This window comes from Thalassophryne amazonica, chromosome 2 (genome assembly GCF_902500255.1).
Source record: "Thalassophryne amazonica chromosome 2, fThaAma1.1, whole genome shotgun sequence".
In the NCBI taxonomy this organism is placed as follows: domain Eukaryota; kingdom Metazoa; phylum Chordata; class Actinopteri; order Batrachoidiformes; family Batrachoididae; genus Thalassophryne; species Thalassophryne amazonica.
Window position 1 is genome coordinate 13505843 of NC_047104.1, and position 72089 is coordinate 13577931.

At 42.6% G+C, this 72089-nt stretch overlaps 2 protein-coding genes across 2 annotated transcripts; both read right to left on the reverse strand.

Moving 5' to 3' along the window:
* Positions 1-283: 283 nt before the first annotated feature.
* fgf4 (fibroblast growth factor 4) lies at positions 284-22758 on the reverse strand. The gene is made up of 3 exons (XM_034160771.1): positions 22467-22758; positions 11212-11315; positions 284-460 (listed from the first exon to the last, which is right to left on the reverse strand). Exons 1-3 carry the CDS (start codon positions 22750-22752, stop codon positions 284-286), a joined length of 567 nt encoding a protein of 188 aa, XP_034016662.1. The 5' UTR covers positions 22753-22758.
* A 37765-nt stretch (positions 22759-60523) lies between these two features.
* On the reverse strand, positions 60524-62795 carry fgf3 (fibroblast growth factor 3). Its single transcript, XM_034160547.1, is given in 5 exon segments — positions 60524-61204; positions 61437-61540; positions 62304-62460; positions 62462-62515; positions 62601-62795. Coding segments are annotated over 5 exon segments (918 nt in total). The 3' UTR covers positions 60524-60796.
* Between the last annotated feature and the right edge of the window lie 9294 nt (positions 62796-72089).

Here is a 72089-nt window from a genome sequence, read left to right on the forward strand (position 1 = left end):
ACGATAATTTAGAAAAAAAGAGATAAATAAGTGTTTAGCATCTCTGATCCCCAGACCCTCCCACTTCTAAAAATAAAAAATAAAAATACAAAAGAGTCTTTAACCATAAATACAATATATATATATATATATATATATATATATATATATATATATATATATATATATATATATATATATATATGAGATCCACTTGCGTAAAAAGCATTGAGTGAAAGTGCATCATGGTTCGGAGTTCCCCGGCTCCTTCTCAATATTGAGGTGAAGTCTATTTATGAGGCAACTAGATTCTTGGCAAGAAATGTGTCACCGTCATGGCGGGTGACACTCGGTTTCCTCTTTTTGTTTTGCCGTTCTTACTCAGGCCGATATACATCCTCGGGTAGGTCACCGACTCGTAGGCATTGTAGTTGTTGGCGAGGAGCTTCTCTCTGAACTTACACTCATTGTTGTAATGCAACTGAAACACAGAGGTGGAAAGAAAGACTATTTAGAAAATGACGATTGTTTGACGCACAGACAAAACAAGCACTTTCTGCTGGACATTGTTGGTTGTTAATATCAAACAATTGTGTTATTTTCAGTCAGAAGTCATGTACAATAGGTCTACAAGTACACAAAATGTGATTGTGGAATCATGAGTGATGTGAGTGAGGCGGGGCCCGAGACACCACGCTTTGATTATCTTAGTGCAGAAAAGCAGAGTAAGATTTCATTTTCAGGAAACTCTGATTCAATTGATTCATGGCTTTGAATGTGGCTTCTTACTTACTTCATACAAACACAGCATTTCAGAAATAAGCGTCACCCAGAAACGGTGCTTAGTTTCACTGTCACCCCCGCCAGCCATTTGGGACAAAATATTAAAACTATTTTCTATAACTCTGTTATTGCCATATTTCATGACATTTATTGAAAAGTGACAGATCAGATTTTACAAATCCATTTCACTCAACTGTGTGCTCACATTATTTAATTATTTACCATTTATTTCATCACAATCCGGTCCGGTAGGGAGCAGGACTCCTTTGACAGGAGTTTGAGTTTTTCACAAACTCATCCAACCTTGATTTGCCACATCACAAATGCCTTGTCCTCAAGGAAACGGAACTTTCTCTATGCAAACTTTTTCCTTTGTCATTTTCGAAAAGTGTTCCGTAAACACTGCACCATTTCAAGAAATATCTACGTACACACAAAACCAATGAACATGTCTGAAAATGCTGTACTGTATATGCCAGGCCTGGATGTGGTGCTGTAATGCTCCCAGACAAGGCGTCCAGAGATAATAGCAGTGGAATATAACAATTAATGAGATATTCTTTGATAGTACTAGTATAGTGCCTACAGAAAATTGGAAGCTAAAAATTGGAGAGGACAGCAGAGAAATGATCTCCTCTGTAAATTGAATTCCTTTTCTGTCAGGCCTGCCACCCTTTGTCATTTTTATCAGTCTTTTATTGAGTCTTTTGTTGTTTTTCATTTATCTGCTGGTTTCACAGTCTCTCAGTGAAAGACAGAAACAGCCTGAACAACATTGTTAAAATCTGTTCAAAGATTATCGAAGTGAAACAAAGAGACTTACACTCTTTTTATAATCAACAGATCCTCCAGAAAGTTGAAAGCATCTTGTCATTGTCAGGTCATGTTCTTTTAGGAGAGTTTTCTCTGCTTCCTTCAGGATGCCATTTGCTTCCCCAATGTGTAGAACCAACCGTTTTTTAAAGTAATTTATCCCTTCGGTGATTCAACTTTTAAATGCTCCATAGGTCTTCCATGTTTTTATTCATTTATTCTTGCTATTCATTTTAACTCAAGTCAGTTTTTATCTGTTTTTATTTGTTTTTATTAGTTTTATTGTTCTTATATGTTGTTATGTTATTGTTTTTTTGTTGTTTGTTTATGGACTACTCAAATGAATTTGCTCCTTGTGGGATTAATAAAGTTGTTGATTCATTCATTCATTCATTCATTTTCAGTGTTAGAAGTGTTTATATCTCATTACTTTTACATAATATATGACAGAGGATATATTTACACACAAAACTGAGTTTGCAGCTAGCAACCAGACTGTGACGTCACAGTGCAGCTCTACTCTGATTGGCTATCACCCCCACTACTCAAAAAGTAAACTGAATGTTACATTTGCTAAATGTCTTTTAAATCACTCCAGAGGTATTATTAGGTTCTAAACAAAGCATTTTCAGTTTTAGAAGTATTTATTTTTTGCTGGCTTTTACATAATATATGACAAAGAGGTTATATTTACACATAAACAAAATGGAGTTTCCACCTAGCCAGCAGCATGTGACATCACCACGCTAACGTCCGCAAGCTCATGCCATAAAATTAGGTACAGAATGTGACTTTTTAACCTCTTAAAATACCTCTGAAAATATGTCAAGGTTAGCCATCTTTGAACTTGTCCAACTTCTCTGTTCCAAGAATGTTCCCTGTGAATTTGAAGACTGGCAGTAATAGAACTGGACTTATGTTGTACACAGACAGACAGGCGGACAGAAAGACAGATGGACACCAGGTCTTCACAGTACCCGATAGCCATATGTTGGACTTGGGTAAAAATCATAACCAATGAATATATAGTTGTATTCAAAAGTTTGGGCACCACTGATTTTCATGATTTTCCTTTATAAACTATTGGTTGTATGGATCAGCAATTTCAGTTAAATATATCATATAGCAGACAAACACAGTGATATTTGAGAAGTGAAATTAAGTTTATAGGATTTACAGAATGTGTGCATTAATTATTTAAACAAAATTAGGCAGCTGCATAAATTTTGGCACCCAACAGAAAAAATATATGAATATTTAGTAGATCCTCCTTTTGCAGAAATAACAGCCTCTAAATGCTTCCTATAGCTTCCAATGAGTCTGCATTCTACTTGAAGGTATTTTGGACCATTCGCCTTTACAAAACATCTCAAGTTTTTTGGTTTCCAAGGATGGACAGCCTGCTTAAAATCACACCATAGATTTTTCAATAATATTCAGGTCTGTGGACTGAGATGGCCATTCCAGAATGTTGTACTTGTTCCTCTGCATGAATGCCTTAGTAGATTTTGAGCAGTGTTTAGGGTCGTCTTGTTGAAAGATCCAGCCCCGGTGCAACTTCTCCTTTGTCACTGATTCATGAACATTGTTCTCAAGAATTTGCTGATATTGACTGGAAGCAATGTGACCCTCACCTTTAACAAGATTCCCAGTACCTGCACTGGCCACATAGCCACACAGCATAATGGAACCACCTCCAAATTTTACTGTAGGTAGCAAGTGTTTTTCTTGGAATGCTGTGTTCTTCAGTCATGCATACCGCCCCTTGTTATGTCCAAATAACTCAATTTTAGTTTCATCAGTCCACAGCACCTTATTCCAAAATGAAGCTGGCTTGTCCAAATGTGCTTTAGCATACCTCAAATGACTATGTTTGTGGCATGTACACAGAAAAGGCTTCCTCTGCATTACAGCATCTCTTTGTGCAAAGTGTGCTGTGTAGTTGAACAATGCACAGCGGCAGTATCTGCAGCAAGATCATGATGTACGTCTTTTGAGCAGGTCTGTGGGTTGACTATGACTGTTCTCGCCATCCTTTGCTTCAGCTTATCTGAGATTTTTCTTGGCCTGTCACTTCGGGCCTTAACTAGTACTGTGCCTGCGGTCTTCCATTTCCTCACTATGTTCCTCACAGTGGAAACTGACAGCTGAAATCTCTGAGATAGCTTTTTTTATCCTTCCCCTAAACCATGATGTTGAACAATCTTTGTTTTCAGGTCATTTGAGAGTTGTTTAGAGGCTCTCATGTTGCCACTCATGGGAAGAGATGCAAAGAGGGGAAACATTTGTAAATGGCCACCTTAAATACTTAATAATAATCAATAATAAATGATTGGATTCACCTGTATAAGGAGGTCAAGGGTCAGTGAGCTTACCAAACCAATTTTGTGTTCCAATAATTAGTGCTAAATGTATTCAAATCAATAAAATGAGAAGGGTGCCCAAATTTATGCACCTGCCTACTTTTAAGTAATTATTGCACACTTTCTGTAAATGCTAGAACCTTCATTTGACTTCTCAAATATCAGTGTGTTTGTCTGCAATATGATATATTTAACTGAAATTTCTGATCCAAACAACTAGTGTTTTGTAAAGGAAAACCATGGAAATCATCAGGGGTGCCCAAATTTTTACATACCACTGTATCCGATGCAGAAGGTGGCAGCTATGCAACAATAAGGATGCCGTGTTTCATGTCAAAATAAACTAATGAAAAATACATTTATTTATTTATTTTTTAAGTTAACGGTTTTATATGACAAAATAAACGGAACATGGAAACAAATTTTGATGGAAATCCGTATACAAACACAGGTTTTGCAGGACAGAGATGCCACAGAGGGCACCATATTGGAAGTACTAATGTTAGAATGTCAAAATAAATGTTTAATGCAAAATAAAGGTTTTGAAAAATAATAAAAATTTTCATAATAAAGGATGCACATCATCGTGCCATGCGAAAGCCATATCCAAAAGCTGAGGTTGATCTGACAAACAGTCAGAGATATACGAGCCACACACCCACACACAGACAGTTCTTGCTTTATAAATAGAAGATTCTTACCAACTGTTTAACCTCTCTTTGTTTTCTACACAATGCCAACATATTATAATTATTATATCTAGAAATTTTTTAAATCTAAAGCCTTTTTCCTGCATTCTAAGGCAACCTTGGAAACTAAACATAGACTCTCTAGTCATCGTGTTTAACAAACAAATTTTATTTTAAATGCTGTAAATCTTCTGAGCACAGTGACTTCAGTCCAGTGACCTGAGCTGTTTACTGAAGTAACTCATTCTGCAGGCAGCAGCTTTCATCCATCAGTCTTGGTTTATGCAAGACCATTGCCATATTCTGACACTCACACTTTATATTGAATGTCAAAAACAAATAAATACAAAAACAGCAAGTATAGTTAAGCCATGAGAAAAAATATACTGTAACTAATGCTAAAGAGAAAAAATAAAAAAAAATAAAATTTGCCTTAAAAGATTCTACTGAAGTGGACTCTCTAATATCAGCAGGCCAACTGTTTCATAATGAAAGAACACGGTAGGCAAAGGTTGTAAAACCTGCTTACTTCTTTTAAACCCTGAGAAAACAGAACAAGCTCACATCCTGTGATTGCAAGGCATGAGAAGGCACATAACGTTGAGCAAGTTCAAAAAGAGCTCTTGTATCAGTATCAGCATTTGTGTATTGAAAACAGATCAGAACTGACAAAATGTCGATTGGCCTATCTCGAGAGTGGCTTAAGTTCTGTTACAGGGCAGACTGAAGAGCATACTTTGATGGTGTTTTTTGAGGCAACCACCAGCTCATGAAATGGCCCAAGGTCCTGATTGACAACAACCAGACCAGACCCTTATCTCCTTCAAAATTGAGGCATTTTTGTTGTGGAAAAGGATCAAGAGACTGTATCACATGGCCATTGTGCTGTAAATGGTGGTACTTTACAATGCTAGTGGCAAGGTACAGGGACGGCACAATACCACTTTTTCATGTCCAATTCAATGCCAATACTGGAACCTTCAGTATCTGCTGATATTGATACCAATCCAATACCTATCCCTGTCTAAAAACTAAACTATACATATACACATTTTCTGGATTTTCTAACCTAGCCATCTAACAAACCATCAACTCAAACTGCTGAACAAATATTGTACTCCCCTCAAAGAAACTCTGCATAGCCCACAACATGACTCAGAGATGATTGGATTTTTTCTTTTGACATTTCTGATTCAGTCATTTTCATACGTATTGGACCAATATATGAAAAATATCAGATCCAATAGCGGATACTCTGAAGAGAACGGATACCTCAGACATTGTGTTATTTCCTGAGGTCACTGAGTAGGGTGCTTGTCTCACAGATACACAATAAGACCAGAAGCCCCAGGACCCTTCATCCTCCTGTAAACATATTGACATGGTCATATAACTCTGTCAAGTGACCTGAGAAGCACACAATCTCTTCCCCGTTGTTTCTCGAAGTTATACGCTGAGCTCACAAGGAGTTCAGCATGGTTGAGAGCAGGAAATCACTCACAGCCTCATCTTAATCTTAATTCAAGAAGACTACAAACCCAGATATTTGGGATCCTCATTCGGCTTCTTAACTACTACATCGTCTGATTCGTAAAGGCTCATAACAACATCTGCAAGGTCCAATTCAGTGAACTTTTCCACACCAACAAAGGCTTCCAAGGCACTGGACTCAATGACCTAACCCAACACCCAGCCTACGCAGGCAGACGAGGAGCAGTAACAAATCTGTGGGAGGATAATAGGCTTGAAATGATTAATTGAGTAACTTGAATAATTCAATTACAAAAATGAGGCATTATTTAATTCCTGCCACCAATGTCTTCCATAAACACGACACCACTGAAATACATACTCCATGCCTGTATCTGGTGCTGTAACGCCGCCACAAAAAACAGAAAAGAAGACATGGAACGTGCACATAACCGGTGTAAGCAGCTAATCAGTGGAGCAGCAGAAGCTACAACTTTCCAAAGCGGCACAAAAATAAAGCCTTTTAAGAGAAAGAGAGTCCACGCTGATCATCTGAAGTACACTTACTGCGTATTTAAAGTGCAGCAGTGTGTTAGTGTATTTTTTGAAAAAACAGACAATGTTTTGGTCCACTGACTGCTCTCCACCTCGCAGAGGAAGTGCAAAGATGTACACTTTAAGTGAATCAAGTTTAATAAATAAAAAATACCTTTATTTGGATTTGAACAGAGTTTTCATCAACAGGGTGCACAGCTGAATTATCAATGTGGCTTTTGCAGAAATGCTGCATTCCAGAGCTTCATTTTTTCACAAGCTGTGTTCACGTTCACATCCAGCCTGTCTGTTGACTGAGGATTTCACCAACTGTCTGTGCATACGGTCCAGGAAAGCTCCGGAACTCATAACTAAGCAAAAAAAATAAATTAACCGGGAAAAATGAGAGAGAACACCTTAAATCTCAAAATCTGAATGATGGTGAAGCGCCATTGTGCAACCTGCTGAGGGAGAGCCCTGGCACGGGTGATATTGTTGTTTTAAAAAGGCATAAAGTACTTTTAATGCGATTACTTGATTAATAGATAAAATAATCGATAGACTACTCAATTCTAAAAATATTCGATAGCTGCAGCCCGAAAGGATAACTGTCTCCCAAATAGAACTATTGAATACTGTTCCTCTCCTTCCTGTCCTCTGTCTTCCTGTTACTCCTCCTCCCCTGAGTGAAGAGTTGTATAGTCTGATGGTCTGAGGGACAAAGGAGTTTTTCAGTCTGTTGGTCCTGCACTTGGGAAGGAGCAGTCTGTGGCTGAAGAGGCTCCTCTGGTTGCTGATGATGGTGTGCAGAGGGTGACTGGCATCGTCCATAATGTCTAGCAGTTTATCCAGTGTTCTCTTCTCTGCCACCATCAACAGAGAGTCCAGCTTCATGCCAACCACAGAGTCAGCCTGCCTGATTGGTTTGTCCAGACTGGATGTGTCCTTCTTGGATGTGCTGCCCCTCAACACACAGTCTAAAAGAGGACGATGGCTACTACGGAATGGTGGAACATCCACAGAAGTTTCCTGTAGATATTAAACGACTGCAACTTTCTCAGAAAGTACAGCTTGCTCTGTCCCTTCCTGTACAGATGGTTGGTGTGGGTTGTCCAGTGCAGTTTGCTGTCCAGCCACAGCCCAAGGTACTTGTAGGAATCCACAGCCTCCACCTCAGCTCCCACAATCAGAACTGGTAATGGTCTTGGCAGGAGGCTCATCCTGACCCAAATACTCAAAACATCAGGCCCAACAGGATGGTACAACAGTCATCTGTTAGGACCATCCCATCACCTGTCACTACTGTGGTAGAACATTGTGTTGGTTTGGAGAAACAATTTTTCCCGAAAGGTAAATCAACTATGCTTGTGTGCATTTACAGTACTTGTGTATGTTTTTCAAGTTCACATCTATCATCGATGGAACAGTCATACCGATGTATTGTGACAGCAGCCATTTAATGCAATAAAAGCAAGTCCCTGAGGCCATGTGAAGGCAGTGTGTCAGTGTCCCATTGTTCACTGTAGGGTTGTCACAATAGGCCTTGCCAACTTAATGGTTGGAGAAAAGAATTTTGCTCCATTCTTGAATACAACAAAGGAATGTCACAAAGTACAACTACATGACACCCACCATTCATTCTGTTGGCTATGAGCCTGAATTAGAAAACGGATTAGTTTACTTTTACAAATTCAAGAAAATACTACAAGAAAATAGAACTTAACTGCTATTCATCTGTTTTATTTAACACTGTGGATGCATTTTGCAATGTGAGGACATAAGCCAAAGCCACTCATTCCTTCTTACATTTCCAGCAACCATGAATCCCTGTTTTTTAAACAAAAATCTTTCAGCGTATTCCATTGCTCAAAACCTTCAATCTTTACCACAGACTGTACATATACTGGACAAAGCCTGCGTGACATCACCCATGAGTTTTCTATAGTGTCCCGGAACAGTGGAAATTCAATTTCAATTTATTTTCATTTATATCACGCCAAATCACAACAGAGTTGCCTCAAAGCGCTTCACACAAGTAAGGTCTAACTTTACCAACCCCCAGAGCAACAGTGGTAAGGAAAAACTCCCTCTGAGGAAGAAACCTCAAGCAGACCAGACTCAAAGGGGTGACCCTCTGCTTGGGCCATGCTACAAACATAAATTACAGAAACAATTCACAAACAATTCACGGACGAATAGACAAGAACTGCTGTTGGTGCACAGACCAGGAGGGTCGCCAACACAAATACAACTCTCATCTCTGGATGGAGCTGCACCTTAAACAGAGAAAAAAACAGAATCAGGCATCAGAAAGACAAAAAAATACTGTATAATTTGCCAGCATTAATCAACAAGAAAAACAGAAGAAATACTAAGGTGATTGCCGGCTGCTAGCCCTAAGCTTCACTAAAAGACCCAGAATTTAGGTACAGTTGAGGCTGCGGCCCACCCCAACTACTAATAACATGAATTAAAAGAGTAAAAAACATAAAACAAAACTGTACCAGTATGCTAGTCATATGAAAGGGAAAAGAAGTGCATCTTAAGTCTGGACTTGAAAGTCTCCACAGAATCTGACTGTTTTATTAACGCAGGGAGATCATTCCACAGAACAGGAGCATGATAAGAGGAAAGCTCCATGACCCGCAGACTTCTTATTCACCTTAGGGACACAAAGTAGTCCTGCACCCTGAGAACGTAAAGTCTGGGCCGGTACGTAAGGTTTAATTAGGTCAGCTAGGTAGGGAGGTGCCAGTACATGAATAATTTTATAGGTTAGTAGCAGAACCTTAAAATCTGATCTCACTGGGACAGGAAGCCAGTGAAGGGATGTCAAAATGGGTGTAATGTGGTCGAACTTGCTGCTTCGTGTCAAAAGTCTGGCTGCAGCACTCTTCTCTGGCCGTCGCCATGTTGAGAGCCCCACTGGTGCTGATTCGCGATGAACTTATTCATGCATAAAGGGGTGGAGCGTGTGATGAAAGAAGCCTGAGCACACCCCTCTCTAACAGGCTACACTCAGCTCGAGTGTTTATTAAAGCACTGGTCCCACCAAATAATGTTTTTTTTTTTGCTATGAGAGGAAGTATTCAACTATTGTGGGAGAATGAGAGGCTCTTAGAGGCAGAATATTTGGTTAACGAGGCTTATCTCTGATCGTGACGCTAATGTCAAGATGTTCAAAATTTAGCAACAACAGCATGAGACAGTTTGTGTACGAGTTACTACGAGGTCTAACAAGGATTATAGAGACGTGTGTGGTGAGGACGAGAAAAGCACATTATCCAAGCGCCTGGCAGCTACGAGGACTGTTTTGGACAGGCTCAGCCCTCTTGCGCACAATTCCATCTGCTTTGTGCGCCGGGTGCTGTATATAAAATTATTATTTTGTAGCGGATTAATCATTTTCTGTCAGACGTTGGATGTTGGAATCACTTCTAATCGCTTCTGGAATCACAGAAGACTGTTTCATCTGGACCCTTTTTCTCCCTCTCCTGCTCCATGAAGAACATATTTTGGAACAGCTTAAAGGTAACTATTTGTAATGTTTTAATAGCTTGGTAAAACAGTTGCATGTTCATTCCTAGCTATAAAAGTATGTTTATGATAGATTTAACATCTTGTTAATCCATCTTGTTGATCCATCGTCAGCCTTTTTTGAGCTCATGCTCAGACTAAAGAAGAAGTGTAACTAAGAAAAAGTAATGTTTCAAAGCCTTCACTTTTCCCACTTTGCATGAGATACTGTTGAAGAAATTACAAAATTTGACAACAAATACTCTTCAATTAAAAAACAAAACACACACACACACACACACACACACACACACACACACACACACACACACACACACACACACACACACACACACACACACACACACACACAACTCTCTCTAAACTGATTTGAAACTCCAAAGCAAAATCAAAGCCAAAAATCAGTTTATCTGTTATGTTCATCATTGTGTTTGGAAATAAACTGAGCTTTTTGAATCCATCACTGGCGTCAGCTGTGTTTGTTGTTTTAAAATTAACTGTATTAATTAAAATGTTGTTACAATTTACTCTTTTTTTGAGTTTCATCTTATCTGCAAAAAGGACAACACCTGCAAGAGGCTCTGAACCTGGTTTTCTGCTCCTGCTTGCTTCTGTGCAAATGTGTAGTGTTTTTGTCTCAAACGGTTAGTCCCCAGGATTTGGATGACTTGAATTTTTAGCCAACTGCAAGATGTAGAATAACTCTAGAGTCTGAGCACATCAGATTTATTGGTCGAGGCTACAGGGACGGCTGATAGCAAATTAGAATAAGTGAAATATGGTGATAGAGGAAAGTGCCACTGCTGCGCTGAGTGACTGGTCTGAAGAACGCTTTGGGATCCAAATTTGACTGGACTGGTAGGAAGATTTAGAATCCTTTTTGCAGGATTTGCCACTATTTTAAATCAGTTTTTACCCAGAATATGGACAAAATCACAAACTGAGTTACAATTTGAACTTCTCTTTCATTTTTTTTGTTTTTTAATTATTATTATTTGGACGTTTGAATGATGCAGAGGACGACACAGTGTTCGTACACTCACAGATCCGTAGAGCTTTCCTCTGTGGTTCATGGCCACAAACATTCCACTGCGAACCCCCAGCAGAGTCACGACACCGCGCTCCACCGGAGAGATCTGGAGAAGACCTGCAGGAAACCAAAGCGGTCAGACCCTCCTGCTGCACACACAAAGCAGAGAAACAAGCTGAGGAACTGAGGAGTTTGGGATTCTAGGTGTAGATCCTGAAGAACACACTGACAGTATGTCGCAAGTTTGATTCCCAATGTCATCATCATGTCAACAGAAGTTTACAAAAATGTTTGAGCTCTGGTGACTAGTTTGGACAACACATCTCGGTTAACATTTTTGAATTCAAGGTATCCGATCCAAAACCCTATCCCAAAACCTTAATGCAGGTGGTCTCAAACAAGAGGCCAGGGGACAAAATAAGGTCCACAAGCCCAGTAATTATTGTGCTACAGCATGTCTTATCATATATTCTTGAATATGGCCATGTAATATTTTTCTTCTGCATATGAAACCTGACAAAGGTTTGGCACTTGCATAAAGGATATTACAGCAAACACTGCACACAGCTGTCCAGTTTTCAGGTACAGGTTTCCAAATAAAACAGTAAATTAGTCACGGGACAGAGGTGATCATCATATGTCCATAAACCTGAACCTGTGGAGGAACCTCTCACTTCCTCCGCTAATTGACAGAGAAGACCTGTGTTATCACATCTATTTCTTTAGACTCCCTCAGGGAAATTGAGGTTCCAGTAGCATTGCATAGCAGCACACAGGGTAAGAAGCACACAGAGTATCCAAAGTAAAAGTAAGAAACAATTTGCAAAATGTAAATATGAATATAAATACCAGAAATACTGCTCGCTACTGGCTTATGGCCTGGTCAAATGACATACGACGATTCCTGAACAAAGGGAAAAAAGTAAAAAAGTCACGAATCATCGAGAACAGGTGGACGAATTTAACTTTTCCCATCACTGAATAGCTTGCAAATCAAGAGCGCAAAAGGAATGAAAGAGGAACAAAATGAAACCGAAGCTAACGTTGATCTCCACGCTTTAACCCTCTGGGGTCCGAGGGCATTTTTTGGAAGTTCACTCACCTGGCATAAGTGTTTTATTATTGCTGTTAACAGGTCTCTGTTGTGTGGGCCACCCAAAGAGGAAGTACTGCTGGCTCACCACCAGAGGGTGCCCTGCCTGTTGTCGGGTTTCAGGCACTAGATGGCGCAGTTGCCTGAGGGGATCACCAGGTGCACCGGAGCTGTCAGCTGTCACTCATCACATCTCATCACACCACTCCATAAAAGCCTGGGAGAGACACCATAACTCTGCCGAGTTATCAGCTTACCCTACAGGTAAACAACTCAGCCGTTTTGTGCCATACGCACACGTTTTTGCTTCTGAGCTTTTTGCAGTCGTTAACCTTCTGTATACTTGCAGCTTGTAGCCGAGTTTGTGGAAGTTGGAGGAGTTGGCGTCTCCACTCCTCACTTCTGACTTTCTAAGTAGTACATAAGGCACTGCACGTACTCTGTGTTCCTGCTATCTGGAAGTGGAGGTTTTTCCCCCCAGGAAGGAACTGTATTTTACTGACTGTTTGCTGGGTGTACACACGCAAACCTTAACCTGTGTCTGTTCCTGTCAGCAGTACCGGATCTGACAGCTGGAAGCGGTGGCCACCTGGGACTCAGGACTTGGCGGCTCTGGCGTACTGCAGGTGCATTTCACTTTCCCCAACACTCTCCCTGCATCCCACAATTACGTTTTATGTCTCTTTTTTTCAGGACAACCTGTTCTTTCATAATATATATGCATTTGTTGTGTTTTATAAGTGTAATAAAGGTTTGCAATCAGAAATAATAAAGCAAAAAATAAAGTGGAAATATGTTTCCACACACATTTATTCAAAACACACAGCAAACTATAATAAACAACTGTTTTGACACTTTATAAAGGTAATTTGAGGTCTTGTGTGAAAGAATGGACAACAAAAAAGTTCAAACAATAAACACAAATGCACATTTTGAACAATATATACAAAATGGTCTATGCGTTTTGTTTGTCTTCAACTCAAAGCAATTTCTGTCTGCTATTACTCAAAGGTCACATCACAAATTTCTATTTCTACTGTGTTTTGGAGTGTTCTGTCTGACTCTGCAAGCAGCTTTCATTTCACACTTTGGCTCCTTGCAGTCTGAGGAGCAGCCCCTCTCCATCGCTTCATTGATATGGTAACCGCAGTGCTTTACGCCAGAGGGAGAAAGCCACAAACTAGTGCATTGCAAACTAGTGGAGCAATCCTGATAGTTACACACTCTTTGTTTGAGCACGTGAGATTGTCATGCGAGGCTCTCCATCTGCTTTTACTTTCGCTGTGCGTAATGGCGCAGGGCGCATTGGAGGAGTTAGGGGGCTATTCAAATGGGCCAACTAGTATGATATCACTCCTGAAAACAATCTTTGGGTTATCATGTGAGGTAAATCTGCCCTACGATTGGATTTTGGAAAACTATGTGACGGTGAACCAATTCCGATTGGACACTCACATTCCACACGTCATCACACAGCTTCTAGGAGGAGTACAAAGCTGGCTGATGGCTGGATCGAAAGTCAGTGGAGTTAACTTTTCAGCAAAAAAAAGAGTAAGTTTCTATCTCATATCATTAAAAAGTTATTTATAATTTAATAAAGCTTGGTCCAGACCGTCGTATACGACGGCGTCAGCCTCAGAGGGTTAAACAAAACGTGCCTGGAGCCACTGCTGGCGCAGTGTGTGTTTGCATCCTGCTCTGCGTTCCAGCTGCAAACAGAAGCACGCGATCTGACCCACTGTGGCGATCTGTGCGCACGTTGGTGGATCCACTTGCTCTGATACCTCATCCAGAACAAGAGAGGGATCATCGCCTTCATCATCAGAATCCTGACTGTCTGGTTCAGACTGACAACACGCTGCATGCTCCATCTTGCTCCAATTAAAAAAAATGCTGGTATGCTGTGGTGGCTGCTGTGTCACTGTATTACATTACTAAGCCATATATATTGATTTATAATAGAAAACTGTCAAAAGGGGAATAAAAATATGTGTAAAGATGATTGAATATATCATCAGAGCAGTAAACTGATCAGTCCGTATGAATGCCGCGCAGTGTGTAGTTATTTGCACGAGCTGCAGCTGATCCACACCGTGAATTCTGCCTTCTAGAACAGTTTTATATAATCATGTGAATCATCTACCTGTTGCCACATGTACAGAAGGGCTAGATTGTCATTCTTACACTCATATTGTTATATTTAATAAAAAATAATAAGCATAAATAGGAGGTGATGACTGCCGCTGATGCTGTGTTCAAGTACCGTCGGAAATTGCATGACTTTTTTGTTGTTTCAAATTCAGCAGTTGTTTGTGACAGAAGTGTGGTTTTCATTTTATTTTTGGTAAAATAATTCATTGTATCCACACAAATGATTAATTCTGGCCTATATAAGGTGCCTGAGCCCAGTGACGCTGACCCCCCACCCAGATAAAAAAAAAAAATCCAAGCAAACACGCTAACTTCGCCCTCTCTTTTCCAACGGTACATGAACGTAGCGGCAGTAGCAGTGCTCACAAATCGGCTTCTGAACTGTATGCAAACATTCAGCGGGTCAAACGAAGGTGAACTAAACGCCAACGCTACAAAAACTAAGCAAACAATAAGAAACCATAAAGAACTGCAGCAAAATGAAATATGGACAAATTGAGGTTTTCTGCAGCATTTGTTCAAAATTTTTGACAGTTTAAAAAAATCCTCATGAAGCACCAGCTGCAGGAACGAAGCACCAGCTGCAGGAACGAAGCTACGCGAAGGTTAAACGATGCCAACAAAAATCCAGATTTATCATTTCGTTTGGGCTTCACTGCCCTTCATTAAGTGCTGTGTGATCGGGCCTTTACTGGCTACTACTGCTCCTCTCCCTCCTGTCCTCTGTCTTCTTGTTACTCCTCCTCCCCCTGAATGAGGAGTTGTACAGTCTGATGGCCTGAGGGACAATGGAGTTTTTACGTCTGTGGTTGAAGAGGCTCCTCTGGTTGCTGATGGTGTGCAGAGGGTGACTGGCATCGTCCATAATGTCCAGCAGTTTGTCCATTGTTCTCTTCTGTGCCATTGTCACCAGAAAGTCCAGCATCATGCCAATCACAGAGCCAGCCTGCCTGATCAGTTTGTCCAGCCTGGATGTGTCCTTCTTTTATGTGCTCCCTCCAGCACACCACGGTGTAAAAGGGGACGCTGGCTACCATGGACTGGTAGAACATCCACAGCAGTTTACTGCAGATGTTGGATGACTGCAGCCTCCTCAGAAAGTACAGCCTGCTCTGTCCCTTCCTGTACAGGTGGTTAGTGTGGGTTGTCCAGTCCAGTATGTTGTCCAGCCACAACCCAAGGTACTTGCAGGAATTGTGCTGTAGATGGTTTGTGTGGCAACAGGCAGCAAAGTCCCTCACTAGGCTCCTGCACTCCTCCTCTATGTCATCCCTGATGCATCCAACAATGGCTGTATCATCTGCTCAGAGTGTAGCAGAAGTCCAGGGTGTACAAAGTGAAGAGTAGAGGGGCCAGCGCCATTCCCTGTGGTGCTCCGGTGCTGCTGATCACAGTGTCAGACGTGGTGTCCCTCAACCTGACATGATGCAGCCTGTCGGTGAGGTACCTGGAGATCCAATTGACCAGGAAGGGGTCCACTTGCATCCTTCTCAGTTTGTCCTGAAGCACAAGGGGCCTGTTAGAGTTGAAGGTGTTTAAGAAGTCCAAGAAGAGAATCCTCACTGTGCCGATCCTTTATCCATATGTGAGTGGGCTCAATGTAGCCAGTAAAGGATGGCATCGTCCGCACAACACTTACCTGATAGGTAAACTGCAGACAGTCCTGGGCGTGATGCACCTGGGTTTGAGGAAGTTGAGGAAGAGCCGCTCCAGCATCTTCATCAGGTTTGAAGTGAGTGGCACTGGTCGGAAGTCATTCAGCTCACTGGACACAGCTCACTTCAGCTCTTCTTAGGAACTGGAATGATGCATGAAGTGTTCCAGAGGGTGGGCACTCTCTCTAGCTGCAGGCTAAGGTTGAAGATACGTTGTAGTGGTTCTTCCAGTTGTAGCAGTTGTTTGGAGGAAACCAGGCATGATGTGTGGGGGGAGGTGTGGTGAGGAAAGAGGAAGAGATGACTGCAGTGAGGGAGAGGGTGGGGGGGGGGGGCATGGATTGGTTGAACTGGTTGAAGAAGTTGTTAAGTTCGTTCACCCTCTCCATTGTCCCCCCTACGACTCTGGTACTTGTGTTATGGGCTGTGATGATGTGATAGCTTAGTGATTGCTTATGTGATAACTCAAAAAATGCAGGATGTGTTTCCATAAAGTTTATGAGGAGATCACACTGGGGCCATGAAAGCATGGATTAAAGTTTGAGGCAGACCTCGATCTGTTTCAGAATCTTTTGCCATCTGCTTTTCCTTGTATCACTTTATGGCTTTAGAAAGATCTACAAATATGCATAAGCTAGGCATAAGGTGATATGTTACCATAATAATCATTGCATTTTGTATGCATGAGGCAACCCCAGACACACAACCCCCCACACAAACACACATGCTTTTGCCCATATGTACAGTGGTATGTAAAAGTTTGGGCACCCCTGATGATTTCCATGAATTTCCTTTATAAATCATTGGTTGTTTGGATCAGCAATTTCAGCTAAATATATCATATAGTAAATGAACACATTGATATTTGAGAAGTGAAATGAAGTTTCTAGTACTTACAGAAGGTGTGCAATAATTCTTTGCCGCAACCCCCTCACACACATGACCCCCATGCACACAATTCCCACACACAAACACACATAACACCCCTCCCTCAAACGCACAATCCCCCCCACACACACACCCACACCCACACACACCCACACACACTCCGTCCATAGCATATATTCATAACACAAAGCCCATAGCACATTTGTATTTAGGATACATCCAGCTCTTATTTGCTATGGCACACAATTGGTTGCTCTGTGTTTAATCACTTAATCATGGGTGTGTTTTGGGCATGACACAGCAATCAGATTATCATCTGTCACTGTTTTTATGGACTGCCTGCATCTGTATTTGGTGCATTGTTAATTTCATGGCAAATGCATAAGTGAGAGGTTTTCTGGCGAGGAAAAGGACATGTGCGCAAAGCATCAAAGTACGAGCAGTAGTCCAATAAATGATCATCATAGCGGTTTAGTGGTTGTTGACTGTTGCCTCAGTGAGAAAGTCCGACATTTGCTGTCAACCTGATCCTTTTTTCTGTGGAGTTCTCCCTGTCCTTGTGTAGGCTTCCTCTGGGTGTTTTGGCTTCCTCAGAATTCCAAAGACAGGTTAAGTTAACTGGAAACTCTAAATTGACCACAGGTGTGAGTGAGCATGTGAATTAATTTTTCTCGCATTCTATGTTGGCCCTGCAATAGACTGGTGTCTGTTCAGGGTATACCCTTAATCCTGCCAAATGACTGCTGGATTAGGCTACAGCCCTACTGTGACTCTTAATAAGATTCATCAGGTTCAGAAAAATGAATGACTGAATGAGTCTTAAAAAAAAGTAATGGTGCCTTGACACTTGCACACATTTTGGCTCAGCACTCCCGCGCACTTCGTGGTGACAATGCCACCCACTATGTTCCCAGCTGGATGCCATGCTTTGATCCTCTGGATACCACACTTTGTGCCACTAGACATTGCATATATAAAATAATTATGTCATAGTGGATTAATCATTTTCTGTCAGAGTTTGGCAGTTGAAAATACCTCTAATCGCTTCCGGAATCACAGAGGACCCTTCCATCTGCCACTTTTCTCTCTCTCTGTCTCTCTCTCTCGTGTGCTTAATGAGGTGGCAAACGCATTTGGAATAGTCTAAAAGGTAATTATTTGTAATATGTATTTTGCAATGGCTTGGTAAAACAGTTGCATGTTCATTCCTTCTTATGAGTATCTGTAAAAGTGTGTTTACGATAGATTTAACATCTTGTTATAATCGTTATAATCCCTGGTGGAGTGGTTATAATCAGCTGTGCTGTGATGCGCTGCACTGACGCAATCACTCGCATTCACGCTCAGTGTTTTTTGTTTGTGCAATGTTCACGTGAAGTTTTACATGGCAATGAGTGCAAGACAGATTTTGAACATTTCAAAATTTTCTTTGCATACTTGCATGAAGCTGCACACAGTTTACAACAGTTTACAATGAGTTTACTCTCCTACATGGCAGATTGCGTACAAGTGGATGGAGCAAATTTGTGCAAGTGTCAAGGTACCTTAACCATTCATTTCACACAGACATTCCAGGGGTATGCAAAGATCCTCTGAGACCTAGTACCAAAGACATCCAGTCATTGCCTTAAGCCTTTAGTCCCACTGAACAATGAACAATGAATAATGAGTCACGCAGCGTGTTTTTTCAAGTGTTGTTGTTCAAGAAATGTGGGAGAATAATGGATCTTAGAGGCTCTTAGAGGCAGATTATTTGGCTAACAAGGCTCATCTCTGAGTGTGGCACTAATTTCAAGAAGTTCAAAACTTAGCAAAAATAGCATGGGACAATTTGTGTACAAGGTACTACGGGGAGAAACGAGGATGTTAGAGGTTACTGGTGAGTATGAGGCTGCTAGAAGCCCATTATCCGAGTACCTGGCGGCTACGAGGACAGGACAGGCTACCGGCAACAGAGCAGGTTCCACTCTGAGAAAGCCTTTGTAGCCTTTTATAACATCTGTTTCCTGTAATTGCTTCAGAAGAACATCATATACGTGGCTCATTATTCGAATAATCACTGAAATTTCTGACAAATTCATACGTGGCTCATTATTCATGGCTTTATTATTCGGTAAGAGCAGCGCTTTAGGTTACTCAATAGCATCAAAGTCTCACAACCATTCATGAAGACAGGAAGCACCAGCACCCTCGAGACTTGGGAAGTAGTCAGAGACTCTGCTTCTGCTTGTCTAGCAACCAGTTGGGAATTCTGTAAGTTTGTCAGGATATCCCAAAGAGTAGCCAGTCAAGAGTCAAAAGTCAATAGTCCACAAAAACCTCCCAAGGAACCAATGCAGACTGGCTGGTTTCTTCTGACCCCTGCCGAAGTTAAACAGTGCTCCACTGGGGGCCTATAGATATGCTTCAAAGCTGCTGGCTGTTGGTCTTTAATCAAGCGTGTTTCTAGCTTTCTAAATTCATGTGTCCCTGCACTTCTTCATTTGAGTCAAACCTTAACAAAGTCCTCCACTTCTCATCCATTGAAGCCAGCAACTCCAGATGAAAACTTTCATCAGCAAGAACTTTGCAACTCAACTCCAAGCTCTCCTCATGCTCCTGGGAGAGCATTTTCAAATGGATGCTCTGGACCACTTGTTCTGCCAGATAATCAATCAACAATCATCTGTCAGTCCTTTCTTTCTGGGTTATCCTTGGCTGAAGGGTCCATCTCTGGTGCTTTTACTTTGAAAACTTCTTTAATGTTTGTTCTGTGTAGCTTAACTTCCTGTTTCTGGGTTTCCAAGTTCACGTGTCCCCGCACTTCCACGTTTGATTGTTTGGTTGTCTTTCTAACCACCGTTTGAGCATTCCCTCATTGGCAGATTAAGGTTTGATCCTGCTTTCTCATGTTCTGATTCCCTGTCCTTTCAGGGTTTAGCCCTATGTTACAGACCTTCGCTGCTGTGCCGAGTTCCCTAAATTTTGCCTTTGATATATATCTCTGTGCACTGACCTGCTGCTTGCATTTTGACTAACGTTCTCTGCTGTTCTATTAGAAAAACTGTTACTTGTTAGACTGATCAGCCGTGTGCCTGGGCTCTGCAAAACCTGTTGTCTGGAAACTGTGCTATTGATTTCTATTCAGTCATTATGGTTCTCTGCATTGGTGTCCTCTATCTCACCATTTCAGTTTGATGAATGATGTGTGAAGATGACGGTGATGATGTTGAGTGCTCATGTACATCATCATCATCGTCATGGTGGATGTTCAGGCTTAGATATTTACATGATGTGACTGACCAACAGAAATGAACCCTTCTGAACTGTTTTGCTGGAAATGTCTTTGCTCTTTCAGGGATCTATACTTTCAAAAGGATTAAAAAATAAATAAATCTGTGCATGTCTACTGACAGTGCTCCTCAGCATCACCAAAACACATGAACAGGTGATATACAGACAATCACTGAATAAAAGGATGCATGCTTTACATTTCCATATGACCAAAATGTGTCCAAGTAACATAACTTGAGATACAAAATAGCATCCAAATAACATAATTTTCTTACGAAGCTAATTCAGATGCCCATACAAGAAAACTGTGTTATTTGGACACCTTCTGATCACGTGCAACAGATATACATATTTATTTAAAACAGACTTTTACCCCCAGTGTATTAAAGCTTGAATTACACACATTTGGAGAGATGGAAGCAATTTCTGCAGGTCAAATACATTTTGGCCACTTTTGGTAGTTTTTGCAGGCAGTTTTTTTTTTTTTTTTAAACCATATATATTTATTTATTTATGTGTTGTTTAGAATAAAAAAAATGCACAGCCATGACTGTCCAAAATAAATAAATAAATAAATAAAATAATTGTAGCTTGTTTGAATTTGATAGAAAATACAAAACGTATCACATTTTTCTGGGACATTTTTGGAAAAATATTAGACTTTATGTAGCTGGAATATCAACCACGTTGCAAGACAGATTACTATTTCTTTGTTAATATTTTAGGACAAAACTGACTGGTGAGTCTCTTCATATTTTAATTTCAAATTCAAAAAGTCAAAACTCATCTACTGTTTTGTAATTTTTGGTCAAATTTGATCATGTTTTGGCAAAGTTTTTACTGGAAAACAGAAGAGTTGTCTTCCGTAAAGGAGTGGGACCGGTCTGATCCCGTCTTGCTCTGTCCCCCCCCACCGATGCTTCACCTCTGACTTGGCCTTGACGATCTGGAGGGTCGGCGTCGCCTGTGTCTTTTGTCCCTCGTATCATTTTAAAATGCTTCACAGTGGCTTGAATTCCTCAAAGAGTTTTGGCTGTAATGTATCTCCCAGAATTTGTAAGCCTCGTCTTAAAATAGTCAGGCACAAAACCGGCCTGCTGTCCCCCAGCTCGCCTTGTTGTCACTCAATAGGACTTGGAGTCATGAGTGAGGACCAGGCGGGATTAGAGCTGACATGTTGGACAAATAAGTGTTTGTTATTCTTCATGTCTGCAAATGTAAGGCAGCGTATGACTTTGTCTGCCTGCTTAATCTGTTTCAACAGATGGGTCTGTGCACTGGGCCCTAACTTTAGGTGCTGATCTGGACCACAGCTCTGGTTACAGAGGAAGGCACCCATGCTCAGCGGCACTAAGGAAGGATGTTGACAGTAACGCACAGATCAGTACATGTGAGGAAACCCCAAGCATCATTCATTCAGGAGGCTGGGTGCCGTGAAGCTGTCGGATTAGTATGGAATTAAATCAGTGCCAATGGGCTCTGTTTTTTTTTAAGATTTAAAGCTTTAAATTGAGATCAAAAATTTAAATCTGTAATTATTAAAAGTACACAATCCAGGTTGTTACACTATTCAGATTGAAACCACTGAAATACAGTGAAATAGAATGTTTATAAAATAAATTTAAACTGCTGTATGAACTCTGACACAAAAATAAAGACTTAGAATATAAAAACGTTTTTATTCTTTTTTTTTTTAGATCAAGGAACTGCAAATGCATCCAGGCATGGTTCAAGATTTTTTTCTCTCCCTCTTTCATCATTAATTTTTTTTTTTTTTGGGGGGGGGGGGGGGGGGGTCAATTTCTCATGCATCTCAATAATTAAAATAAAAACCAAGCATGCAGAATTTACTTGATTTTGTGAAAGTGTGAACAACTGTGACATTTCTGAGTTATAAAAACATCAGTAATCTGAGTGATTATTTTATTAAGATACTTTTTGCTATTTTATATTCCTTTTGAATATGATCAAATCTGAACAAAAACTTGGGTCACAATGGAAACAAGCAATTACCCTGTATTTTTTGTATTTATGTGTTTAGTTAATAGATGTTTTTTGTATTATTTTCTGCATGTTTGCATTTTATCCGAATTAAAATCAATCAACAAGTCGATTTTGACGTTTTGATATTTTTCCTTCAAAATAAACCTTTTGATTTCTATAATTTTTTAAAGAAATACAATTAAAGATGTTCAGAGGCTCACTCACTGTAACGATTCTCGTTGTGCACGCCCGTTATCCTGCCGTCCAGGAGCACCTGGATGTGGAAGCCGATGCCCACGTTGCAGTAGAGCCTCCGCAGCCTTTTAATCCCCAGCAGGTAGTCGCTGTCCCGACGCACCTCCTCCCTCCTCTCCCCGGGGATCCGGGCCAGGGAGCGAGAGTACAGGGCCTCCAGGCGCTCCGCCGTCCCGTTGCGCCCGGGCGCGCACACGGCCAGCGCGGTCACCAGGCCCAGCAGCAGCACGGTGCGCAGGGCCGCCACGGAGCCCATCCCGGGCCGCGACGGCGCCGAGCCTCCCCGGTGGAGCGGCAGAAAGCAGCGGCAGAGGCGCAGACAGGAGCGTGTGCGAGCCGCGCACATTCCCACTCAGCGTGTGAGCGACATTGACGCGCGCGGCTCTCTATTTATACGTGCCCAGGCGTGACATCACACTGACAACCGCGGTGGCACCAAAAAAGGGCGCACGTCACGTGACCCGCCGTGCACGAAATCAAAGCCGATTAAAAGAGCGCGCGCGCGCGCGTGTGTGTGTGTGTGTGTGAGAGAGAGCGTTTGATTATCAGCAGAATATCATCATTTGTCCGCAGGAGGATGTAAAATAGGAAAGTGGTGTAGGGACAGGAGACAGTTCTATAAATGAACAATAACAGGAAAAACACACAAGCAAATGACAGCGAAGGGAAACAGTCTGACACACAACAATGGGCAGAGCAAATAGTCGCGGAGCTGAACTGTCATAGGTAGAGGTCAAAGGTCAGACAGCATCACAATAACAAACAGGTCCCAAGCTGGAAGAGGGGAGGCCGGGCCATGGCAACAAACATTTACACTCACACACTCATCTTCCAATTAAGGGCCACATATAGACAAACAGACACATTCACACCTGCAGGCAAAAATATACTCTGCCGGAGTAACATTTGGCCACAGTCTAAATAGAGTTAAATATTATAAAATAATGGATGGTTATATCGGACTCGTCCGATATAACTTTTCTTCATCCAATATTTCTCTATGTTGGATGACTTTCCATCCATCAATTGTTATGTTCTCCACCCCCTCCCAAATTAAGCAAACAACAAAGAGTCAAGTAAATTAGATCAATTTATTTTGTTGTGAACAGCATATGAATGCTTCTAAAACGTCAGTAGTGTGCTTGTCTACCTTCTTAGTGTTTTTGGCATCATTGGAGTTCAATATTTCCACCAGTTCCTCCTCTGTGAACTCAGAAAACCTCGCTGGCAGACGATTTTCTGTTCTTCTTGACATGTTTGTTGCCATTTTTTCAACCAGCGTCTGTCAGCAAGTTCCTGACCTCCGCTACGTCATTAGCAATGTCATCTCATGAATACTTGTATGCCACTGTCTGACTGGCCAGCTGTTGGCAGTAAGCTCTAACACTGTTGGTCAGTGGGAACCGATCCAATATAACTTTTGGTCCTAGCCTTTTTTGGATCCCTTTGGATCCAACATAACTTTCTGGTGCCAAGCATGCCGAAATACAGGTAAATGATGGACAGAAAGGCTAATCTGTGATTGGCTATTGCAATCTGAGTGGAGAACATAATCTATTAGTGGAACGGCACAGCAAAACAATTGTACATTTTGTGATAAAAGCATGGAATTTGGCACACATATTCCAAATTAACTCGTGTTTGTCTTCAGCTGTGGAGCCATCCTGGAGCTGACCTCTAATGAGCTACAGGGGTCAAAATTTAAAAATGCTCCAATCATGTTGAAAACTATACCACATTATTTGTCTGATCATAACAATTTCAAAAGATATAAAAAAGGCAGTGGTATTGCTCTGTATACAAAAACAGATCTGATGTGTACAATTGTTGAAGAAATGACAATTATGAATGATGTCATAGAAATTGTAACAGTGGAACTTGTACATGAAACATCTAAGAATATTTTAATCAGTTGTGTATACAGAGCACCAGATTCTTGTGTTGTGAAATTTACAGATAAAATAATTGAATTATTCCATCAAATTAAAAACAAAACCCTTTTTATGTGTGGGGACTTTAATATTAACATAGAAAGCTCCAGCTGCCAAAGATTAAGTGATTTTGTGAATTCAATGTATAGTTTGGGGTTATTCCCCTTGATAACAAAACCAACCAGAATTACATCGCAAAGTGCAACGGTAATTGATAATATATTTACAAACAGAACAGATGAAATTATCAAGAATGGGATCTTCATGACAGATATTAGCGACCATTTACCAATTTTTTTCAATATTTAAATCTAAAAATAGGTACAACAAAAAACTGATATAAACTTTAAAAGAGATAAGTCAGTAAAAGCCTTAGAGGCATTAAAATATGACCTTAAAAATCAAAACTGGGAAGAAGTTTATGTCAGTGATGTTAATGTAGCATATAACTCATTTATGAAAATATTGATGAAATCATACAATAAAAATTGTAAATTAATTGAAATTAGTAAGAAAAGAGTAAATAAACCATGGCTGACAAAGGGAATAAAAAATGCTTGTGCAAAGAAAAACTGTTTATACAGGTGCTTTTTAAAATTGCAAACAAAGGAATCAGAACATAAATACAAAAAATATAAAAATAAACTATTAACAATAATTAGGAAACAAAAAAAAAAAGATTATTACAGTGAAAAACTAAATAAGAGTAAAGATAATATGAGGGTAACATGGGGAATTATAAAAAGTGTGATTGATAGTGATGGAACGAAAGAAACTATTCCAAATTACTTTAAGGAAAATAAAGAGATATATGATATAAAAGAAGTTGCAAATGGGTTTAATGATTATTTTTCAAATGTAGGGTCAAGTCTGGTGGGAAATAAACCAATAATAGAAGATAAATTATGTACATTGGTAAATACGGTCAATAGTATTTTCCTGGACAATGTAGAAAAAGATGAAATAAGAAATACTGTAAAAAAAACTGTGTAAGCAAAAGATCAACTGACCATGAAGATTTAGACATGGTGACTGTAAAAAGTATAATAGAAATTGTTATTGAACCATTTACTTATATTTGTAATCTGTCTCTGTCAACTGGGGTTTTTCCAGATGAAATGAAAATTGCTAAGGTAGTCCCATTATATAAAAATGGAGCCAAACATAATTTTTCTAATTACAGGCCAGTATCATTGCTTCCACAGTTTTCTAAAATTATGGAAAAAGTTTTTGTAACAAGATTGGATAAATTTATTGAGAAACATCATATTTTAAATAATGCTCAGTATGGATTCAGAACAAAACATTCGACAGCTATGGCAATTATGGAACTAATAGAGAAAATATCAACAACAATAGATAATAAGGATTATTTTGTAAGTATTTTTATTGACCTGAAAAAGGCTTTTGATGTTATAGACCACTCAAGATTGCTCCACAAGTTACAACAATATGGAATAAGAGGTGTTGCACATCAGTGGGTAAAAAGCTACTTAGAAAATAGAAAACAGTTTGTTCAGATAAATAATACCAAATCAGAATTGCGTAACATTATTTATGGAGTACCACAAGGATCGGTACTTGGACCCAAACTGTTTATTTTGTATATCAATGATTTTGTGAATGTATCCAATGTGCTTGGCAGCATTTTATTTGCTGATGATACAACGCTGTTTTACTCTGGATCAGATATACAGGAAGTAGCACAAGTGATAAATACAGAGTTGGAAAAAGTTAAACATTGGTTTGATATAAACAGATTGTCACTAAATATTATTAAGACAAATTTCATATTGTTTAATGATAGAGCGAAAAAAAAATAATGTGTCATTACAAACAGATGGAATGGATATACAAAGGGTAAAAGAAATGAAATTTTTAGGAGTCATGATTGATGAAGATCTTACATGGAAGTCACACATAAATTACATAAAAGGAAAAATAGCGAAAGCCATTGCTGTTTTGCATAAAGTAAAATATTCATTAAATAGTTATGGTTTATTAACATTGTACAATTCATTGATTGTCCCATATTTAACTTACTGTGTAGAAATCTGGGGATCAACATATACAACCTATATACAACCTTTATTTATTTTGCAGAAAAGAGCTTTAAAAGTGATTAGTAACAGTGGTTTTAGAGATCCATCTAATCCATTGTTTATTAAGTATAGGGTACTTAAATTTCATGATTTAGTCGATTTGAAAATATTACAAACGATGTACCAAGTTAATAAAAATACTTTACCAACAAACATTCAAAATATGTTTGAAAAAAGAGTAAGTAGTTATAAATTGAAAGGAATAGAAGTCTTTAAAAAACCAAGATTTAGAACCAAAGTAAAGGAAAGGAGTATTGCAGTAAATGGTGTCAAATTATGGAACAATCTTAATAAAGAAATTAAAGAATTAAGGTCGCTTAAATTATTTAAAAAACATATTAAATTAGATGTATTAAGTAAGTATGAAACTATGAAGTAAGTCAGTGGGCTGCAAGAAAGTCAAAAAAAAAAAGTAAACTTAATGTTTGAAGTGTCTTAAGTTTAAATGTAACCTATCAGTGATGTAATCTATTAATTAATGGTCATAATTATGAAATGGGTCAGTGGTATGTAACAAGTTAAAGAAATGCAATCTGTTAAATAATGTTGACTATGATGCTGTATATTGAAAGATTGTATTGTTAAAAAGGGCAGAAATCATAAGACTTGTTCTTCTTTCTGCTCCTTTTCATTCTGGTATTGTGGTGCTTTTGTTTTTTGCTTTTCTGTTTTTCTTTTAAATGAATGAAATAAATATTAAAAAAAAAAAAAAAAAAGTTATAGTTTGGACTACCTATGAATGAATTCCATGGAGTTATGGGGCAAAAACAGCAAAAATGGTGACAAAGGTCAGTTTCAGTTTGTACAGGGGTCAAAAGTTAAAGTTGCTCCGCTTTTGGTAAAAAGTGATGCAAATTATTGGTTGAAATAAAAGGATTAATAAATGGAATAGTTTTGACTGTGTTGAATGCTTGGTCTCCAAAGTAAAGGTCAAACAAGGTTGACGTCCATTGGATTCTATGACATATGTTACCCTGTAACATGATAACAAAGCATGACAGACGGTGCAAACTATTCCTTTTAAAAATGCTATTAACTCAACCAATAAGTTGCATAATTTTTTACCAAAATTGGAGCAACTTTAACTTTTGACCCCTGTACAAACTGAAACTGACCTTTGTCACCATTTTTGCTGTTTTACCCCATAACTCCATGGAATTCAGTCATAGGTAGTCCAATCTATACCTTTTTGGAATTGTTGTGATCAGACAAATAATGTGATTAGAACATGATTAGAGCATTTTAAAATTTTGACCCCTGTAGTTCATTAGAGGTCAGCTCCAGGATGGCTCCATATCTGAAAATAAACCTTAGTTAATTTAGAATATTTGTGCCAAATTCCATGCTTTTATCAGAAAATGAACAATTTTTATGGAAATTTTAGCTAAGATGCATCCACTATATCACAGTGCTAAATCAACTCTATCACAGTATAAAATAAACTCTTACTGGAGTAGAAACACTTGATTTGAAAAGACGGTAGAGCTGATTTCTATATAGAGCATATTTTACTCTATTTAGACTGGGACCAAATGTTATATTTTACTCAGCAAAATGTCCTGTGCACGCAAGCAAGGGGAGAACATGCAAACTCCACACAGAAAGGCCACAGGTGGGAACAGATGCCATGACCTTAAGTTCATTCCTGTTGAGGTCAATCATAATCATTATCCCTGCACCATCAAGTCAGTATAGCGTGTTACTGAATCACTGCCATTCAACACACAGCGAATGACTCTCCTTCCTCTATGTCTTGTCTGTTTAAGACACTCTTTGACTTCTTAAAAGTTCTCCTCCCTCCTCTTAGTTTTTCCCCCTTAGGACCCCTCTTAAGGCCTAAGATACTTTGTGAATTACTTTTACCTTACCAAGGGAAAATTCTAAGAAATGTCTTAGAATTTGAGGAATTCTAAGATTTTTCTAAGAATGACGTCACTAACAGCTGCTTTTAGTCTTAGAATGCTTTGTACAGGCCCTGGAGTTTTCTTTTGGGGTCTCCTTCCTTTAGGTGGTAACATTCCCATTTTGCTAAAGTTCCACCTTCCTGGGTTGTGCATCACAGTTTTCCTTCTCCTAGATGAACTACCCATTATGACTAACGAGCTTCAACTTCCCAAGTTTAGTGTCAGAGTTTTCCTTCTCCTAGAGCATGGGTGGGAAATGAGGGTCAAGACAGTGCAGGTTTTCCTTGCAACCAATCACCTCAGCAGGTGGGTTTGCTGATGAGCTTCTCCCCTGAACATAAACACCTGAACATCAATGAAATCACCTACTGAGGTCACTGTTAGAAAGGGAAACCTGCAGGTTCTTGGCTGTTCATGGCACATGATTACCCACCCCTGTCCTAGATGGACTGCCAGCCAAATGCTGCTTAGTTTTTGTTTTTTTTTAAATAATCTTTTTCTTCTTTCATCTGCTCCCATTAGGGGTCTTATTCTGTCACACCAACCACCTGCATGTCCTCCCTCAGCACATCCACAAACCTCCTCTTTAGCCTTCCATTTCTCCTCCTGCCTGGTGGCTCCATTCTCAGCATCCTTCTCCCTATATACCCTGGGTCCCTCCTCTGCATATGTCCAAACCATCTCAGTCTCACCTCCCTCTCATTCACACACATGTAGTCATTCTTACTCGTACCGACTTTCATTCCCCTTCTCTCCAGAGCATATCTCCACCTCTATAGGCTAGTCACAACCTGCTCTCTACGCTCACTACAGATCACAATGTCATCTGCAAACATCATAGTTCATGGAGACTCCTGTCTGACCTCATCTGTCAACCTGTCCATCACCATTGCGAACAAGAAAGATTCAGAGCTGATCCTTGGTGTAATCCCACCTCTGTGTTGTATGCATTTGTTATTCCTACAACACATTCAAATGCTGTCACACTGTCCTTGCACATATCCTGCACCACACACACATACTTTTCTGTCACTCCAGACTTCCTCATACAATACCACAACTCTTCTCTTGGCACCCTGTCACATGTTTTCTTTAAATCCACACAATGTAACTCCTTCTGGTCTTTTCTATACCTCTCCATCAGTATTCTCAGAGCAAACATTGCATCTTTAGTGCTCTGTCTCGGCATGAAACCATATTGCCTATCAGAGATCACCTGTTTTCTAAGCCTCTCTTCTACTACTCTTTCCCATAACTTCATGCTGTGGCTGATCAACTTTATGCCTCTGTAGTTACTGCAGCTCTGCACATCACCCTTGTTCTTAGAAATAGGAATAAGCACAATTCATCTCCACTCCTCAGGCATCCTCTTATATTCCAAGATCTTATTTAATAGTCTGGTAAATAAATAAATAAAAAGTCTATTGCCATCTCTTCTAAACATTTCCATGGCTCCAGTGGAATGTCATCTGGACCAACTGCCTTTCCACTCTTCACCTGCTTCATAACTGCCCTCACTTCATCCTTACTAATCCCTTGCACTTCCTCATATACTCTCTCCACGTCATCCAGCCTTTTTTTCTCTCTCTCATTTTATGTATTCATCAGCTACTCAGACTATTCCCTCCACCTTCTCAACACACTCTCTTCATTTGTCAGCACTTTACCTTCTGCATCCTTTATCACCCTAACCTGCTGCATATCCCTTCTTGCTCTAAGTACTTTTCTCCTTCCTTAGTGTTTAACTTCATATACAGCTCACTATATGCTTTTTCCTTTGCTTTTGCCACTTCTCTTCTTTTATTACACCACATCTCCTTGGACTCCTGTCAACTGTGTTAATCTCTGTGACTATCCTAATTCTTCTTTGCCAACCTCTGTCTTCTTATGCTTTCCTGAATATCTTTGTTCAACCACCAAGTCTCCTTGTCTTCCTTCCATTGTCCATATGTCACAACCAGCACCTTCCTAGCTGTCTCCCTCACCAGATCTGCAGTACTTTTCCAAGTGTCCAAAACTGCTTCCCCTCCATTCAGTGCTGTGTCACCTCCACTCTGAATTTCACATATTTTCTCCTTCAGTTTCCAGCATTTGATCCTTTGTTGAGCTTTGACTCGCTTCCTCTTCTTCACCTCTAAAGTCATCCTACCAACCACCATCCTGTGCTGTCTATCTACACTCTCCCCTGCCACCACCTTACAGTGGCCAATTTCTTTTAGGTTGCATCTCCTATACAGAAGGTAGCCCACCTGTGTGCACCTTCCTTTGCTTTTATGGGTCACCCAGTCCACCTTTTTCTAAAGTAGGTATTCACAACAGTCATTCCCATAATGTTTTTTTTTTTTTTTTTTTTTTTGCAAAATCTACTATCATGTGCCCTTCCATATTCCTCTCCTTGAGGCCATATCTACTCATTACTTCTCCATCACCACTGTTCCCTTCACCAACATGGCCATTGAAGTCCACTCGAATTACCACTCTTTCATCCTTGGGTACACTGTCCTCCAATTCATCTAACTCATTCCAGAAATCTTCTTTTGCCTTCATCTTGTAACCTACCTGTGGGGCATAAGCTCTGATGACATTCATGATCACCCCTTAACACCACATAACTCAAGTGTCATTGGTACAGTTCATCCAGAAAGTGCTTCAATTTTCAACTTTTTGTTATGTTTCAGCCTTAGTCCAAAATGGATGAAATCATTTTTCCCCTCAAACATGTACACACAATACCCCATGATGACAATGTTAAAAAAGTTTTTTTGAAATTTTTGCATGTACTATATATATATATATATATATATATATATATATATATATATATATATATATATATATATACGAGGTCTATTAGAAAAGTATCCGACCTTATTATTTTTTTCAAAAACTATATGGATTTGAATCACGTGCAATTACTTCAGACAAGCTTGAACCCTCGTGGGCATGCGAGAGTTTTTTCACGCCTGTCGGTTGCGTCATTTGCCTGTGGGCAGGCTTTGAGTGAGCACTGGTCCACCCCTCCCGTCGGAATTCCTTTGTCTGAAAACTTGCTGAGAGACTGGCGCTTTGCTTGATCAAACTTTTTTCAGAAACTGTAAGGCACATCCGAGTGGACACCATTCGAGAAATTCAGCTGGTTTTCAGTGAAAATTTTAAGGGCTGATGAGAGATTATGGAGTGTTGCTGTCGCTTTAAGGACAACCCACGGAGCCGGATGGCGCGCCGCGCTCTGAGCCACCGTCGTCAGCCTGTTTCGAGCTGAAAACTTCCAAATTTAAGCCTCTGTTGACTCAGGACGTCGTGAGAGAACAGAGAAGTTTCAGAAGAGGTTGGGATCAGCAGTTTATCCGGACATTCCACTGTTAAAGGAGATTTTGTAATGAAAGACGTGCGGACGGATTCGCGCGTCGGCACCCAGCCGCTCATGGCCTGGCGCCACAGAGAAACACCTCTGTTGTAAGCCTTACGGGACAAGTTTGAACATGCCCAGCTGTTAAACAATTTCTCGGATACTCACTCGACTGAAAACCATTGAAAGCCGCCTGAATTTACAAATGGTTATCAACACGGAGGTGTTTCTCTCATTCTCACATTCTCAGTCTCACATTTTTTTTCGTGCTTCTGTGACGAAATGAGTCAAATTCGTGACAGAGCTTTTTAAACTCACTATTCCTCACCCTACTCCCACCCCCAACCCTAAACATCACGATTGAACATCACTGGAGAGATCTGAAAATGGCTCAAAAATAGGTGCATCAAGCTTGTGACATCATGTTCAAGAATACTTGAAGCTGAAATTGCTGCCAAATTGCTGAAGTTGAATATGTGCAAGTATTGAGAAAAAGGTGTGAATACTTATGTACAAGTTACTTGTGTTTACTTAAAAAAACAACAAAAAACAAAACAAAAACAAACTTATTTCATGTTGTCATTCTGGGGTCTTGAGAGTAAGATTTAATCCATTTTGGAATAAGTTTGTAACATTTCAAAATGTGGAAAACGTGAAGTGCTGCGAATACTTTCCAGATGCACGGTAGATTCCAAATGAAGCAGTTGTCATTTTTACACGATCCGAAAACGTGGCCATTGGGTATTGTGAAGGGTTTGCAGCCCTCCGTCTGTCTGTCCGTCCGTCCGTCCATCTGTGCTAAACATAAGTCCAGTCCTATAACTGTTAGAGTTTTCAAATTCAGCATTCTTGGGGCATAGAGCTTGGACAAGTTCAGAGATGGTTAACCTTGATCTATTTTAACAGGTCAAAAGCTTACATTCATTCTCTTTCCTTTTTTATGCTCATACGACTGAGGGTATTTTAGCATTGCGTTATGTTTACATCTATTAGGGGTGTAACAATACATGGTGGAGCCTGTTTTGAACCGTATTCTCTTTTGAAGCAGGTATCGTGATACCATAAAAAGTGAAATACTGCATGAAATAAATAACAGTCTCCTGCAGAAGAATCAAATATGATGAAACAGATATACTTAAGAATCATTTGTTTCTTTGAAATTTCTACATTCACCACTGATTACTTTCCTCAAGCTTACTGTGAATCGTGATGTAATGATGTATTGTGATACATGTTGAATTGTGTCAGGTGTATCATGATATGTATTGTATCTTGGAGCTAGTGTATCATTCCACTCCTAATTCCTGTCATCTGTCAGGAGAAAGTGTTCGTGCTTTAGACAACCTAAATGCAGTTGTGGAGCTCTTTCTTGAGGTGTGCAATGGATGCAAATCCATTTTGGGCATGTCCAAGTGCATACTGCTATTTAAGCAGTGGGGAATACTGGCACAAAGCTGGCTGCTGGGCACATAGGTGTTAAATTTTGACCCTGTTCATTAGAAATGGGTATATTGCATTACAAACTTGATATCAACCAATCAGAGAGGGACCTGTTTTTCCCTCTAAGCTGGATAGCACCAGGTGCACAGCCCTGTGGTGTTGAGAAAGCAAAAACAATTGAATGGATTTCTGGTGGTGTAAATGTATTAGTGCCAACCTGTAAGACAAAGTGCACAGTGGACAGCAGCCCCCAAAGCTCCCTGAAGGGAAGCAGAGAAACAGGAAGGTGAGGTTTTGTATTTGTCCTCTGTTGGAAAAGGGTGGTTTGTCCCTTTGGATCAGGGGAGAGTTGTTGCCCCAGGTACAGGAGTTTAAGTATCTTCAGGCCCTCAGGGTCAAGTGGGGGTAAGTTGGAGCGTGAGATTGATTGACGGATTGGCGCGACCGTCGTAGTGAAGAAGGAGCTGAGCCAGAAGGGGAGTCTCTCAATTTGCCAGTTTATTTATACTCCTATCCTCACCTATTATCATGAACTTTAAGTAATGACTGAAAGAGTAAGACCACTGGTACAAGAGGTGGAAAGGAGATACCATCAGATATCTGGGCTTACATTCTTGGACATGGTGAGAAGCTCCACTATCCGGGAGAGACTTAGTGAAGAGCCACTGGTTTTTCACATCGAAAGGAGCCAGTTGAGGTGGTTCTTACATCAGGGCCTTTGCAACCATCACAAAATAATATTATATATGTAATTGCAACTTAATTTTTGCCAAAAAATCGACAACTGTATTCTTGAGGGGCCTTTGATGGAGACTGTCAGAGGCCCAAATGTTATTTCTGTATGACTGGGGCTTAAGGGACTAAACCATTCTGGTGACAGATGATATCAGTCCATCATTTTTATGCCCGATTACTTAATTTCATACCAACAGACCCACACAAGTGCAAGTGGTATTGCGAAGTAAGCCTGGGTCACACAGAGACAAACTGTTGGCGAGTTCAGAGAGTCAGTGACAGGCTCTGTTGCAGCCCCATCAAGATTATGTTGTCTTGACTTTGTGGGGAAAATAAGTTACACTCACAAACATAAGACTTGTATCCACGACCTTGTTCATTCACTCATTACCCGAAGCTCATGGCCATTGGAGAGGATAGTAGTGTAAATTGACGGATAAATCGAGAGTCTCACCTTCTGGCTCAACTCTTTCTTCACCACAACTGTTTGGAGCAGTATCTGTAAAACATCGGGTGCAGCCTCAATCAATCTATCAATCTCATTCTCTCATGCTTACCCCTCCACTTGGAACAATAACTCCTCGCTGACCCATCGGGGCCAATCCACCCCTTTATGACAGAGGACCATGATCTCAGATGTGGATGTGCAGATATCTCATCCATTTCCCTTCACACTCGGCCTCAAACCTGCCCAGTGTGCATCGGAGGTCACTGTATGAAGAAGCCAAATCAGTCACATCATCTACAAAATGCAGAGATGCAATTCTGAGGTCACCTAGCTGGACACTCTCCAGTTCCTGACGGCACCTTGAAATCCTGTCCATGAACATCATGAACAGGATTGATGACAAGAGGCAGCCCTGGTGGAGTCCAACACCCACCAGGAATAGAACTGATACCCAGAATGTGGACACAGCTCCTAGTTTGGTCATATACAAATCTGATTGTGCAGAGTTCCAATACTCGAGCAGCACCCCCCCCCCCCCCCCCCCCCCCCCCACTGGAAACCTCAAGGGACTCGGTTACTCCTTTTCCAAGTTCACAAAACACACGCAGACTGGTTGGTCATACTACCAAACTTTAAATTGACTGTAGGTGTGAGTAAGAGTGTGGTTGTGCTCGTCTGTCTATATGTGGTCCTGCAATCGACTGGTGTCCTGTCCAGGGTGTGCCCCGCCTCGCGCCCTATTCTGGGATAGGCTCTAGCCCTCATGTCCCTTAATTGAAATAAGCAGGTGTAGACAACCCAGTCTCACAAGTTTTTTTCCGTGCTCCCGTCACAAAATGAGTCAAATTTTCATGGTGTTTTTTTTTTTTTTATCTTACTAAACTCTCCCCTACCCCTCCCTCTCCCCTAACCATAACCATAACCGAACCGTACTCCTTCTCCTAACCCTAACCATAACCGCCCCAGACCCCCCTCCCCCCGCATCACTTTTAATTTCGTGCAGCCGTCATGGAATGTATTCTAATAAATTTGCGCTCTTGTTATGAAAATTTTGCACTTTTCATACAATATCACGAACCAATAAATTAATGTATATTTCATGATGCTGAATCATGACATGCCGTGAGATATGGTAGGGTATAGAACATGAACAAATTAATAAATAATGCTCTTCACAAGGATGGCTTTCCAAATTCCAGCAGTGGAGCTGTTTGTCTGTTTTTTTGTTCATGCCCTTCTCACAATCAGTGATTTTCTCTCCAACCTCATGGTGCCAGTTGACATCATATGCACTTCTGTGGCACAGAGATGGTACCACTGTGGCACACCAGAAATAAACTAGTCAGTGCATTCGCAAGTCTCAGGGGTCAGCGCATGTATTTTGAACATGCTCAGGATATGCTCTGACTGATTTTCAGCTCACCATACCTTCGCCCGCACCTATTTTTTTCTGTCACATTTTGTCATAACCTGTGGTAGGGAAGGATCACTGACAAAGCCTTACTACAATGTGGCACAACTCTCCGAGTCAGTGATTTAAAACACACACTGCAAAATCCAGCGTATATGTCGTTGCTTGATTGCACCAGATTCAGTTGTCATTTTAATGTCAAACACCCTCATCCTTTAAATCACTGCACCACTTGAATTCCTCTTGGTGTGTTAGTCTAAAAATGAGGTGTTGTCATGGTTCACTTTTCTGGTGTTGTAATTTGGTGTCTGGTCTTTTAGTGTTTCTCATGTTGTGTCCTGTGTATTGTTATTCCTGTTTTTTTTCCGTCCTTGTTGCTCATTCCACACATCCTCATAGTGATGTTCTCTTCTGTTATTTGATCTATGAGCTCTCTCGAAGATGTTCTCATCCTTGTTAGTTATTTCTAATGCTTTTATTTTTGAGGACTCCTCCTTGCACTGGATTCCAGGTTTACGCTTTTCTTCCTCTTCTGTGCTCTTCCTTAGCTCTTTGGCTTCCTCTGGTGTCCTCTAGTTGCACTTTCTTTCTCTTTCACATACATATTTCACATCCAGTTTAATTAATGTGCAGGTGTTTCCCATTTTGCAATCATTCCCACAGTATTTTAGTTCCTCCCTCTGCAGTTTCACTTTGCTGGTGAATCCTGTTTGTTTCCTTGTTTGTGTCCTGATTTGCTCCTCAGTGGTTTCCTTGCCCTTCTCTTGTGTGTTCCTGAGCACTTCACCTGTGTTGTCTTCAATATACCTTGCACTTGTACACTTGTCGACCATTGTTTTTTGACTTGTTTTGGGCTCAGCGTTTCCTGGTAATAAATACAAGTATTTTTACCCGAGGCCAACATACGTCCATCGGTTGTACAGGGAACATTCTTGGGACACAGACCCTGGACAAGTTCAAAGATGGCTAACCTTGACCTATTTTAAGAGGTATTTTAAGAGGTTAAAATGTCACATTCTGTTTGAATCTGTTCTGCTTTGTTTTTGAGTGGCGGGGGATGACAGCCAATCAGAGTAGAGCTGCACCATGACGTCACTGGCTGGTCTCTTCAAAACCTCTTTCCTTTGTGTTTATATGCATGTGTCTCATACAGTGAGGAAAATAAGTATTTGAACAGCCTGTGGTTTTGCAAGTTCTCCCACTTAGAAATCATGGAGGGGTCTGAAATTTTCATCTTAGGTGCATGTCCACTGTGAGAGACCTAATCTAAAAAAAAAAAAAATCCGGAAATCACAATGTATGATTTTTTAATAATTTATTTGTATGTTACTGCTGCAAATACGTATTTGAACACCTGTGAAAATCAGTGTTAATATTTGGTACAGTAGCCTTTGTTTGCAATTACAGAGGTCAAACGTTTCCTGTATTTTCTCACCAGGTTTGCACACACTGCAGCAGGGATTTTGGTCCACTCCTCCATACAGATCTTCTCTACATCTTTCAGGTTTGGAGTTTCAGCTCCCTCCAAAGATTTTCTATTGAGTTCAGGTCTGGAGACTGGCCAGGCCACTCCAGGACCTTGAAGTGCTTCTTACGGAGCCCCTCCTTAGTTGCCCTGGCTGTGTGTTTGGGGTCATTGTCATGCTGGAAGAGCCAGCCATGACCCATCTTCAATGCTCTTACTCAGGGAAGGAGGTTGTTGGCCAAAATCTCGCAATACTTGACCCCATCCATCTTCCCTTCAATACGGTGCAGTCGTCCTGTCTCCTTTGCAGAAGAGCACCACCAGAGTATGATGTTTCCACCCCCATGCTTCACGGTTGGGATGGTTTTCTTGGGGTTGTTCTCATCCTCTAAACATGGTAAGTGGAGTTGATTCCTAAAAGCTCTATTCTGGTCTCGTCTGTCCACATGACCTTCTCCCATGCCTCCTCTGGATCATCCAGATGGTCACTGGTGAACTTCAAATGGGCCTGGACATGTGCTGGCTTGAGCAGGGGGACCTTGCTGCCCTGCAGGATTTTAAACCATGACAGCATCATGTGTTACTAATGTAATCTTTGTGACTGTGGTCCCAGTTCTCTTCAGGTCATTGACCAGGTCCTCCTGTGTAGTTCTGAGCTTTCTCAGAATCATCCTTACCCCACAAAGTGAGATCGTGCATGGAATCCCAGACCAAGGGAGATTGACAGTCATCTTGCGTTTCTTCCACTTTCTAATAAATAGTCATAACAGTTGTTGTCTTCTACCAAGCTGCTTGCCTGTTGTCCTGTAGTCTATCCCAGCCTTGTGCAGGTCTACAGTTTTGTCCCTGGTGAACTTAGACAGCTCTTTGGTCTTGGCTATGGTGGACAGGTTGGAGTGTGATTGATTGAGTGTGTGAACAGGTGTCTTTTATACAGGTAACAAGTTCAAACAGGTGCAATTAATAGGTAAACAGGTAAAGAGTGCAGAATAAGAGGGCTTCTTAAAGAAAAATTAACAGGTCTGTGTGAGCCAGAATTCTTGCTGGTTGGTTGGGGATCAAATACTAATTTGCAGCAGTAACATACAAATAAATTATTAAAAAAAGTCATACATTGTGATTTCCTTTTTTTTTTTTTTTTTTTTAGATTATGTCTCTCACAGTGGACATGCACCTAAGATGAAAATTTCAGACCCCTCCATGATTTCTAAGTGGGAAAACTTGCAAAATCGCAGGGTGTTCAAATACTTATTTTCCTCACTGTATATTAACCACTTCTAAAACCAAAAATGCTGTTTTTGGAACCTAATAACATTTCTGAACTTATTTCACAGATGTTAGCATAGTGACGTCACAGGCTGGTAGCTAGCTCAAAACTCTGTTTCATTTGTGCCTAAATATATCCTCTTTGTCATATATTATGTGAAAGATAGCGAGAAATAAACACTTCTAAAACTGAAAACGGGGAAAATGTTTGGGAACCACTGATTTTTACTATAATCAAATCTTTTTCATGTTTTCTCTTTTTGATATAAAATTGGTTTCAAAATAGTTAAAAGCAATTACGTTAACCAGAAAAGATGTGTTGTTCTTAAACTGCATCATTTAACAGAAATTCCTTCTGAAATTCATCTAATTAATAATAAAAATCTAATTAATAATAACAAAACACTCTGCAAACCCCACGTCTCAGACTTGCTTGTCATGAAAAAAACTTTGTCCCAGAACTTACTCTTCAGTCTTAATTTTTGTGAAACTTTAAATTCTGTATGGCCTTATGAATTTCATCTGGGGATACATGGATGTTTGTCATAATAATCACCACAAGTGGCTGTTTTGGTCCCCTGCCTCCCCTGTTTGAGCATCTTTGTGTATTGAAACTTGTGTATTTGCTGTCTTTTTTTTCTGTGTGACCCTGCAGCGTATTGAAGCTTAATTGCTTTAACAAAACCTAAAGTTATTCCTATGGGTCTATAACCCTTTTTGACAGCAGGTTGACTGCAGACACTTTAGCATAATCAAAAAGGTGCGAGCACCTTCTTCAGTGCATAATGCAGTTTAAAACAGTTTACTTAATGATGCGAGGCCACCGTGCACGGATTTCTGTCTGATCTCTTATTTGCTTTATGATGTTAAACAGCTGGCATCATGGCAGCAGGGCTTTGATGTGTCATCCCTGACAGTCTTTCATATGCGCTGGCCCATTGCTTTTCATGTCCATTGAAGTAACTAAATAGTTGACGCTGCTTTTGTCAAACTCTTTCATCACTTTTATTTTCCATGTTAAGTGCTAACATTTACCCTCCCTGGCAAACAGCCCATATTTATGTGTGTTCCACCTCATTCCAGCTACTGTTCTCCAGACGCGATTCTTTGATCGGCAGAGTGGCTCCTTGTCTCTCCTCACTGACCATGCATGAAGCATTTTCACACGTTCACAATCGCCTGATCCTCAATGAACAACAACACTGTTTCTTTGTCGGCTGCAAAATGGCTCAGTGGACGCAACCACATCATACACACTGTGGTGCCCAGGGTCGGGGTCATCGACCAGCAAGTCTCCACGACGACCATTAGGGCACTTCAACCGACAGTTTTAGTGAGCCAAAGAATCTTCAGAACAATTCAAGATGCCATGAACGAAAGTATTCAAATCTTCAGGTGGCCATCAGTCAGCCAGCCGGAGGTTCGAGGGGCGACTGAGAAGTTTTACTTTCGGCAGTATGGTGGCTTAGCTGTTAGCACTGTTGCCTCACAGCAAGAAGGTCATGGGATTGATTCCCACCTGTGGCCTTTCTGATTGGAGTTTGCATGTTCTGCGTGGGTTTCCTCCAGGTGCTCCAGTTTCCTTCCACATTTAAAGACATGCAGGTTAGGGATTTGGAAACGCTATAATTGTCCAGGTCTTCCTTGCAAAAGAGCTCTCAATGGGACTAACCTGGTTAAATTTAATTTAAACCTAACCCAGAAAAAGTAGGGCATTTGTGCTCCATCTTTTTCATTCTCAACATAGCAACCAATGAAGTCAAAATTTTCGCACATTCTCACAAAATGTTGGTTTCTCCGAATGAAAAAGAGAGAAAACCACATCCTACATTTTCTGGGTCAGGCTCAAAACATCTCAGTCACCCCTCGTACTTCATGAACATCACATCACACACAGACACACATTTTCATGTATTATTTAATAAATCCATCATTTATTATGAGCTGGTGATGATGTGCATTCAGGTACCACTTCAATACTGCTGCTGCACCTTCGTGCAGCTGTGTGCACATAACAGACGTGTGCACATAACTGGTGCTCAGGCACTCTTGCATGCTGAAAATACATGATGCACAGCAGAAAACATGGAGGCAAGTGCTTCTCAGGAGAAAAAGCAATGATGACAGAATGTAGAAAAAGTGTTTCCCTCCCTTACTGTAAAGACCTACGGCAGCACAACACAAATAACACAGATACGAGGTCTGTTAGAAAACTATCCGACCTTTTTATTTTTTGCAAAAACCATATGGATTTGAATCACGTGTGATTGTATCAGCCAAGCTTGAACCTTCGTGCTGTCAGATCCCGTTATTATTTTTTTAGATACACGCGGCACACGCTCACCCTCCGATGAGTGCGTTTGTGTACTAAAAGCCAGCTCTCCGTCTCTGGGGTCCGACCTTCGTGTCTCCACGGGTATTACCCGGTAGGGCTGCACAAAGGCTGTTCAAGCTGGTGGCGAGGAGATTCGTCTAGCCGCTCACTGCCTCCATCCGGACGTCCACCCCGCTGATGCTGATCTTGCACCCCGGTCGAATAGCCTTCTCTGAAACCAGGATACGAGCCGGCCACGCCCGTTAACGGCAGCTCTCCTCTTATGGATCAGGGCTCTTGGAATGTTGGTAGATTTTGAATTTAGTGACTTGTACAGCAAGTCCCCAGGATGCGTTAATTTCATTAAAAACCAGACTAACCTTTTAGAGCACTTTTTGATGTTGTACACCCAATAAACTTTAACTTTTACACCTTAAGAAGAATCAATAAATCCAATGTCCGAGCGTTAACACTTTAACTGCATGCTTGGAAATTTATTGCAGGTTTTGCAAGTGCCGACAACATAATCAAAATAGGTTATATGATGATAATTTCACAACAGAAATTCAAATATAATCAGAATAATGATTGGCAGAGATTTTTGTTTTTGATTCAATAATGCTGTCTGATCTTACTCTGACTGGACTGGATTAACTTCTTAACAATTTTTCTAGGAGTGAGGGAAGGAGGTTTTTGATGTTAAAATCCCTAGTTTGATGAACTTGATTTCCTCTTCATCAGCTATATGGAAACGACAAAAATGGATCTGTTAAAGTGGTCTCTGAACGCAATTGACACTATTTTTTCTACAAGACCTTCGGGAGCGGAGGACCCGACCTGTCCTGCTGGGACGCATGTGATGGGTTACGTGATGGACTCGTGGAGGAGATGGCAGGTCATGTGCCTTTACATGCTTTCTGTGGAGGACATTGAAGATGTGTACATATTCGGCTTGGTGGTGACCGGCTTTCTGATGTGTGGTGCGGGCACTCTGCTGGTTTACTGGAAAATCAAGAAAGTGGAAGCAGCTTTGATTGGTCGTTCCAAGCTGCCCTATATGATTGATTCGATTGGGAAGGCAGTGGCTGCGCAGTCGGCGGGGGTTAACCGCGCGTTGGATGACATCTCGAGGAAGATTGCAGCCCTGGAAACCCGCTATGACCGTCTGTGAAGACCACATTCTACATTTCAGATGCATTGAGAGCCACTCTGTTCTCAGAACTGTGGAATCTTTCAGGCGTCTGTTAATCTGGCTATTCATTTGGCTTCCCCAAATACAGCTGCACTTCAAGGTCGCTGTGATAAGAAACCTCCTCAGAAGATCAACACCTAAGCCTCGCTCCCTGGTCTTCCCCCCTCCCCTCAGCTTCTCCAGCTCTGACGTGAACTGTGAACTGTCCAGGACTTTCTCAGCCTGCACAGGGCTGTTCCCTTCCCCCCCCAGACTGTCAGACAAGGCTGTTGACGGCGCCGAACTGGCTGCTTTCCGGAGTGTTCTGATAAACTGGTCCTTTCAAATCTCGGTTGTCGTCCTGTGTCCTTGTTTTGTCTCTGTGATTATTGTTTTTTGTGCTGATGGGATTTTTTTTTTTCCTCATAGCAGCTGTGTAATGCAGCGGCTATGAGGGTTTTTTTCTTCTCCTTTTCCCTCGTGTTTTTCTTTCATATATACGAGGGCTGTCAATAAAGTATAGGTCCTTTTTATTTTTTCAAAAACTATATGGATTTCATTCATATGTTTTTACGTCAGTCATGCTTGAACCCTCGTGCGCATGCGTGAGTTTTTCCACGCCTGTCGGTGACGTCATTCGCCTGTGAGCACTCCTTGTGGGAGGAGTCGTCCAGCCCCTCGTCGGAATTCCTTTTTCTGAGAAGTTGCTGAGAGACTGGCGCTTTGTTTGATCAAAATTTTTTCTAAACCTGTGAGACACATCGAAGTGGACACGGTTCGAAAAATTAAGCTGGTTTTCAGTGAAAATTTTAACGGCTGATGAGAGATTTTGAGGTGATACTGTCGCTTTAAGGACTTCCCACGGTGCGAGACGTCGCTCAGCGCTCTCAGGCAGCGTCATCAGCCTGTTTCAAGCTGAAAACCTCCACATTTCAGGCTCTATTGATCCAGGACGTCGTGAGAGAACAGAGAAGTTTCAGAAGAAGTCGGTTTCAGCATTTTATCCGGATATTCCACTGTTAAAGGAGATTTTTTTAATGAAAGACGTGCGGACGGGTCCGCGCGTCGGCTCGCAGCCGCCGCGACGCTCCGCCACAGGAAAAACACCTCTGTTGAAAGCCTTAAGGACAAGTTGGAACATGTCCTGCTGTTAAACAATTTCTCATATACTCACTCCACTGAAAGCCATCAAAAGCTGCCTGGATTTTACAAATGGTTATCAACACGGAGGTGTTTTTCCTGTGCCGCCTCACCGCGTCAGCTGCGTCCCGACGCGCGGACTCGTCCGCACGTCTTTCATTAAAAAAATCTCCTTTAACAGTGGAATATCCGGATAAAATGCTGAAACCGACTTCTGAAACTTCTCTGTTCTCTCACGACATCCTGGATCAATAGAGCCTGAAATGTGGAGGTTTTCAGCTTGAACAGGCTGACGACGGCGGCTGAGAGCGCTGCGCGATGTCTCGCACCGTGGGAAGTCCTTAAAGCGACAGTATCACCTCAAAATCTCTCATCAGCCGTTAAAATTTTCACTGAAAACCAGCTTAATTTTTCGAACCGTGTCCACTTCGATGTGTCTCACAGGTTTAGAAAAAATTTTGATCAAACAAAGCGCCAGTCTCTCAGCAACTTCTCAGACAAAGGAATTCCGACGAGGGGCTGGACGACTCCTCCCACAAGGAGTGCTCACAGGCGAATGACGTCACCGACAGGCGTGGAAAAACTCACGCATGCGCACGAGGGTTCAAGCATGTCTGACGTAAAAACATATGAATGAAATCCATATAGTTTTTGAAAAAAATAAAAAGGACCGTTATTTTATTGACAGACCTCGTATGTTTTATGTACCGGGCCGGCCTATGTGTTGTGTGTTATGTGTGTTGTTTGTTATAGGTCGGTGTTGGTTTGCTCAGCCCTGCTGTTGACCAAGGCAGGGATGTACATCTGGAACTGGTCCCCGGGCGCCTAATGGCGACCTCTGCTCCTACTGGCAAATAGGATGGGTTAAATGCAGTAGCCACATTTCATTGTGCAGGAAAGTTCTTCTGTTCTGTGCATATGACAATAAAATTTCCTTGATTTCCTTTCCTTGATTAGTTGTTAGCTGACCACGATCCTTGTGTGATGTTGTAATCCTTCAGGAAATTAATCCACATAAGAGTTTATTCCTTCTTCAATCAACCAAAAGTTGATCTAATCCATTCTGGTATGATGTGATGTTCCTTGAGAGAGAAAACGTTGAAACTTCCTCACTCAGACTTAAGGCCAGTGATTATTCTCCAATGCTCTGCTACTCCGTGACTGGACAGCCTGAGTGGGAGTTGAAAACTCTCTCAAATGATCTCTTATGGCGCCAATCCTCTCACTCCACGATTCCAATTGCTGCTCACAAGATGGTCAAGTCTTATGATCTCCTCGTAGCAGGGGAGAAGTGACAACAGCACCTCTCCCTGGAAGAGTAATCCCGTTTCCTGGTGTTTTACAGTTTATATATGAGCTTGATTCTTTGTATTTAGATGAGCTTGGTTACCATGGGGACACTGGTAACTCAAAACCTCCTCCCTTCTCCGTCCCTTACTTGAAGCCATCTGCAGCCCTTTGCCAGTAACTTATTTCTCAAGTTCCTCTTTTCTGTTAACACTTCAGCTTTTCTAAGAATTCGTTTTTCTAAATCATGTCTTTAGAATCACATCAATCATATTCAATCATTTCATTACAACTCTCTTTCACATAAAAACAATTCATATGATCATATACAACATTTTCATTCCTTATTATTAATTTCATTTTTACCACATCTTAATCATTTGATCAGTTGTTTATCATCAGCTTTTCTTGCCTTGTTGCAACATCACTTCCCCTTTCTTCTCTGCACTCTTTATCAAACCAACTTCTTCACTTCCTCTTCTGACTCTGCACTTTTTATGAAAAACAACTCATATAATCATTCATTTCACTTATTTGTAACATACTTTTTCTAATCAACTCTTACTTTTATTACCTTAATACTTCATTTGATCATACTTTGTCATTTTAGAATCATCTTAGACATATTCCATCGTCTTCACCACTGAGTTCATTCCATGGGCCTCCCCATCTGCAATGGAAAAGTCCGGTATGACCTCACTTACTCCGGGAAAGTACCAAACATTGTCCAGTTTAATCCAACAGCATGTATATTAATCCAATGGCACGTACTATATTCCAAGATGAAAACAAGCTGAAAGCAAGCTTAAAGTCATCTTTCTTGACAGTGCGCATGTGTGAGTTTTTTCACGCCTGTTGGTTGCGTCATTCGCCTGTGAGCAGGCTTTGTGTGAGCAGTGGTCCACCCCTCTCGTCGGATTTTTATTGCGAGTAAAATGTCTGAACGATTTGGAGCTTTGCTGCATCAGTTTTTTCCAGAAACTGTGAGAGACCTCCAGGTGGACACCATTCAGAAAATTCAGATGGCTTTCAGGGACGATTTTATGGGGATTACACAGATTAAGGAGTGCTCAAGCCGGTTTAAAGACCGCCCACAGCGTCTGAGAGCCCGGCGCGCTCTGAGCGTCGATCGACAGGCTGAAACAACCAGATCATTTCCAAAGTGAAGGCTTTGTTGATCCGGGACGTCGTCTGACTTCCACAGAAATGGCAGAAGACGTGGACAACAGCACTTTTTCGGCACATTCCACTGTTACAGGAGTTTTTGGAAAGAGAAGCGGAGGGATGCGCCACCGTGCCGCTCATGGCGCGGACAAAAGCACCTCCGTGTTGGTCTCACAGGACGGCTTTCAGATGGCTTTCGGTGGCTTTTCAGTCATGTGACTATCCGAGAAATTGTGGATGAGCTGGACATGCCAGAACATGTCTTGTGAGGCTTCATCATGGCGTTGCTTTGCGCCATGCGGCTCCATCCCGACGCGCCCGACTGGGACTCCTGTTTAGTTGCGAGAAAGTTCTGTTCACACAGCTCCAAATGTTGCGCGGCTCTCTGCCAAGTCAAGTTAGAATGATAGAATCCAGTCTGAATTAATAACTTCAAAGCGAAACACTGTTTTGTTTATTTTTATTTATGTCCAGAGATCAAGGATACAGTGACCAATTTCATATTTATTTACTTTAAGACTGAATGAAATACATAGAAAACCTGTAAAGCCTACTTTTAGTTCAAAATTCACAAGAGGTATCGATAAGGAAATCGATAAGGAATCGGATCAATAAGCAGAATCGATAATGGCATTGATATCGATAAAATCTTATCAATACCCATCCCTATTCAGCGTGCACTGGGGCGGTTTGCAGCCGAGTGTGAAGCGTCCGGGATGAAAATCAGCACATCCAAATCCGAGGACAGGGTTCTCGACCGGATAAAGGTGCCTTGCCCTCTTCAGGTCGGTGCGGTGTCCTTGCCTCAAGTGGAGGAGTTTCAGTATCTCGGGTTCTTGTTCATGAGTGAGGGACAGATGGAGCGTGAGATTGACGGACGGATCGGTGCAGCGTCTGCAGTGATGTGGTCGCTGTATCGGACCATCGTGGTGAAGAGAGAGCTGAGTAGGAGGGCAAAGCTCTCGATTTACCGATCGATCTACGTTCCGATCCTCACCTATGGTCATGAGATTTGGCTCATGACCGAAAGAACGAGATTGTGAGTACAAGCGGCCGAGATGAGTTTCCTCCGCAGGGTGGCTGGGCGCTCCCTTAGAGATAGGGTGAGGAGCTCGGTCACTTGGGAGGAGCTTGGAGTCGAGCCACTGCTCCTCCATGTCGAAAGGAGCCAGCTATGGTGGCTCAGACATCTTTTCTGGATGCCCACTGGACGCCTCGCTGGAGAGATGTTCTGGGCACATCCCATCGGGAGGAGGCCCCGGGGAAGACCCAGGACACGCTGGAGGGACTACGTCTCTCGGCTGGCTTGGGAACACCTCGGATAAAGCGGAAGAAGATGGATGGATGGATGGATGGATGGATGGATAGATGAACTGGAGCATCAACGACCCTGCAAGGAGTGGATCCTCATTTGTGAACATGGCAACATGCATTTAGCAGGCTGTCCATGCACAGGGTGAGTGGTGTGGGATATTAAACAATTGCGTAAGGAACATTAGTGTTGTTTTGCTCATGTTGGTAAATGAGTATGGTCAATTTATAGTTCCATAAAGCGCAAATCAGGTGCAGCTCCATCCAGAAGTGGGAGTGGGTGTCTTCTTCTGCAAGCATCCCGTCCTGGACCAGCATGGACTCCCAAAAATTTCCTGCATTGTCAACTGTGTCTGTAGCATGGCCCAAGCAGAAGTTCACCCCTTTCTGTCAGTCTGGTCTGCTTGAGGTTTCTTCCTCAAATCTTTAGAGGGAGTTTTTCTTACCACTGTTACCTGTGTGTTTGCTCTAGGGGTTGGTCAGGTTAGACCTTACTTGTGTGAAGCGCATTGAGGCAACTTTGTTGTGATTTGGTGCTATGTAAATGAAATACATTGAATTGAATTGAAATCAGTGAATGTTTTACTGTAACAGAAATCACTATTCTTTTTTGTGATGTAAAAGAATATATGATGGAAAAATGTGTTGACCAAGCCTCTCCACAGTCTCATGCTTTTTTCCTGCCCCTGTCACAAAAAGCGCTCCATTTTCATGACACTTTTTTTTATTTTATTTTATTTTATTTTGATATTTATAATCCTACTCCTGGCCCTGTGACAGACTGGCGTCCTGTCCTGGGTGTACCCCGCCTCGTGCTCTATGATTGCTGGGATTGTCATCTGATGGTTAATAATTACTTTATTCCCTTTGATCCCTTTGGCTGTAGAGAGTCAGACTCAGAGAGTCAGATTCAGACGTACTGCTGTGGCGCTCTGATTGCTCCCCCGTCAAAATAATGCTGAATTTATGTGGAAATGATTCTTGTACAAACACTTCCAGATATCTGTCGCTGAGATAGATGATAACTGGAGTGCAGTTTGAATCAGATACGAGGTGATAATTGGTGAAGCGTGGCTGACGCTCCGAAATGACGCATGCGCAGTGAAGGCAGGGGGGACCGAATTTTAGGGGGGACCGTTCAGTCGGTGACACTGCAATTGGACTGAACTGTGCTGCTGGTGAACAGACTGAGATTTTTTTTTTTTGGGGGGGGGGGGGATTTTAGCGTGAAGTCCTGACTGAGTGTGTTTTGCATTGAAGCAGTACAAAATTATCCACAGGTTAGTTCTTGTAGGCTGATGGTGAGTGACCAGCATTTTGAAAAACTGGATATTGTATGTGAAAATGATTGTGAAAATGGGTTAAAAATGTAAATGATTAAATTGAATAGATTATTTTGTTTAAAAGATATAAGTAAAACTGATGGTTTGTTGCTTATTTACATAAAGTAAACATCCAGGCACTCTCTGTGCATTTAAATGGTTTAATCCTCTGTTTGATAACTTTTAGGCACAAACATAACAAAATGTAGATCATCACCAAAACCAAAAACTACCAGAGGGTTGATAATTATGTCCTCATCTGAAAATGGATACAGATTAAAAATTCCAGACTTTCTCTTTGAAAACAAATATTAAAGTCTGTGACAAAAAAAGAAAAGAAAAAAAAAAACTAACTAATTATCATATAATAAAGTAGCGCGAAGCCTCAGTAAACTCATAGAGCTCCGAAAAAAATATGAGGATCAGCTGAAATGTTTTCTCTCCAATGAGATTATTTCAGCAACAAGCAAGATTTCAAAGTGAAATCAACTGAATTTCTCAGGGCGTACCACCACATGAATGAGTGTCGTCTGTAGCCCTGACTGTGTAGATGTCAGTACAGTCAGGAGGTGGTCGAGGAGTTTGAAGGGCATAAACCGAACCATGACAAATCTGCACGATGAAGCCCATAGAGGGCGCAGCAGGTGAACAGCATCAAGTGCAGGTGTGACATCATAGTCCTAAAAGAATTTTTGGAACATGGCAATACGGTCAACTCCAACCGATATGTGGACACTTGCAAAAGCTGGACGTGCGCATAAAGCAGGTTCATCCTGAAATAAAAACACATTTCTTAGGGCCCCTTCACACATATTACAAATAAGTACAAATCAGGGCGAATCAAGGCAGAACAGCTCGTATGAGCAAACCACAAAAACACTGAGCTGACGGGAAGGCGTGAATGATCCTGCTTTCGATGGAGCATGCGTGACACCGTCGCAGCGGGAACACAGTTTGAGCAGCTGGAGCATGTGTAAACACATCGCACAGCTGCTCTGAAAAAAAAAGAAAAATACATGCCACCCACGGGATTCGAACCTGCAATTTACAAAAGCTCTGATTGCCAGCCATAAACTTTACCACTGCACTACCATCGCTGGCCTGTAAATGGTGCAGAAAAATGCCTGAAATCAACAAGGACATGGATGAGGTGCACTGTGTGTGGCCACTGCAGCCCAGCACAAAGGCAAAAGATGTTTTATGTATTTCCCAACCTGGTCTCATGGCAGGTTGGGAAATACCTGCCATGAGACCAGGTCTCATGGCAGGTATATAGCACAAAATATACATTAATCTACTGTTTTGTGATATTGTGACGAAAGGTGCCTCATCTGCATGTCAGCACAAATTCATTGTAATTCATTCCATGACAGCTGCATGAAATTAAAAGTGAAGCGGTGGGGCACGGGTGGTTATGGTTAGGGTGGGGGGAAAGAGTAAGATTAGGTTGTGGTTAAGGTTAGGGTCGGGGGTAGGAGTAGGGTTAGGAATAGTGAGTTAAAAAAACCCATCACGAAAATTTGACTCATTTCGTCATGGGAGCACGAAAAAAATGTGAGACTGGGCTGGTATTTCCATGTGAGGACAGCAGGCAGAGACACGTGCCTCACGGAGGAACATGGTACATGTTCTCCAGCTGGGATGTCCAGGAGCAGAGATCACAACAGCAGTGGCTGTAGGCGGACATGCCCCCCTGTCCATTCAGTGCCCAGACCAACATCTCACTCTCTGTGTTATGTGGTCATTCATTTTCGTCATTTGTTATGTAATTGCATATGTAGGTACTAGATGGGGTACCTGACGCTGCCCGGGTTAACTTGTTTTAGACATAAGCCAAATGCCATTCATTTTAATCAAAACAATTGCCCAACATTTGTTTTTGTAATGCTGATGTCTTATAAATATAATAGTTAATGGGCTAAAGTTTGTCCAGGAGAAATATAAGAGGTGGACTCCCCAAACTAAGTGGAAATACTTGGTTAAAAGACAAACACATTTGAAGTCCTTCATGCAGACTTTGTTTTGCAATCAAATTTATTATAAAACTAGAAGCACTCAGAGAGTGCAAACCTCTGCCAAGGCCATGGGGTCACTGATGCCATAACATCTACACGCTGTGGAATCATTGAACCTAAAAAAGTCTAACAATGATGTTTGCTCAGTAGTAAAAAAAGTTTCATCTGCTGTGACTGGATAGCATGTATCCTTAGCGCTTGGCATCACAGTTTATTGCAACTTGCACCTTTCCCAGAAGCTACTGTCATCTGAGCACTGATATTGATATTGCATGTGCTTATAGACAAACACAAATAAGAAACAAAAGTCAATTTATTATTCAACTAAACTGCAAATATATGAATTTTTTAACATTTATGAAACACTTCTCTAAACAAGGCCATAGGGTCACTGACCCTAAAGAGATTCCTTCCTTGGCACAGTGATCTATTTCTTTTTGTCTCTTTCTCTAAAATGGTATATAATAATCATTAGATTATTAATATATAAACAAAAATAAATATAAGAAATATTACAATTTGAAAACAAATGCACCCAAATGTGATGACAGCTGCAACTGCTTAATGCTAACTTTTAACATTGAAAATGCCATAGACATGCTAACGCGTTAGCATTGGGATCCGGATCGTGATCCGGATCACCACTAAAATTTAATCACTTGTTCCTCTTGTCATTTCCAACCACTCCACAAAATTTCATCAAAATCCATTCAGAACTATTTGAGTTATCTGCTGACAAACAGACAGACAAACAAACAAATGCGACCGAAAACATAATCTCCTTGGAGGAGGTAATTACACACAAAAGGTAGGTAACAGTAAATGTAAATATCAGTGAATAAAAATTGAGGTTGTGGTGTATTTCACTGTTTTACATCGCAATTTTACAAACATAAAATGAATGTATTCAGACAGGAAGGCAAACTGGGTTGTACAGGACAGTCAGGTGCTTAACAGTTGAGAACATAAAGTAGCTGAAGAAAGGGATTAAATAAACAGAGATGGCCAACACATACACAGGGCTGGAAATTTGAATCTGCCTGATCATACCCACAGCCTCAGGCTAAGCATGTTGTTGTTTTGCCGAGTGTGCTGTAGAAAGGGATTAAATAAAGAGAGATGGCCAACACATACAACCCCTGGCAAAAATTATGGAATCACCGGCCTCGGAGGATGTTCATTCAGTTGTTTAATTTTGTAGAAAAAAAGCAGATCACAGACACGACACAAAACTAAAGTCATTTCAAATGGCAACTTTCTGGCTTTAAGAAACACTATAAGAAATCAGGAAAAAATAATTGTGGTAGTCAGTAACAGTTACTTTTTTAGACCAAGCAGAGGGAAAAAATATGGACTCACTCAATTCTGAGGAAAAAAATTATGGAATCATGAAAAACAAAAGAACGCTCCAACACATCACTAGTATTTTGTTGCACCACCTCTGGCTTTTATAACAGCTTGCAGTCTCTGAGGCATGGACTTAATGAGTGACAAACAGTACTCTTCATCAATCTGGCTCCAACTTTCTCTGATTGTTGTTGCCAGATCAGCTTTGCAGGTTGGAGCCTTGTCATGGACCATTTTCTTCAACTTCCACCAAAGATTTTCAATTGGATTAAGATCCAGATTATTTGCAGGCCATGACATTGACCCTATGTGTCTTTTTGCAAGGAATGTTTTCACAGTTTTTGCTCTATGGCAAGATGCATTATCATCTTGAAAAATGATTTCATCATCCCCAAACATCCTTTCAATTGATGGGATAAGAAAAGTCTCCAAAATATCAACATAAACTTGTGCATTTATTGATGATGTAATGACAGCCATCTCCCCAGTGCCTTTACCTGACATGCAGCCCCATATCATCAATGACTGTGGAAATTTACATGTTCTCTTTAGGCAGTCATCTTTATAAATCTCATTGGAACGGCACCAAACAAAACTTCCAGCATCATCACCTTGCCCAATGCAGATTTGAGATTCATCACTGAATATGACTTTCATCCAGTCATCCACAGTCCACGATTGCTTTTCCTTAGCCCATTGTAACTTTGTTTTTTTCTGTTTAGGTGTTAATGATGGCTTTCGTTTAGCTTTTCTGTATGTAAATCCCATTTCCTTTAGGCGGTTTCTTACAGTTCGGTCACAGACGTTGACTCCAGTTTCCTCCCATTCGTTCCTCATTTGTTTTGTTGTGCATTTTTGATTTTTGAGACATATTGCTTTAAGTTTTCTGTCTTGACGCTTTGATGTCTTCCTTGGTCTACCAGTATGTTTGCCTTTAACTACCTTCCCATGTTGTTTGTATTTGGTCCAGAGTTTAGACACAGCTGACTGTGAACAACCAACATCTTTTGCAACATTGCCTGATGATTTACCCTCTTTTAAGAGTTTGATCATCCTCCCCTTTGTTTCAATTGACATCTCTTGTGTTGGAGCCATGATTCATGTCAGTCCACTTGGTGCAACAGCTCTCCAAGGTGTGATCACTCCTTTATAGCTGCAGACTAACGAGCAGATCTGATTTGATGCAGGTGTTAGTTTTGGGGATGACAATTTACAGGGTGATTCCATAATTTATTCCTCAGAATTGAGTCAGTACATATTTTTTTTCCCTCTGCTTGGTCTAAAAAAGTAACCATTACTGACTGCCACAATTTTTTTTCTTGATTTCTTATAGTGTTTCTTAAAGCCAGAAAGTTGCCATTTGAAATGACTTTAGTTTTGTGTCATGTCTGTGATCTGCTTTTTTTCTACAAAATTAAACAACTGAATGAACATCCTCCGAGGCCGGTGATTCCATAATTATTGCCAGGGGTTGTACAATATGTTAAAAGTCAACGTGAAGAAGTCCTATCACAGCATCGACTGCCTTACAACACTTGAAATGTTTGCATATGAAACATCGTCTGCATTTCTCACAGAATGTTGTCTCATGGTCCACAAACAATGTGGACTGGACTACTTCAGTCATTAGCTGCTGACCAATAACAGCAAAAATAATAATAATTTAAAAATCAGGAGTCCAGCAACTTACAACTACATTTCCATAGTTCAAATACATTCAACATGGTCCTGTATAGACTAACAGAGTTGTGTAACCATAACAGTCATATAGACATAATAACACACTGTGAACGGCCGCCTGAACAGTTTCTGATGGATCTATGACGTGATCATTAAATACATTAATAATTGTTATCTGATGACAGGTAATAGTGTGTGTGTGTGTGTGTGTGTTTGAAAGAGAGCGAGAATTAGCAAGGTTACTTTATCTGACCACATACACCCAGTTGCCACTTTATTAGGCACACCTAGTGAAACGTAATGCAGCCCTGCAGCAAACCCCCATTCATGAATAGGTGAAGGCGTCCCCTCTTAAAACTCAGTACCACCAGCCGCCACTGTCCATTTATAAAGGTTGGTGGAAATTGGCAAAAGGACCTGGGAGAAATCTGGGAACAAACAGTCGTCATTATTTATTTTCGATACCCGCTTAGTCCAATCAAGGGTCGCAGGGAGCTGGGGCATATCCCAGCAGTCATATTGCAAAAGGCAGGGTACATCCTGGACAGGATGCCAGTCCATCATTATTCACACCTACAGTCACCATTTTAACCAACCTGCATGTCTTTGGAAGTGGGAGGAAGCTGGAGCACCCGCAAATGAACACAAGGAGAACATGCACACTCCACATAGAGATGATCACACAGGAACCAAGCCTACAACCTTTGTGCTGTGAGGCAGCAGTGCTATCCACTAACCCACTGTGCCACCCCTCAAAGAGACAGATAACCCAAAGTTTTGACCTTGGCCTATGCAAAGATACTCAAACAAATAAATTAATAACAATTATAATATAATACGTTTTCATGTATGACCTTCAGTTTTTTTAAGATTTAAGTAAAAAAAAATTGTCTTTAAAAACCATTAGAATTGTATTCCTTAGCATTTAAAAAAATGTTATGTTATGTTCATGTTATTATTATTATATTACCAACGTGATCAACATTTGAGCTGTTTGGAAACCATTTAGAATTTTGGCCCCTGATGGGTATAAATTCAAGCGATCACACGCCATGACCTACATTTGGTAGCAACATCATAGATCACATGGGAGCTTCCCCCGCCTTGCGGCAGGAAGCTGGGAAGGACACGGCCACAGGTAGCTGGATGCTCGCTCAAACTAAATAAACCAAGCTGGTGGAAAATGCTCCGAAACAGCTTATTTAATCATAAAACTAATATGTTTCTCATATAGTTGGTAAAAATTTGCAAGTAATGAACACTTATGAATCTAGAAATGCTATTTTTGACACCAAATACCTCTGAAGTGATTTACAAGACATCTTACAGATGTTAGTATGCACACCCCGTGCACGCACATCAAGCAAGTGGGTCAGGTCAAAGGTCATCTCAAAATCCCATGCATGCACACACGCGCTTCCTTGTGTAGATGGCGTTAGAAGGAAAAGAAAATATTTGTTGTGGAATTCCCCCAAGATAAATATATGCTCTCCATTAAGCTGAACTGTGATTTTGCAACTTGTTACAAAAATAAACTGACATTCTAATGCTTGTATTTTGGTAGAAACTAAAATTTGTCAGGTTTGTGAAATTTGAAAGGCCGTAGAGCTTTAATAACGCTTCCAGTGTAATTTTACCGTCAAGTGACCAAGCTATTTTAGCACCTAATATGACTGAGTGGGATATTTATGACCGCATTGACTTTATATTGGAGTACTTCCATATAAATGATTGTTTTAGGCTTCTTCATATTTATTTCACTCCATCATCCTTCATCCTTCAAATTCATGGAAGTAAACATTTTTCCAAATAAAATTAGAAAAATGGTGCACAAAAATGGGTCGCTTAAGGGTTAATAACACTGAGTTTGTCTTATTGATCAATAGTTTTTTTTAGTAAAAAAAAATAAAAAAAATAATAATAATAATATCTGGAAATGTTTTGAGTAATTCTGCTTGCAAGTGATTTCTGGTGACCACAAAAGCCCTTGTGCGTGGATGATAACCAGCTCTGTGGAAGCAGCAGCAGTCACCAAAGAGTCACACTGACATGGCTGGAAAACACTATGAAATACAGATAGCTGCCTGTGGGGGTCGCTGTCTACATGCCAACTGTGCTCATGCAGTCATTCAACCTTAGAAACTGCAGGAGGTCACCAGAAGCCTCTGCAAAAATCATCACTTACACTTTTGTCTCACAATCTGAGTTTTCTGATTACATGACAAATGTCAAATGTTCAGTCAGTAAACACGTGAGAAACGTTCTGCTCTGACACGTGTTTCAAACACAGAGATGCTGGATGCATTTCATTGTCATTAAAAGTGACTTTTCAGTCTCGTAAGAACCACGCAGTTACCTGAGCGCGCGCGCACACACACACACACACACACACACACACACACACACACACACACACATAAACACACATACACATTTATTGGACGGCAATTCAAACGCCCAAAGATGCCACACAGAACAGGATCTGCCGTGCTGCCAGATGGGCTTAGAACATGTAACCATTATGTAATTCATGTACAAACCCTCTCCGAGGAATGCTTATCAGCCCAGCGGATATTAGTGATGAATGTCGGTTTTATTGGCGAGCTGATAAATCTTCAGCAGGATGTCACGGATCAAAAGAGCACGTGGGAAGAGATTGTGAGATAAAGGCGGCTGAAAGGCCGGAGCTTCTCTGAAGTGGACATTCCTGTTGAGTAATATTAGAATGTGGCGTTGATAGCACGCCATGGTGAGGTGGTACACTCTGAGTGACACAGTTTCTGCTTTCAGGAGGGCCTGCCTTGTTTATCGGCTCTCCGGCTTTCAGTCTGCGTTTCAAAAAAAAAAAAAAAGCCCAAAAGTCTCAGGCGGCATTGCTTCCCAGGCCCCCCTCGGGAGGTGCTATTGTCCGAGCCAGGAAGCCTCCGCGGCCTGCAGGTATAGAATGACACGGCTTTATACGCGGCTACCTATAGAGAGGAGCGAGGCGGCGCAGCGTGAATCTGAGGTTATGGGGCGACGCTACATCTCCACGCGCACAGGTAATGTCACATGGGGGTGGAGCTTCATTAGTGTCAACATGCCGATTGTCACCTGATGGAAAAGAGGAGCTTCCGGACCAGACCCTTAATGCCGCATCATTTCCTGTTTCCTGCCACATTCAGTCCATTGCAGTCACTGCTGCACTGGACTGAATGTGGCAGGTCATGGTGAGGAGGTTATTCCATCGCCGGAGTTTGTTTGTTTGTTTGTCAGCAGCATATCTCACAAACACATTGGATTTCAGAGAAGATTGGTGGAGAGGTTTTGATTCCAGCAAGATCTGAACCAATTTTGAGGCAGATGCAGATTCAGTATAGTTCTTAAGCAGTTCTGGGGAGTAACTAGTTTCATACAACAGTTACGTAATTAAATTCCAAAACATTACAGTTACTGAGGAAAAAAAAAATGTTATTCATGTATAAAAGTCCCTGCAGCCGGTTTGCTCTGTGTCAGCCTGATCCCGTCAGATCTCAGAAGCTACTCAGTGCAGCATCTGGTTAGTACTTGGATGGGAGACCTCTTCGGAACACCGGCGGCTATGTGTGTTTCGCCAGGTGAAACCGGAGTTGCATCAGGAAGGGCATCTGGCGTAAAACCTGTGCCAAATACCAATGCGGATCTTGTATCCTCTGTGGCGACCCGAACAATAAGAGGTGCAGCCGAAATGACACCGACAGTGTGTATAAAAGTGCCTTCAGCTGCTCCTTTGTTTTGCAGTGTTGGCTGAGGTATAAACTCTCTGAGTAGAAGACAAAAAAATGGACTTCATCATTGTTTTGCATTCTTACGCTTGTACCAACTTACTGCTGATGCAATGAAAAGAAAGAAGATAAAATTAGTTCAAAAGCGTGCATAGTGCGTCACGACCTACGCCCACAATTCAAAGTATGAGGCATGTGTAGAAAATTTTATACAGGCTTTTAAACAGTCAAGTTCACTAACAATAAAATATCTGAACTCTTTTCCATAAAATTAGTTATTATCCCATATATATTAGCACATTTGTGCTTGACCTTTGACCTTGATCGTTGACTGATCCTAACTGAATCAAATCAGTTCTTCCCAAATATTGGCCCAACATTACCTGCCATGTTTGGTCTAAATCGGATTAGGTGTTCTTCAGATATCTTGATGAAATACACACAAGCATACACAGATTATCAGAACAGGCTTCACCTCTTAACCTTTTATCAGTCAAGTAACTTTAAAGGGACAGACAGTCTGTCATCACGTTTAAAGTTGTCTGCCAAGTTGTAATAGTACGTGGTTAAAATTTCAATCTGGAAAAGTGGAAAACACCTTTTTTTTTAACAGTAGGAACTAGAACAGTACTCAGAGAGTACTGGACTGAACTTTTTTTAAATCACTGCCCCCATGTTTGTGAAACTACACCAAAGCTTGTTTCGTCTCAGACTTTATATCAAGATGACAGTAAAGCTATAGTCAAATCAAATCAAATCAATTTATATAGCGCCAAATCACAACAAACAGTTGCCCCAAGGCGCCTTATATTGTAAGGCAAAGCCATACAATAATTACGGAAAAACCCCAACGGTCAAAACGACCCCCTGTGAGCAAGCACTTGGCAACAGTGGGAAGGAAAAACTCCCTTTTAACAGGAAGAAACCTCCAGCAGAACCAGGCTCAGGGAGGGGCAGTCTTCTGTTGGGACTGGTTGGGGCTGAGGGAGAGAACCAGGAAAAAGACATGCTGTGGAGGGGAGCAGAGATCAATCACTAATGATTAAATGCAGAGTGGTGCATACAGAGCAAAAAGAGAAAGAAACACTCAGTGCATCATGGGAACCCCCCAGCAGTCTAAGTCTATAGCAGCATAACTAAGGGATGGTTCAGGGTCACCTGACCCAGCCCTAACTATAAGCTTTAGCAAAAAGGAAAGTTTTAAGCCTAATCTTAAAAGTAGAGAGTGATGCCAAACTCTCTCCATCACCCCCTAGTGGCTGTTTTCAGGATAAAGTTCAGCTTAAACTAGGAGAGTCTTCAGAGTGCACACACACACATAGGACAATTCTGACTTCCATCCGTGTCACATCATTAAGGTAAGACCATTTGGCTGCTCCCTTGTTTTTTTCACTCGGGGTCGCCACAGCAGATCCAAGGTGGATCTGGGCAGCATGGTGGGTTAGTGGTTAGCACTGTTACTTCACAGCAAGAACATGGGATCGATTCCCATCTGTAGCCTTTCTGCATGGAGTTTGCATGTTCTCCCTGTGTTTGCGTGGGTTTCCTCCGGGTGCTCTGGCTTCCTCCCGCATTTAAAAGACATGCAGGTTAGGTGAACTGGAAACTTTACAATTGCCCAGGTCGAGACTAGCCTGGTTAAATTAAATGTTGATTTGTCACAGGTTTTACACCAGATGCCCTTCCTATCACAATTCCACATTACGTGGAGACATGTGGCAGGGGTGGGGTTTGAACCAGGAACTTCCACACTGAAACCAAGTGCACCAACCACTTGGCCACCACCGCTGCCTTGTGACATCATTAAGGAAAGACTTGAAAAGGAAAATACTTTTTCTGTGACCCACAAAATGACATTTAAACCTGATCACCACCTTCTGAGATATATTTTAACCTACAGATAGATATGTCATGCAAGTGATGGGATCACATTTTCAACTAGTACTGGTTAAGTTTTACTTGCATGGACACAAAATGTGTTTAAGTCTTCAATTAAAATATTTTTTTTAAGAAATGTAAAGAGTAGGGTGGAAAACCTCTATAGGATTTCCTCAAAAACTGTGTGCATGAATGAAGTTGTGAGGGAAGCCACCAAGATACCCACCACCGCCCATCTGAGCCTGTGATTGGACAGACTGTTGCTTCACGATGGAGTGCAACACAAAAACAAGCTTAAAAAGATGACAAATGAAACCTGGGCTCATCTCTCTTAAGCCCTCCCTGGAAGGTGAGCGTTTCCAAGAACACATGGATCTAACTATGAGCAAAGACAGAGAACATAAAAGTGTGAGGACGGCACTTCGTTTGGTCAGTACCATTGTGTTTTATATCCAGAGGTGGTGAGTGAAAACTAGGAAGCAAATAACAACACAGATGCAGAAACAGTTGTACCAATAACTTACAACATAGACACCAAATAAATATTCATATCATTAGTATACTATACGATGTGTTTGTAGCAGTTTACCGACAGTAGGCTATCACATTGTACCAACGCCACAAATCTCCTCTCACTGAATGTGAAAAAGTGCTTTTCTGTGTGAGTATCCGCTCTGTTAGCCCTTAAAACATCAAATATTACAGTGTCATGTAAAAAAAATAATAATAATAATAATAAAACAGTCACTGTACAGCCAGACTATATACAACAATAGTGCCAGAGGAAATGAAAAAGTAGAACTTTTTTTTGCAGAAATGATCAGATTAGCTACTGTGTCAATATAGCGTTTTGTTTAGATTTTTCCCCCAGACACCAGTTGTGAAAATCACAACGAAGCTTATGTGGCCAAATGCAGCCATCTCTTGAAAACAAGCCCATACACAAACCCACTTTTTTGTGTGTGACCACACCAAGCAGTTTTAAATTGAAAAACCCTGAACTTCTCAGAAAGATGCTGTGATGTCCCTGCAGTGCTTTTTCAGGCTACCTGAAGATTTAATTTATTTATTTATGCTGATTTGTCACTCAGAATCTATCACAGTAGAGACAAAAAAAACACTAATCTGTGATAGCAGCAGACACTTGGTTCTTACTGAGAGTGAGTACTTTTTAACACCCTTCATTATAAGGTAGTCCTTTGATGTTTATTGTTGTCATTGAAACAAATTCCATTAATAGATTTTTTTTCCACTGAAAATGCTGAAAGTGTGAGGATGAAGCATTTGTCTGCATTCTTTCTTTTTCAACCAAACTGGATATTTATTTTATTTATTTTTTGTTGATTTGTCACTGAAAATCTATCACAATAGGGACAAAAAAACTCATCTGTGACAGCAGCAGACTGGACATACACTTGGTTCTTACTGAGGGTGAGTACTTTTTTATCCCCATTCATTATAAAATAGTCCTTAGCTATTTATTGTTGTCATAGAAACAAATTCCATGAACAGACAATTTTTTTTTCCATTGAAAATGCTGAACCCTTGAAGATGAGGCATTTGTCTGCATTCTCTCTGTGCTTTTCTGCCAGGAAAAAATGCTATCAGGACACAAGGCCTAAGATCTGTGAACAAAGAGTCGTATTTGAAGAAGTGAATGTTTGATTCTTCAGACAGGCTAGTGTTACTTGTATGAGGGCATGTTTACGTCAAAGTCTCCTCAGAGTGGTTTGAGTTTGTGTGTAGGCTGAAGCTTTGGGTCATTCCTTCTTTTTGTTCAGGATTTGTTTCTCTGTCATCAGATGCTTCTGTTAATCCAGAAAGCCTGATCCCAGTCGCTGACTCAGTGTTCCAGCTTTGGTCGGGTCACCGCCCCGTCAGTCGACAGGTTCAGCTTCCTCTCTGAACAGTCTGCACTGTTGGCCAAAGCCTTTCCTGTCACGGTGCCGGCGTCGTCTGCGTTCGCCACGGCCTACGTGATGATGCGTGTGATGATGAGCACTTTGGCTCTCTCTCAGCCGCCTCACCATCTCATGGTCCTTGTTGCCCAGCACCCTAGGCAGGAAAAGGGCAGCTTTGTCCGTGCTTCGGGTTTTGAAGCCTCGCCGTGGCCGCCCTTTGCCGTTAATTGAAACATACCACTGGCGTTTGGCGCTGGCTCGCCGTTTGGTGCTGCCACCTCCTGGTGACAGTGGCTGCTCAGTGGAGTGGTGGCGAGATGCATAGGTGTTGTACCCCAACTCGTGGATCCGCTCCACAAACTCACACTCTTTGTTGAAAACTTCCTGTAAAAATAATAACAACAAAAAAAAGGAACGAGTGAGGCACTTTGTCTATAACGTCTCAGTCGGCATAGAGAACATCTACAAAAATCTAGAGGACAATAAGTGAGACCCAACATATACACTGCATTACTGACTCTCCATACCATGCCACACTGTGACCTTTAACCTCCTGCTCCAGTGGCAAAGAGGGGGCGAAAGATTAAAGGAGCTGGGAGAAGAACTGTGTACCTACCGAGGCGTACAGCCGCCCTTTGTCATTCATGGCCAGATATCTGCCCGAAAAAAGTCCTTTAATTGCCACAACGCCCACGTCCACAGCTGTGATCTCCATGATGCCTGAAACACAGAAACAGACTTGGTTATGTGGCTGATTTGGCGCTCACGCAGATCTCCTCCTGCATGGCTGTAAAAGTATTTACGAGAATTGTTATGATGATGAACATAATCATTTATGCATGTCAGCTTATTTTTGACTTCAACACATGCATGATGTGGCAACTCTACGTGCAAAATAGAGAAGTTTTACGTACAAATAAAGCAGCTTTTTACGCACAAATTAGGACATTTTTACGCACAAAAAATTAAGCACACATAAAGCGACATTTACGCACAAATTAAGTCGATTTTTACGCACAAATAAAAAGGATGTTTCTCACGGCAAATGTTTATTGGCAGTTTTAAATCAGTACTGATTAGTCAATGAGACGTTTAGCGCTTTAAAAGCCTCTAATGATGTCTGATGAGATAAATACATCCGCCAGGACAGCGCCTTTGTCCCGCCTGGATGTTAACACTTGTCTGATACTTCCAGCAGAGATTAACCTCCATGTCTGCAGTTTGGCGGACACGCACACGCGCGCGCGCGTGTATACACAAGTACCCACGCATCAGTGCGCACACATCTACACATTACAGAGAGGCGAATGAAATCACAATTTAAAAACGCAGATAAACTACACTGAACAAACACGGAGTGAAATAAAACGCAACGGGTTTTTGAAACTATTTTAAAAATGAAATCCGCGATTCCAACTTGTGTAAAACGTTGAATTCAAGAGCTTGGTGTCACATGTTCCTGTGCGTAAAAACAAGTACTCACTGAACGGGTTGTTCTCCTCCAGTGATCCATCGATCTTCCCGTTTGGATGGATCTGTAAATGATATTTGGTAGCGCAGTAGAGTTTCCTGCGTCTCGGCGCTCCTCCGAGGTGTTCGTACACTCCGCCGCGGCCCCCGGCGTCCCTCCGCTGCCGGGGGGTCGCAGGCCTTGCCCGGGGCCAGGGGGGCCCCCGGACTGACGGATCCGCCAGGCTGAGCAACAGCAGCAGAGGAACCTCAGCATTGTGGCATGGCCAGGGAGCGACGTCTGGGGCGAAATAAACGGAGAACCGCTGGCCGCTCTAGGGGGTCCCGTTAAAGGGGTCGGGGCCCCGCCGCTGGAAAGCTCCAGCCGGGCGCACATCGTGACAGCCGCCCCGAGGTGGGATCCGTTCCTCGGCTCTCCAGCTGGAAGTGTGAGTGAGAGGCTGCGCTCAGGCTTAACGCTGATATAAAGAAGCTTGTGGTCCACAAAAGGCTGAACTCCGACCATTGATACAAAGGAAAGGGGGAGGAAAAAGGTATCAGCCCTGTGAGAAGTGAGGAGACTGCGGCGTGGATAAAATTACACAGTGGCTGAGTGCGGAGCAGCTCCTCTCAACCCTCTTCTGAAATCTCCTAAAAGAGCAATTAGACATCCCAAATTATACAGGTGGGCCCAGCAACAGGTGAGATATCACACCAATAAGTCACCTTTAAGAACTGCACGACTCCAATTCCCCTTCAAATGACTCAAATCTATCTGACTTAATATTAAACATTCTGAATTGAAAGAAAAAAGAAACATTTGGTAGCTTTGAATTTTGCAAAAGTCCAAGTAGCAGGTGCCAGCTGCTCCTGAATATTTAGTAGAATTTGTGATTTGCCTTCAGTGGTAGCTCCATCCTGCATGTGGTGCTGAGGAATCCAGAGCAGGTGAGGACCAAGCCAACCTGTTCTTCAGACCCTCAGCTCATCCTCTTGTATTTGGCTTTGCAGGCTCCTTTGTCCTATTTATACGCTCCCGGCAGAAAGCTCTGCCCGTCACTGCTACGGGTCGCTTCACATTAGATTACAAGACAAATTAATGGTCTGTCACCATTTCCTTCAGGCTTCTCAGTGCGCTCATCACGCTGTCCAACCTCTACTCTGCATTATTCTTAATCCTTCTCTCAAGCGGCGAATTGTCCCAGACTTTTCTCATCCTAATGCTGGAGCTCCGGTGAGGGAGCAGCCGGTGGGCGGAAGAGCAGCAGGCTAAATGACTACTGCCTAAATTGCTTCCATCTTGGTCACATTATGGTTGCATTCTGGTAATTAGCACCATCATCTACAAATCTCTCTGCCCTTTGGCGCTGCTCCACCGCTGCTATGAAGGCCTCTGCTGAGAATCCCCAAGAGAGTCACCGGTTAATTTGTCTTCCCCTCCCATACATCACCCAACAAGCTGCTCCTGTCACTTTATTTACCCCAGTGATCAGAAAAAGGCCACTCTCTTAATTACAAATGTGTGCACATTTTTTTTGCATCCGAGACCCTCACGAGTCAGACGGCACAGCCAAACATCAGCCGCGCCGTGTGTATCGGAGGTTGTTCTGGTGGCCATTTCTAAGTGAGACGCTCTTGATGTGGTTAAACGCTGGAAGAGGGTGGAACCTCAGATGTGGTGTGCTGTTTCTCTCAGAAACTATTTTAATTACGCACCCTCCACACCGCCCACAAAGCATCCCAGCAATAAACAGGGCAAACGCTCTGAATTTGTGAGACACACACAAACCACCACACACACGTCTCTTAAAAGCAGGACCGTGGTGCGGTGGCAAGGGTTTTTTTTTTTGACAAATATACTGATAGATGCTGAAACCAAATGTTGATGGGCCAGTTAAACCAGCATTTAAACACAGAACTTTACAGTGCAGTAAATGTATCTGCCATAAATGTGAGATAAGTGAGTAGAAGTAAAATATTTGCTCAAGTACTCCATGCTCATGTGGGAGTTCTTGACACCGCTGATGTTAAAGTAATGTGTGTCCAAATCAGTAATGTAAATGTTCTTTATGCACAGAGGCCACACATCTGGCTTGATTCAACAAAAATATGTTTTCATTACCTTCACCAGTGAATTTGGATGAGGTTTATTTGTTTGTTTGTGAACAGCCTGAGCCCACAGTTTGTCATATATCGTTACGTAATTTTTACTGAAGACTCATATCCTGATAGGAAAGTACTGATTCAGTTTTTAAGGTCATAGGTCAAAGGCGAATGTCAGGAAAAATCTTGGTAAATTGGAAAAATCCCTATCTTTAACATTGAACACATTTTCAAAATTCATAACTCTGTCAAATAAGATAAAATTTCTTTCATATTTGAGAGTGTTAAGTAGGATGATATCCTTTATCACCTGACAAGTTTGATCTGGATCTGATACAGATTCAGATTTTGTGGCCATTTACATTTAACATTCAAAACCACATTTCATGTATATTTTACATTATATCTTGAGCAAACGTGCTCCAATCACTCTCATATTTGAAAGTGAGGTGCTGATCATTGCCTGACAAAGTTTGATCCATATCTGATCCGGATTGTGGATTTTGTGGCCTTTGAATTTAATATTGAAAAGCCCATTTGGTGTACGTTTTTGCATTATATCTCAATCAAAAGTGCCTCAGTCACTCTTATTTTTCTGTTATGGATTTACCTACACCACCAAAACTGGATGGAGGTTCCAATTTTATGCCTGTTTGTCCTCCAATTATCAGTCAGAAACCAAGTGTCAAAAAGCAATGGCAAATTGTGTATAGTAGATCACCAGTGTTCTGTGAAAATTATCTGATAAAGAATTCAGAAACAAAAAAAGTTGAAAAACACAACAAAAAACTCATTCAAGTTGCACAAACTAAGTACATATTCCTGACATTTGATCACTTCTAATTTAGTTCATGAAAAGCCACTTCTACAGGGCTTTGACCCTGAATTTTTTTTCCAAGGTAAAAATTTGTGGAATTGGAAACCAGTGTTGGGGAGGTGTGCGCTCTACGAGCATGGTGCTCTAGTTGCGCCCACAACAGGGGGCGCAAATGAACGGACAATGAGTAAGCCAAAAGGTAACAATTTAATGTTGTGACAATACACAACTAAACACACAAAATCTGCAAAGTCAATTAACACCAGGTGACGTGTGGGCAGGCTCGAAGATAGGAGACCCCGATGAGAGAGAGGCCGCGTCCCACACGGCTTCCACCACCAACGCCTGAAGAACACCGGAGCCGCCAAGTCCCGAATCCCCAGGTGACCTCTGTCTTCGGCTGTCGACCCTGGTACTGCTGGCAAAAAGCAGAAACAAGATGATGAGTGTAAGTCTGTACACTCAGTGGTCCTCGGTCTGTACACCGTAGGAGGGGGAACCTCCACCTCCGAATCACACACTCGTGCAAACTCTTGTGTAACCACTTATTTGTCCAGAGAGTAAGGCGCAGTCGTCGTCGTTACGCCAAACGCCGAAGTCCCAGATAAGGCTCCGTCCACAAGAATAGGGCTGCAAATGAGAACTGGATTATAACACAATGTGTCAGTAGCAGAGAATGTACCTCTCGGTAGTCGATTTCTCGGCGGGGAGGTGGAGTTGCAGTCCGGCTTAAGTGGTGGTGTAGATGAGTGACAGCTGGGTGTGATGAGTGAACAGCTGTCACTTCCTCTGGGTCTGGCGCCCTCTTGTGCTTGGAGCCCGCACTCCAAGCAGGGCGCCCTCTGGTGGTAGTGGGCCAGCAGTACCTCCTCTTCAGCGGCCCACACAACAGGACCCCCCCCCCCCAACGGGCGCCTCCTGGCGCCCGACCTGGCTTGTCCGGGTGTCTCTTGTAGAAATCGGCCAGGAGGGCCGGGTCCAGGATGAAGCTCCTCTTCACCTAGGAGCGTTCTTCAGGTCCATACCCCTCCCAGTCTACCAGATATTGGAACCCCCGGCCCTTACGACGGACGTCCAGGAGCCTGCGTACCGTCCAAGCGGGCTCCCCATTGATGAGCCGGGCAGGAGGCGGCGTGGGTCCAGGTGTACAGAGGGGCGAGGTGTGGTGTGGCTTGATACGGGACACGTGGAAGACAGGGTGGATCCGCAGTGAAGCCGGGAGTCGGAGCTTCACTGCGGCCGGGTTGATGATCTTGAGGATAGTGAATGGTCCGATGTATCTGTCCTTTAACTTGGGTGAGTCCACACAGAGGGGGATGTCCTTAGTTGACAGCCACACCTCCTGCCCAGGCTGGTACGTAGGGGCCGGGGAATGTCGGCGGTCCGCATGGGATTTGGCCCTCGTCCGGGCCTTTAACAGGGCAGAGCGGGCGGTCCGCCACACCCGGCGGCATCTCCTGAGGTGGGCCTGGACCGAGGGCACACCGACCTCTCCCTCCACCAGTGGGAACAATGGGGGCAGGTACCCCATACACACCTCAAAGGGGGAGAGGCCGGTAGCAGACGAAACTTGGCTTTGTGGGCATACTCGATCCAGGCCAGATGGTGACTCCAGGCCGCCGGGTGTGTGGAGGTGACACACCGAAGGGCCTGCTCCAACTCCTGGTTGGCCCGCTCTGCCTGGCCGTTGGTCTGGGGGTGGTACCCGGACGAGAGACTCACGGTGGCCCCCAGCTCCTTGCAGAAACTCTTCCACACCTGAGAAGAGAACTGGAGACCACGATCTGATACAATGTCCGATGGTATCCCATGCAGCCGCATGACGTGATGGACCAGGAGGTCTGCCGTCTCCTGGGCCGTCGGGAGCTTTGGGAGGGCCACGAAGTGGGCCGCCTTGGAGAACCGGTCCACTATCGTGAGAACGATGGTGTTGCCCTGGGACGGCGGGAGGCCCGTGATGAAATCCAGGCCGATGTGAGACCAGGGGCGATGAGGCACTGGCAGGGGTTGGAGGAGGCCCGTTGTCCTCCGATGGTCTGCCTTGCCCCTGGCGCAGATGGTACAGGCCTGGGTGTAGTCCCGGACATCGGTTTCCAGGGACGCCCACCAGAAGCGCTGCTGGACCACTGCCACGGTCCTACGCACTCCGGGATGACAGGAGAGCTTGGACCCGTGACAGAAGTCCAATACGGCAGCTCTAGCCTCTGGTGGGACGTACAGTCTGTTCTTGGGGCCAGTCCCCGGGTCCGGGCTCCTGGTCAGGGCCTCCCGGACGGTCTTTTCCACGTCCCAGGTAAGGGTGGCCACGACAGTGGACTCGGGGATGACGGTCTCGGTGGGGTTCGACAGCCCCGCTTTGGCTTCTTCTTCATGCACCCGGGACAATGCATGTGATTTTTGGTTCCTGGTCCCGGGGCGATACGTGATCCGGAAGTCAAAGCGCCCGAAGAACAGAGACCAGCGGGCTTGCCTGGGGTTCAGACGCTTGGCGGTCCGGATGTACTCCAGGTTCCGATGGTCCGTGAAAACCGTGAAGGGCAACGATGCCCCCTCCAGCAGGTGTCTCCACTCTTCAAGAGCCTCCTTCACCGCAAGAAGTTCCCGATTGCCGACGTCATAGTTCCGTTCAGCTGGGGCCAACCTGCGGGAATAAAAGGCACAAGGATGGAGAACTTTATCAGCCTCCACGCTCTGGGACAGCACGGCTCCTATCCCTGAGTCAGAGGCGTCCACTTCTACTATGTACTGGTGATCAGGATCAGGCTGCACCAGAACTGGTGCAGTCGAGAACCGGCGTTTCAACTCCTGGAACGCGGCCTCGCACCGATCCGACCAGGCGAAGGGGACCTTGGTGGAGGTCAGGGCAGTCAGGGGGCTAACTACCTGACTGTAACCTTTAATGAACCTCCTGTAAAAATTTGCAAAGCCGAGGAACTGCTGTAGTTTCCTGCGGCTTGTTGGTTGGGGCCAGTCTCTCCACCGCCGCAACCTTAGCCGGCAATCAGGGCGACGGAGTTGGAGGAGATGATGAACCCCAGGAAGGACAAAGAAGTACGGTGGAACTCGCACTTCTCGCCCTTCACAAACAGCCGGTTCTCCAATAACCGCTGTAGGACCTGACGTACATGCTGGACATGGGTCTCAGGGTCCGGGGGAAAAGATGAGTATATCGTCCAGATATACGAAGACGAACTGATGCAGGAAGTCCCGCAAGACGTCATTTACCAAAGCTTGGAACGTCGCGGGGGCATTAGTGAGGCCGAACGGCATGACCAGGTACTCAAAATGACCTAACGGGGTGTTGAATGCCGTCTTCCATTCGTCTCCCTTCCGGATCCGAACCAGGTGGTACGCATTTCTAAGATCCAATTTCGTAAAGATTTGGGCTCCATGCAGGGGCGTGAACACTGAATCCAACAGAGGTAACGGGTATCGGTTGCGAACCGTGATCTCGTTCAGCCCTCTGTAATCAATGCATGGACGGAGTCCGCCGTCTTTTTTACCCACAAAAAAGAAACCAGCACCCATCGGGGAGGTGGAGTTCCGGATCAGCCCAGCAGCTAAGGAGTCCCGGATGTAGGTCTCCATTGATTCGCGTTCTGGACGTGAGAGGTTGTACAACCTACTGGACGGGTACTCAGCGCCCGGGACCAAATCGATGGCACAATCATACGGTCGGTGCGGAGGAAGAGTGAGCGCCAGATCTTGCTGAAATGTCAGCAAGATCATGGTACTCCTCTGGCACCGCCGATAGATTGGGGGGGACTTTGACCTCCTCATTAGCTGTAGTGCCGGGGGGAACCGAGGATCCTAAACACTCCCAGTGGCAGGTTTCGCTCCACTGCGTCACAACCCCGGACGGCCAATCTATCCGGGGTTTGTGCTTCACCATCCATGGAAAACCCAGAATCACTCGGGAGGTAGATGGTGTTACATGGAACACTATCTCCTCCCTGTGATTCCCAGACACAACCAAAGTCACTGGTTGTGTCTGATGTGTGATTAATGGAAGCAGGGTGCCATCTAGTGCTCGCACCTGCAACGGTGCTGGCAGAGCCACCAGGGGGAGCCCTACTTCCTTTGCCCATCTGCTGTCCAGCAGATTCCCTTCTGACCCCGTGTCTACCAGTGCTGGGGCGTGAAGGGTTAAATCCCCACAAAGGATTGTTACTGGGATTCGTGCCGATCTGCGGGGTCTTTCCGCGTGTGTGTTATGGCCCACCCTTAGCCCAGTTTCTAAGGACGGGCGTTGTAGTTTGACCGTTCAGGGCAGTCCTTCTGCATGTGCTCACAAGAGCCGCAGACAAAATACTCCCCGCGAGCCAGCCTCCTTTGTCTGACGTTTGATTGTACTTTAGCCCTGCTCGTGTCCATAGCCTCCTCAGCAGAGGGAGCTGTAGCCACACGGGGCTCCCTGGCAGTGAAGCGTGGGGACGACGTCACCTTGTCGGAACCGGAAGGGGGAGGGACGGCTCGTGCCCGGTCACGCCCCCCGGCCTGCTCCCGACGATGCTCGTTTAAACGGTTGTCTAAGCGTATAACCAAATCGACAAGCCCGTCAAAATCCCGCGGTTCCTCCTTAGCCAGTAGGTGCTCCTTGAGGACCGGGGACAGTCCATTTACAAAGGCGGCGCGGAGCGCAATGTTATTCCAGCCGGACCTCGCTGCCGCGATGCCGAAGTCGACTGCATACTCGGCTGCGCTACGGCGCCCCTGTCTCATTGACAGCAGCACGTTCGAAGCGGTCTCGCCTCTGTTGGGATGATCAAACACTTGTTTGAACTCCCGTACAAACCCAGTATAAGACGTTAGGAGCCGTGAGTTCTGCTCCCAAAGCGCCGTAGCCCATGCGCGTGCCTCTCCTCGAAGCAGATTAATAACATAAGCTACCCGGCTAGCATCTGATGCGTACATGACAGGGCGCTGTGAAAAGACGAGCGAACACTGCATGAGGAAGTCTGCGCACGTCTCCACAGCCCCCGTACGGTTCCGGAGGGCTTATGTATGCTTCAGGGGACGGTGGGGGGGTTCGTTGAACGACCAGTGGAACGTCTGATACAGGCCCAGGATCAGCCAGAGGAGGAGCTGCAGCAGCGCCCTGATCGCGCGCTTCCACCCTGGCGGCGAGAGCCTCCACTCTCCGATTAAGGAGGACATTCTGCTCGGTCACTAAATCCAACCGAGCCGTGAAGGCGGTTAAGATCTGCTGCAGCTCACTCAACACGCCTCCTGCTGACGCCTGCGCTCCTGGCTCTTCCATTGGCCATTCACGCTCGAGCTGACGCCCCTCGGAATCCATGACGATGGCCGAGAAATCCTGTTGGGAAGGTGTCGTAGCACGGACCCACAACAGGGGGCGCAAATGAACGGACAATGAGTAAGCCAAAAGGTAACAATTTAATGTTGTGACAATACACAACTAAACACACAAAATCTGCAAAGTCAATTAACACCAGGTGACGTGTGGGCAGGCTCGAAGATAGGAGACCCCGATGAGAGAGAGGCCGCGTCCCACACGGCTTCCACCACCAACGGCCTGAAGAACACCGGAGCCGCCAAGTCCCGAATCCCCAGGTGACCTCTGTCTTCGGCTGTCGACCCTGGTACTGCTGGCAAAAAGCAGAAACAAGATGAATGAGTGTAAGTCTGTACACTCAGTGGTCCTCGGTCTGTACACCGTTAGGAGGGGGAACCTCCACCTCCGAATCACACACTCGTGCAACTCTTGTGTAACCACTTATTTGTCCAGAGAGTAAGGCGCAGTCGTCGTCGTTACGCCAAACGCCGAAGTCCCAGATAAGGCTCCGTCCACAAGAATAGGGCTGCAAATGAGAACTGGATTATAACACAATGTGTCAGTAGCAGAGAATGTACCTCTCGGTAGTCGATTTCTCGGCGGGGAGGTGGAGTTGCAGTCCAGCTTAAGTGGTGGTGTAGATGAGTGACAGCTGGTGTGATGAGTGACAGCTGTCACTTCCTCTGGGTCTGGCGCCCTCTCATGCTTGGAGCCCGCACTCCAAGCAGGGCGCCCTCTGGTGGTAGTGGGCCAGCAGTACCTCCTCTTCAGCGGCCCACACAACAAATTTTTCAACTTCACGTGACCTTGTCATGTGACAATCTTGCATTTTGAAGATATCACCATGTTTTTTGACCTCTTTGCATTCTGACCTCTGGTTTGACTTTGACCAACGCCCTTGCCATGACCTCTGTTGTTTGATGACTGTCCACTGAGTTTGTTCACCAAGTTTGCCTGAAAATGCTCTCTGCATTATGAAGATATTGACATGTATTTCAGATGATGGCCTCTGACAGTTGACTTTTCACCTTGGACCTATGACCTTGGCATAATATAATCTATATTGTATAAGAATGATCCACTGAGTTTATCCAGCAAAATTGAAATTGCTGTTCGCTCTTTGAAGATATTGCCATAAACACGCAGAGCAACTTTTTTTTTTTTGGTGAGGCTAATAATCAAATGTGAGATTTTTTTCCTCCACAAATACTTGAAAGTAACTAATTACAGTTGTGAAGTTTTATCAGTGTCCTGCCTCCTACACAATGAAAAAAAAAAAAAAAGATAGCAACATCTAATGGATTGTAATCTGATTTTATTATAAATTGCAACCAGCTTCCTAGTATTTAGGTGTAGTATTAGTCATACTTTATGCACATTACAGTAGTCTAAAACTTTTACACAATGCTGTTGATGTTTGTTATGACTTCCTGTTCTTATCTGGCTGATCTGGTGGAACTCTACGTGCCGGCCCGGGCTTTGCAGTCGCAGGATGCGGGACTTCTCTGTGTTCCCAGGGTGAAGAAGAAGTCAGCAGGTCATGAGCCTTTTCGTATCATGTACCCACCCTGTGGAACAGTCTTCCTGTGATCGTGAGGCAGTCT

Excerpts from the sequence above, each read along its gene's own strand:
- fgf4 (XM_034160771.1), bottom strand. The coding sequence starts at position 22,752 with ATGGGCTCCGTGGCGGCCCTGCGCACCGTGCTGCTGCTGGGCCTGGTG. Across the intron at positions 11,316-22,466 it reads GCACAACGAGAATCGTTACA|GTCTTCTCCAGATCTCTCCG; the intron begins GTGAGTGAGCCT and ends GGTTTCCTGCAG. Across the intron at positions 461-11,211 it reads GAGGAAAGCTCTACGGATCT|TTGCATTACAACAATGAGTG; the intron begins GTGAGTGTACGA and ends TCTGTGTTTCAG.